This window comes from Peromyscus maniculatus, chromosome 5 (assembly GCF_049852395.1).
Source record: "Peromyscus maniculatus bairdii isolate BWxNUB_F1_BW_parent chromosome 5, HU_Pman_BW_mat_3.1, whole genome shotgun sequence".
Taxonomy (NCBI): Eukaryota; Metazoa; Chordata; class Mammalia; order Rodentia; family Cricetidae; genus Peromyscus; species Peromyscus maniculatus.
In genome coordinates, this window is record NC_134856.1 from 126,502,844 (window position 1) to 126,574,932 (window position 72,089).

Consider the following 72,089-nt stretch of genomic DNA (forward strand, 5'->3'; position numbering starts at 1 on the left):
CAGGGGAATATGAAGGGGAGAGAGACAAGTGGAAACGATTCAAATATATTATACATGTAGGAAATTACTTCCTCACACAAAATTTTTTTAATTGAAATTTTAAAAAACATGGATGGATGAGGAGGAAATGCTTTTCACTAAAGTAGAACTCCAGTAAATAAGTGGAGAAGGCATGGTGGAGTTAAGAAGTCAGCACTTGACAAACAGCACATTGTGACTCACCTGAGCAAGAATTAGCAACAGATACTAAAACTAATAGATGTGATTTTGGTGAGGAATAGTGTTTCTATGTGATCTCAAAGCCCTCTCACGCCCCCAACCCCCCCAACCCCCGCACCAACTCCAAAAGTACTTAGTAATTACAAGGAGGTGATAACAGATTTGCAGTGGAAAAAACAGTTAGATACCACCAATTAATGCAAGTTAGCATCTCCTACAGTGGTATAAATTAACATTCTCTCCTCTGATTCAGTACATTGAGAGTACATTGTATTCCTGCCAAACATGTAGGATATGCAGGACTGTGCACGTGAGTATGAATACATATTAACCTTTAATTAAAAGACATTCTATAAAATAAATCACCTATACTTGTCAAAACCATCAAGGGTGTGTGTGTGTGTGTGTGTGTGTGTGTGTGTGTGTGTGTGTGTGTGTTCCAGATTATATAGGAGCTAAAGAGATTTGGCAATGTGTGATCCTGGAATGAGCCCTAGACCAAATTGATTTCTTCCTCTATTTTATCTTATTTTTGTCATAAAGGACATTATTGAGAAAATTGGCCAAATTTGATAATAGTATTTTATCAGCACTCATTTTATGTTTTAATAGATTATAGTGTAGCTATTTTAAAACAATAACCTTGTTGCAGAAAATACACCCTGAAGTATTTATGGATGAGACAAATAATCTTCAATGTACTCCCAAGTGGTATAGAAAACTATCACATGGGAGAGCATAATTGTGATAAAATGTTAACCATTGAAGCATCTGAATGCAAGGCACAGAGAACAACTTCTGTGCAAGCGTTTTTGATTTTTTTTTTGTATTATTCTTAAAACTTGCTGCATGTCTGAATTTTTTTCAAAGTAAGTTTTTAACCTACAGAAGCAACTTGTGTTTATTGAAAAAAAAAACCATAAATTTCACCATGGAGAAAAACAACACATAAAATTAACCATGTTAATTATCTTTCAGAGTGCAGCCAAGCAGTGGCAAATGCATTCCACATTGTCATATAACTGATCTCCTGGATATTTTCATCTTTCAAGACTGAAACTCTATACACACTAAATGAGAACCCTGCCTAATCAGAGCCCAGCTCCTGGCAACAGTCCTCATTCTATGTCTGTAAGTTTGATTTATTTAGAGACCTGATGGAGGTGAATCCTATAGTGTTTCTTTTTTGGTGTGTGTGTGTGTGTGTGTGTGTGTGTGTGTGTGTGTGTGTGTGTATACAGGTAGACCAAACAATTGGGAATCTTCTCCATCACTCTCCACCCCATTCCCTAGAGTCTCAATTAAGACTCTCATTAAACCTCAAGCTTGGGAATCTTGCTGATTGAGCTGGCCTGGCTGCCAGTGATCTCTCAGGATCCACCTGTCTCCACCCCCAAGGCTATCTCTATGCATGTCATGACTTTATTTTTCTTTATGGCTGAATAAAACTCAGTTGTGTCTGTGTTTACTGGGCTTGCTTCATCCCATCATACATTGATGGACATCTAAGTTAGTTCCACTTACTAGTCACTGTGACGCCTGCAGCAATAAACATGGCTGTGCATGTGTCTTTGTGGCAGGACTGGGAGTCCTTTGGCCATGTATCTGGAAACAGTCAAGCTGGGTCACATGCAGCTCTATTCTTAGTTCTTAAGGAAACTCCATGCAGATTTCCATCTTGCCTGTGCCAGCTGATAATCTCCCCAGTAGTGGATACAAGTTCTTCTTCGCCCACATCCTCACCAGCATGTGTTGACATTCGTTTTCTTATTAAGAGCTGTTCTGACTGGAGTGAGAAGGAATCATCAAGTCATTTTTCATTTGTGTTTTCCTGATAACTGAGGACACTGATCACTTTTTCCAACAATTACCTCCCATTTGTGTTTCTTCTTTTGAGGACCATCCATTAATTTCTATAGTCCATCTATTAACTGGAGAGTTATATTTTTGGCGTTTGATTTTCAGCTTGTATATGTTCTATATATTAACTGTATGTCTGATTGCTTTGCCCACCCATTCTGTTGGCTCTTTCCTCACTCTGGTGTTCCTAATCTCAGGGAATCCTGTTTGTCAATTCTTGGGGTTGTTTCCTGTGGTACTGGAGTCTTTTCCAGAAAGTTCTTACCCATGTCTATATTTTGAAGTGTTTCCCCCTACCATTTCCAATATTTCAAGTCTTACATTAAGGTCTGAAATATTTTGAATCGATTTTTGTGCAGAATAAGAGGTATGTGGATCTAATTTCATTTTCTGTATGGGTACCCAGTTTTCCTAACATGATTTGTTGAATAGACTGTCTTTTTTCCAATGTGTGTTTTAGACACTTTGTTAAAAATTAGGTGGCTGTAGTTATATGAGTTTATTTCTGGGTTCTCTATTCTGCTCCACTGGCCAATAGATCTGTTCTTGTGGCAATAACATGTCACCATGGTTCTGTAGTCTAACTTGAGGTCATATATGGTTTCTCCAACATGGTCCTTTCTGCATATAACTATTTTCATCATTTGGATTTTTGTGTTTCAATACAGATTTAAGGACTGTTTTCCCCCTAGTTCTGTAAAAAATGTCATTAGAATTCAATGGGGGATTGCATTGAATCTGCAGGTGATTTTTGGTAATATAGTCATTTTCATGATACTAATTCTGCCAATCAATAAGTGTGGGAGGTTTTTCCATCTTATAGTGTCATCTTCAAGGATTGCAAACTCAAGGCCTGTCTGAGCTAGGGAATAAGTACAGCTCAGTGATGGTGTTTGTCTAGGTGTGGTGGATCTAATTTCAATCCCCGGTACTACAAATACACACACACACACACACACACACACACACACACACACACACACACACACACATACACACACACACACACACACACACACACACACATGCACACACACACACACACACAAAATGGAGGAAACTTTTTTAAAACCATGTCTGGAAGTGGAAGGAACTAGATAATGAAATTATAGATGCAAAATAACAGTCATTGATTGTTCCATTCCAGCCTGAAGTTCTGAAGAATATTGACTATCACGATATCGGATTGATGACCTGTAAAAAACCAAGCTGTGGTTGAGAAGGCAAAGCCCTGTTATTCACTCTTAACTTCTTTTTACAACATTGGAGAAAGCAAGGTGGTTCTTTTAACCCCACATAACGATCACAACGATCAAATGCTGTGTTTCCTCTGGTGACATTAGATCGAATGTCAGTGTGTCCTTTAGAAAGCATATAAAGATGAACTACGAGAAGAACTTTCCAGGGCTGGTATAATTTTCAGAGTATATGATAAAAACTGCATTTTACCTTAAAATCAGTACTGTGCATTTGAGGGATTCATTTGGCACTGTTTGCTAAAGTATTTGTGGGGGTATATCTATATCTATATTTATATCTACATCTTGTTTGTTTTTAAGGTAGAAGGCTACCTAAATCCAACAGTCTGAAATGGCTAACACGACAGCACAGTGGTGTTTTAATATTTAGATAGTAAAGCCGATGCCATTAGAAAGACCCTCCACTAGGGCTATCATCTATGCTACTCCTCTCCAGGTCCCTCCCTTGAGTCACGCTTTCTGTTTGTATCTACACGTCTTCTGCTGGCTTCTACTGCTTCTGGCTTCTACTGCATTTTGAATAAGAACTATCCCAGACACTCATGTGTCGGACTGGCCATTGGCACAGTTTTTAGAGGTGAACTCTAAACTTTAGGAGGTGCAGTCTAGTTAGAGCAAGCAGAGAACTGGGCACATGCCTTTGAAGTTTTAACTGGTCTCCAGTCCTTCTTCATCCTGCATCCTGACTTACATGAAGTGAACCATGGTGTTCTGCATAAGGAGTTTAATAACAGCCGACATTTATTGTAGGCTTTGAAGGTGCCAAGCACTCTCTGTGACTTTACTTCATTCCCACCAACATCAAGCCAGCAAGCAAACACCACACAGATCAGGAAGTCAAAGCTGAGCCAGGGGAATAATACACAATCATGGAATTGGTACCTAGTTGAGACTCAAGTCCTTTCATTACAGGAACAAGGAGCATGACTAATTTTTTACAATACTGTACATTTGGCCTAATTTTATTTTTAAAAAATCTTATTTTAGTCAATGTAACTGATACAAACTTATAATCCCAAATCCTATGAACTCAAAATTTAGTTTTTTCCAACTTGGAGTTAAAAGGAGGGGGTGAGGCATGAGGCAGAAAGGCTGTGGTTTACCAGCTCGGTATAGGAAGAGGTGTGTCTGGGGAGTAATTGCTCCCCAATAGGCAACCCTGTTCTGAAGCAGAAGTGAGGATGTGCGCCCGTCTCTGTGAGCAGCAGCACCTGCTGTTGTGGTTACAGGCAGAATGATGGCATAAAGGTAAGAAGCTGGCAGCTGAGCCTTGGTAGAAAAGGATTAGGGTTTCACCAGGAGAAAGAATCCACAGCAGTTGTACACAAGCTCTTCTAGAAAATACCAAAATGGAAACCTCTTCCTGGCTCTTCCTCGGAGGCCGCTATTACCCAAACCAGCAAGAGTATCAGAAAAGCCAATCCAATCACCACTTGGCTTCACCTGTGAGTATAGTTACAAGCGTCTTTTATACAATATTAGAAGATGATTGCAGAAATGTAGAGAAGTCTGTTTGTGTTTGCTTTCAATTTTCTTTTTTGTTGTTTTTGATGGCCTTTTCAAGCATCAGAACAATTTTGTTCCAGTCACAGTGATACATGGCTGCAGTTCCAGCTGAGTCAGGGAGGAACTTCAAGGTAGAAGCTACATTGAACTACACGATCCTGTCTGGAAAAAAAAAATTCACAAGCAAACTAAAGCCAACTGCCATGAAGCTCTGTATTCGTGTCCTCTATGATGTCATCCTCTCCATGACGTCATTCTCTTCCCCTTTGCTTCACGCAAGAGACAAAAGAGAGGCAGTCAGTTCCTGTCACGGCCTTCGATGTTTCTGCAGCCATTTGGAGCTGGCAGAAAGGCCCTTACATTCTCTATGCAACTCTTGGTTTGCAATTGTAAAAGATTTATTTTGAGAATCCAGGATAGACTTCGCATCATAGACACTGCAACATACATAGTCATAGACTAAAGGTTTGGAAAATCATAAGATGTATACTTTAAGGCTTGTCCAGTTATAATTTTCCCTTTACAAACTATTCCTTCCAGCTGGGCACGAATCTTAAAAGTTCTTATTAATAAAATCAAACCTGAAGCCAGGTATTGATGTGAATGCTGGAAGATCAGAAAACCAGAACAAGCCACAGCTACCTCACCTTGCCAATTCCTCAGCTGGTCCTGTTTCCTCAGACTGGAAGCCTCTGAGTCCTTATCCAGAATGAATCTCAGCTGAACTGCTGCTAAAAGCCTAAAAGCTTAACCAGCTCTAGTTCCTGGTTTTCATGCCTTATATACCTTTCTGCTTTCTGCCATCATTTCCTGGGATTAAAGGTGTGAGTCATCATGCCTGGCTGTTTCCAGTGTGGCTTTGAACTCACAGAGATCCAGATGGATCTTTGCCTCCCAAGTGATAGGATTAAAGGTGTGTATGCCACCATATTCTGGCCTCTATGTCTATCTAGTGGCTGTTCTGTCCTCTGACCCCAGATAAGTTTATTAGGATGCACAATATATTGGGGGACACAATATATCACCACAGTGCATGGCAGCATATGCCTATAATCCCAGCACTAAAGAGGAATATATGTGGAGACCAACCTGAGCTACATAGTTAGACCCTACCTTAAAATACACACATACACACACACACACACTTATGTGTGTGTGTATATATATATTTAAACATATACACACATACACAAATACATATAGATACACATACATGCATATACATACATGAATATACATACACATACACATGCATATGTATACATACAGACACATATACTTATTCACTATAGTAATAACTGAATGAATATTAATTATTGTTTATGATATTTATAAAAACATGAAATATAATAACAAGCACTTGTATTATCATGTCAAAAGAATAACCCCCAAGTCCTATTCCATATACATATCACATAAACAAGTTTAATTATTAGAGACTCTGACTAACCACCAAGACATGGAACATTCTGAAGTTAATTGGCCCAGGTTCATTTAAAGAGAAAATTGCACTAAAAAATACTTAATATTACCCACAGGATAATTTCAAATAGAAATCCATGCAAAATTAACAAGACATATGGAAATCAGATAATATAAATACTGAATCCAGCCCCACACTGGTCATTAAATCTGTACCCATGTTCAAAATGCATGGGACAAAACCTGCTAAAAACAGTATCATCTTTGGAGGTAGGACACTATAGATAAGAAATTTTATGACTTTTAATAGAACGTCCCATGGCTTTTGATGCTGTTGCGTGGTGAGTGATTTTAAAAGTCATATTCTTTTCCTTCTTCTATATTACACACTTTAATCCTCTAAACTTTAATAGAAAATTATTTCCTCTATTGCACACTAAGCAAAATATTTCATATGCTAATGACAGTGTCCCTTAACCCATGTTAGTTTTGTCTTTTCACAATTCAGTGTACAGAAGACGGACAGTTTGCCATGTGACAGGTGATAAAACCGAACTTCTAGATGGTATTTGTCTCTGACGACCTGCAAGGCCAGCACTGGTGGTTCCTGCTCAGTCTTGTGTTCTGTGGCTATGCTGGGGACTAGACCCACAACTGGGTGCATGCTAGGCAAGTGCTCTACCACTGAGCCACAACGCCCAGCCCTCAGAAGACCAGCTTCAGATCCATAACTGTACTTCTCTGACCTTTTGAGTTTAAGGTTGGAAATCCCTCCTCCCCCCTCCCCTGCCCATCAAATTTCCATTGGCCTTGGGACACAGAGTGGGAACTCCTCAGGCTGTAAACAAATGACCAACAGTTTAATTTCAATCCTAAACTTATAAAGCATTGTTCCAATTCTCTCTTGAAACATCTCAAACATTGTGGTGGATTTGCATATGTAAAAAGATACATCCTTCTGGTTAAAGAAGAAGTCTTCGGCACGACAGAGCTTGTCTGATTAAATTTGTTCCTGTCTGCCCACCTGAAAGTGCACACTGGCATGATGGGAAAAACCTTAAGGGAAGTTTCACTTTATTGTTTGCCTGGGGTGGTGAGATGACATTATTCTAATTAGCCACGTTCAAAAGATTTTCAGTTAATTAGAACATACAGTGCTTGGAAAAACAAGAAACAGACATTTAGTGAAATTTAAAGCCAACTAGAGTTCCTTAGTCTGTTTCCAGTAACCTGCTTGTCCAACTAAAACTCCCTGCTCTACATGATTTAGGGAAACCACCTGAATAGTTAATTAGTACCTTACCTTCACAGAGTGGGTAGAATCATGTTAATATGCATCCTTTGAAGTGTAGCTGATGGAGCTGCTGTCTATTTACACTGGAGTTCCATATCGAAGTTTAATTTTGTTGGTTAGTTTAAAATATCTCATTAGTATTTCAAATAACACTCAAGGAATCACAGCACTTGTTTCTTTTTCTTTTTTTGTCCTTCAGACTTATTTTTAGGCAACAAGAGCAATGCCCATTCATTAAAATAAATTTGTGAGATTTGAAAAGCAAATCAAGTGGTTCTCCCCTGCCCCCACCTCTCAGGGAGGCTAAGCAAACTACACGCCTCCAGTGTCTCCATTTTTTTTTTTTCAAATTGCTTTTATAAATGTTTATGACCCAAAACAATCTTAGCCAACATTTTGGACCATTCCCACCAGGGTTATTCTCATGTGTAAATCTGGTGTGTGTTTTGCATTTTCTTAATAATATTGTGGTGGCTCTTAAATTTGAATCAGAGGGTAAAAGGAGATAAATTGCAATTCGGCTCTTAGGGCACCTCGAAGATTCTCTCATTCCTCTGTTCTCTTTCTGTGTGATTTTGGGTAAGCCTGGGGGATGTGGAGCCCCTGCTGATGCTCACCCCAGAGGTCTGTGGGAGAATCTGGCCCTTGACCTATGGGGACAAAGGCTGTGTACCATGTAGTAAGCACCTGAGAGAGTGACTGGGGATCTTAGTTAGGGTTGTTATTGCTGTGATGAAGCACCATGACCAAAAGCAACTTAGGGAGGAAAGGGTTTTTTCCTCACAGTTCCATATAACAGTTCATCATCAAAAGCAGTGAGGGCGGGAACTCATGCAGGGCTATGGTGGTATTTTATTTGTACTGAAATGTGATTTTAATTGTATGTTAATGCAGTGACTAGGCAGTCATGTGTTTGGGTTTACAACCAATGAGAAGGCAGAACAGAAAGACTATATTAAAGTCAAACACACAGGAAGTAGGTCTCTTTCGGGGAGGTAGGACCACCGCAGGAGGAAGGGTAAGGTTTTAGCTCTGAGCTCTGACCTCTTGGCTTTCTCTTTTACATTGGTTCTGTGTTACTTATTTAATAAGATGGTCGGCTACATCTACACAGGGCAGTAAGCTGGAGGCAGAAGCGGATGCAGAGGCCACGGAGGGGTATCGCTTCTTGGCTTGCTCAGCCTGCTTTCTTAGAGCACCCAGAACCACCAGCCCAGGGCTAGCACCGCCCACCATGGACTGGGCCCACCCCCACTGATGACTAATTAAGAAAATGCCTTACAGCTGGGTCTCATGGAGGCATTTCCTCAACTGAAGCTCCCTCCTCTCTGATGACTCTGGCTTGTGTCAAGTTGACATCAAACTGTCAGTACAGTAAGTGAAAAAGTTGGAAAGCATCTGCACAGGCCTTGTCTCCTTAGTGAACACGTTTTCCCTGCCAATTAGTCAAAGCAACACTTCATTTTACACTGCCACAAAGGGCAATGGACTGAAAGTCGAGTACACACAGGGAAGGTGAAAAGCAGCCAAGCAGGTGTCTGGTGATCTGTTGATCAGCCAGGACTGCTAGGGAGGGCAGGAAGATTGTTGAACAGGGATCTCTTAAGCTCTTAAGCTCCTTCCACTCATTGCTCCTTTTTCCAGGTGACTGGGGGTGTGTATGTGTGTGTGTGTGTGTGGGGGTGTTGGACACACATAAACGTGCAGGTGCACCTGTCAGTTTGTGCACATGCAGCAGCCAGAGCAGGATGTCATATGCTCCCTTCTCATTCTCCACTTTGTCACCTTGAGACACCCTCTCACTGAGCTGGAAGTGCAGATTATGGCTCGGGCGGTTGGCCCGGCTCACCTCTCTCTGCCTCCCAGTGCTGGGGTTAGAAGCATGCATGGCTGTGCATGGCCTTTTACGTGGGTCTTGGGGAATTCGAACTCAGGTCTTTATGCTTGCAGAGCAAGTGCTCTTAGCCACCAAGCCACCTCCCCAGCTCCTCCCTTTTTATTATTATTTTTTAACATTAATTTATTCGACAGAGTGGGGGAGGGAGGGGGAGAGAGAGAGCATGTACACCGGTCACATGGTACAAGTGGAGGTGTCAACTCTCCCCACCACAATGTGGGTTCAGACATCAAACTCAGACTGTCAAGTTTGACTTATCGCAAGCTCCCTTAGTGCCCACGAAAATTTTACATGACTTGTGTATAGCTATACAAACAAAGCATTTACTGATAATAAATTGTAAATAAATCTTTAAAAATAATTCCTTGGTATACATGTAATTTTATCATTTATTTACAATGAATAAAAATCTGCATGCTAATGAGTGGTTATGCCTATTTATTTGAAATAAAGAACTAAATCTTGGCTGGATGTTTGATACCACAAGACACAAAGCATATTCAACGCTGCAGAGTTGGTGGATATTTTGGTTTTATAATCATCAATGCTGAGAATACCACTTCACATAAATACATAGTACAAAAGGCAGAAGTACAGAGAAGGCAGTCTCAGAATTTGTTGGAAGTCTGTCCTAATCCCAAACCAAAATTCATTTAATCATTTCTTTTTTAGGAGAGTCAAGTCATCCACTCAAACAGCATTTGAAACTCAAACATTTTAACACAACACAATCCAAAAGGTACTAATTTGATATTTACATGACAGAGAGAAAATATTAAAACTCTTGCTTTCCTTAATGAAGCCATTATGTTTTTATAGAAGCAGAAAAATGTCCATGGACATAATAAATATTGCATTTGATAACAAATAACAGTCTGGATCAGAGTCTAGACGTCCAGGCACACTGACACTGTGTGGTGTGTCGCCATGAGGAATGTGAAGAGTATCTGTTGTGTGTTCAGAACCAGCTGCAGTGAAGCCTTGTGAGGCAACAGTGGTTGTTTCAGTGAAAAATGTCCCACATTGGTGGTGCTGTCACGAGGGACAACTTTGAGGGCTGTCGACCTACTTCCTTGTTCTCTCTGCTTCAAGCTTACATTTGAAGATGGGAGCTCTCAGCTTCCTGTTCTAGCCACTGATCCCTGCCACACCTCCCTGGTCAAGAGAGACTCATCCGTCTGGAGCTGAAAGCCCAGGTAAACTCTTTCTTCCATAAGTTGCCTTGGTCATGGTTTATCACAGCAGTATCATAGTAACTAACCCAGGAACCCAGGAACACACTTCCAGAAATACCTTGGATTCACTGTGCATGTGAGTTTGAATTAACTTTTGGTTGCTGTGCGTTTGGAAATTATTGCTCCTGCCAAGTATTTTCACAGCTCCCATATTCAGTTATGAGACCCTCTGTGGCGTTGCAGCCCATAGTTTAAAAAGCTGTGACTGAAATAAAGAAGCAGGTTAGAGGCATGGAAGGGTTCTAGTGCAGGAAGCCGAGAATGGCAAAGAGGGGACTCTCTCTGCCCAGCTTGATTCATCATCCACCGAGGCCTTGTGCAGCTTTGAAAAGCTGGCAGCATGAAGGAAAGCTCACCCAGAGAGGAATGACCAGCCCCCAGAAAACTGACTTTCTGTCCATATCATTGGGAATGGGAAGGGAAAGGAGGTACAGCAATTAAAGGCACCAATGCTCTTCTCTTCGTGACCTCAAAATCCAATTACGGGTATGCAAGTCGAATATATGACCACTGATTTGCTTTGCCATAAAAAGAAAGGAAAAAAAAAAACAGCAAAAGAGTTAGGAGGAACCTCAAAAATATAAGCATCTGTGTGTTTATTTTATAAGTGGGCTGTTGGACTGCCGGGGATTGGCGGGACCCAAAGAGAAAACTCCAGTTATACAAGGCAGCTTAGAGGCAGGCAGGAAATCCAACGAGAGACACAGGAAAGAAAAAGGCAGGGTCTAGGGAGATGCCACCTACCACCCAAGGAACAACAAGATGCCAGCAGACTGGCAACACCATGGCCATGTGGCAACATATAGATGAATAGAAATGGTTTAAGATGAAAGAGCTAGCTAGCAGAAGCCTTCCACAGGCCATACAGTTTGTAAATAAGATTAAGCCTCTGAATGATTATTTTATAAGCAGCTGAGGGAATACAGGGGCCAGACAGGACCCAAGCAATGCAGGGCTGGGCAGGACGTGAGAAACTTCCAGTTACATTTGGCACCCAACATAAGGCACAAACTCATGACCCTAGGATAAGAGTCTTACGCTCTACCAATTGAGCTAGCCAGGCATGAGACTCTTAATCTCAGGGTCCTGGGCTTGTGCCCCACGTTGGGTGTCACGTGTTACAATCAATCCACATGAGTCTATTAAATGGGTAACAGAATTTACTAATATATAAATTGAGGAAATACACTCACAAATAACAGAGTAGACAGCAGAAGTCAACCCCTGATCTGACCAGGAGCGAATCCACCTCACAGGCAGGAACAGGGAGCAGGGGCATGTGACACTTCTTCAACTCCTTATAAGAGGTCATATTCTACAGCAAGAAGCACTGCCTCCTTTGGGCTGTATAGCCCAAGGTCATTGGTGGAGTAAATACCACTACTACAAAGTTTAAAATAAAATAATAAAAATAAACATTAAAAGATAGCTTTTAATATTATTTGTGGTTATTTTTTAATATCACATAGAGATATAAGCAAATATTTAGCACCCCTGAAGTATTGATACTATATGTTTTAATCTTAATGACATATACAAAAATTATAATGGGAAAATATAATTTTTTATTTTTATGGGGTGATCTAATTGATCTCATAATATGTCACTTGGAATGGCAAATCCTGTCAGTCATCCTCCAGCAAGACTTGTCCCTGAAGAGAACTGAATGTCACTTAAGAGAGCTGACAAGCAAGGCCCATAACACATGTGAACAATTTAAAGTGAAACTATCACCTTACCATAGTCCATTTTCTCTGTTATCTTGCCTGAGTTTTCTTTCCATATTTTGCCTGTATGCACCATTTTAGACTTGCAGTTTTTCAAAGAAACATTCACAGCTTGATGAGATCTTAAAAAAAATACATTTGAAGCTGGTTAAAAACAACTACAATCTGAAAAAAACCTCTTGTTGTCTAAAGTGGGACTGAAAACTGGGAGAAGAATTTTATTATTCTCAAAGTACCCAGAAATGTTAAGACTTGTTTATTTTATATAGACCATGATCCTAAAATCTAAAAACTGCCCTGAGCAATCTGTCAGTGACAAATTAAAGTATCTCTTCCTGATGACAAGAAGACTGAAGCGATCCAACCGACATCTTGTTTCCCTGAGTAGGTATTTGTCCTAATCTGTTATAGTCTAGCTAATTATAGCTTTGTATTACAAGACCTTCCATCTAAATCAGGCCCCAAGATAAACAGATTTGCTATTTGTCTTCCTGTATATATCTAACTCAACTGATGAGTTATTAATAGTTTTTTTCCCAAAGTCAATAATACGTATTTGAGAAATGCAGTTAAGTTAAAAACTGTGTATTGGTGTGTACAAAGTCTCAACCTTCCTGAATAAAATTAAAAACCTGATCATTCCAAGATGGAAAATAAAAGGTAAACACTCCTGAGTTTGAGTAGTTGGGTTTCTCACCTCACTCTGGAATGATACTCTAGATTTCAGGGCATGGCTCCCCACACTTGAAATTCCAGCACTTGAGAGGTGGAGGCAGGAAGATTAGGAGTTGGAGTCACATTCAGCTACATAGCAAGTTCAAGACAGCCTGGGCTACAGGAGACTGGGTCAGAAACAGAAACAGAAAGGGAAGAGTGTGGAAGGGAAGGGGGAGGGGAGGGGAGAGGAGCAAAGGGAAGGGATTGAAGGGAGGGAAAGACAGACTCTTTTGGGGTTACTTTTACTGCCCCACACAAGCCTTCACAGATTTCTACTTACTTTAAAACTCATCAGTACCCTAAAGTCAACACAATGATATAAAATCAATTAGCTATTGGCCTAAGTTTTTTACCAAAGTCAAAGGAATAACCAAATGTAACCCAGTGGGTCAGTCAGTGTAAGATTTGATTTCCTCTTTGAGCACCAAGGAGCCTATCTGGCCTGACTTTTGATGGGCAGCAGCTTCATGCCAACAACCAAGGGACTGTGCTTAGACTCCTGTCCCTCTAGAAGGCGGGAGCCATGGAAGAGCAGGATTTCCGGTTGCGGCCAATCTGGAAAACATCCCTAACCCACAGTGGATCACCACTGTGTCCTTGGGCTCTGAAGCTATGACATCTGTCATGGAGGAAAACATAGATGACGGCTCCAGATCCATCAGTGAAAGTAGGAAGGGACCAGGCCACCTCTCCTTAGCAGAGATGCTGAGGAACTCCTCCCTAAGCCTGTCCTGAACGAAGTGAGAAAAGAGAGAAGGAGCAGAGAGAGAAGAATGGGAAATTGCCAGGGAGAGAGGAGACCGTTGATTACAAATCAATTTCAAATAGTTACAATTCCATACAACGCAGCAAGGACACAATGTTGAACAACAGCAGTGGGTAAAGTTCTCAACCACGTGGTACACACTTTGACAATGTCAGCAGCAAGGAGTAAGCTGGGCAGAGATGGTGTAATTGAAATTTAATAAGAAGTTGCCTCTGTTATGATTTATTATTACGCAGGGGGCACCAAGGGTATCCCACACATGCAGAGAAACATGCTGGCATGCTGGGCAGATGCAGCCACAGGCTGGCAGACAACCCACACCATGAGGGCATGGCGACAAGTCGGTGGGTGGACATACACAACCCAGACGCTACATCCGAGTGGAGAGTTTATTCTGATAGAGAGATGAAGAGGTAGAAAGACATAAAGAGGAAGACAGAGAGAGAGAGAAAGGGAGAAGGGGGTGTTGATGGGTGCATACCTCGTGGGAGTGGAGGGAGAGAAGAGAGAAAAAAAATGGAGTTTTTCCTTAAGAAGAGGCTTCAATGTCAGGCCACAGGGTGGTGCCAAGGGATGGGATCAGAATATTAACAGTTAGTATTTGATTTAAAAAAAAAGTGGGGAGGGGGGCTAGAGGGATGGTTTAGCCACTAAGAGCATGTATTACTTTAGCAGAGGACCCCAATTCAGTTCCCAACACCTATATTAGGCTGCAGCTCCAGAGCATTTGGTGACCTTCTGGTCTCTGAGAACACACACACACACACACACTTAAAAAAATAATTAAATAATTTTAAAAATTGAGAAAACATAATAGCTTGGATTTGTGTGTTTATATGCGTGTGGTTATTCTTTGTGGTTATAATTTTTCTAATATTCATAAAATTACATTTGGATTTGGAACTCAACACCTCAAGTTCATTTTGATGTGTTTCCACAAATTATCATATATCACTTACTTATGTCACAATCAATATTTATTTTTTATTCTCTCTCTCTCTCTCTGGGGGAGGGGGGCAAGGAGGCAGTATACATGTTCCACAACATGCATGTAGAGGTCTGAGAACAACTTGCAGAAGTCAGTTCTCTCCTTCCACCATGGAGATCCTGGGGATTGAACTCACATCATCAAGCCTAGCAGCAAGCACTTTATCTACACTGAACCCTCTCACTGACCCCACAGTGAATATTTAGAGCACAGTATATGCAGACTGCAACATCAAAGCATCAAGTTTAAACAGAAAAGTCCTAATCAAATGACAGCTACTTTATTTTTCTCTGTGTACTGTTCTTTTTCAAGTAATCCATCACGAAAAGTAACTATCTTAGTAACTAGAAAGAAGAAAAAAATAATTTAAACAGCTATCCAATTAGGACAATGCCACTTCAGATCTCCCAGTTTTTAATACAGGGATTCTCCCTCTGCCCCTTTCTGCTTTAAGTCAGTTCAGGAAATGAGATGCTGTGCTTTGATAGTAGGCATGGATCAAATTAAACTACTGGATTTCATGAGGCTAATATTTCAAATTAGAGATTTCAGCTCACTCAACTTGTTCTAACACACTTATGCCTGATGAAGCGTTACTTATGTGAATAATTAGCCTGAATAATGTGTGAAAGCCAGGGACAGCTTTCAAGGCAGTAGCTGACTCTTCTTCCTCTGATGATCTTACACATAAATGTGGAGAGCGTGAGGAGGGTGTGGCAGGTGATGGAGCCACATCTCCTCCCCAGGACCTCTCCTGCGACCCAGTACAGAACTACTGCAGCCTGGCATGCTGTCATGAGAGTATAATGAGCAAAAACAGATGCCCAGCCATGTTGAGCAGGCCACATGCTCAGCTACGAGAGTTCGTGTGGCGATAACCATTGCACTACCATTGCGATCTAGCCTATGGGACACAGAAAAAACCTATGCCTGGGTCTATTGGAGCAGCCAGGACTGTAGTGAGTTAAGCAGTTCTGTCACTTTGATAGAGTTTTTGTTTTTAATAATCTACATTCATACAGGCAACCTTTTTACTGTGCTAAGTATAATGCTTTATTCTTTTGGTTTGGGGGGGGGCCGGCAGGGTCTCACTCTGTAGCCCAGGCTGGACAGAATTTGGAGTCCAGATTGGCCTCAAATTGATGGCAGCCTCCCTGCCTCAGGCCCCTGGGTACTAGGAATTACTGGCAGGAGCCTTTGTGCCCTACTTGAGAGCAAAGAAAAGCAGACAAGAGCATGGAGTGTCTCCCTGGCTCCAACCACGGCTCAATCTGACTTACTTCCCACCTCCAGCCCTGGATATTCAGAGTCTCTTATTTTGGAGCTAGACTCAGCTGGGGCTTGAAACTGGCTCCAGACGCTCCGTAGCATTAGCAGATGGTGGAATCTTCCAGGAAGCAGTTCTACTCTGGGTTTGCTATTCCCTAACTGAGTCTTTTAAACATAATGTGCTTTCTCACTCGGCTTCCCCATTTCTTAACCAGTCTCTGTCTTATCACGAGGAAGAAATGGCAGGAGGGAAGAGGGAGGGCACAGCCTTCCAGTGCGTGCACACCAGAAGCCTGGATTCTTTTCTTCCCATTAGGATTGTTTCCCTTTACCATGCCACCTGCTTTTACCTTTTTTTTTTTGGGGGGGGGGGGGCGGGGGGACTTGTTTGCTTGTTTGGTTGGGCAGTTTTCTGTGTGTGTTTTCCGCATGTCTGCTCACATGCAGAGACCAGGAGTTGACAGTAGGTATCTATATCACTCGTCACCATTTTAAACATTTTATTTTTATTTTCTGATTAGCAGAGTCTCTTACTGAACCTGGAGTTTACTGATTGGCTAAACTTTCAGGGTGGCCAGTGAGCCCCTGGGATCCTCCCCTCTTCTCCTCCCAACACTGGGTTTACAAACACGTACTACCATGCCCTGCTTTTTAGGTGGTGCTAGGATTCTGAACTTAGGTCCTCATGCTTCCTCAGCAAGCACTTTATACATTTGTTTTCGTTTTCTAGATAGAGTCTGACTATGTAGCCCAGGCTGGCCTCAAACTCATGATCTACTTACCTTAGCCTCCTAAGTGCTGGGATTCCTGTCCTGTGTGTATGTGTGCCACCACACCCAGCTCATAGTTTTCTATTTATTTATTTACTTACTTACTTATTTGGTACAGTCTTTAATCAAGGCTGTCCTCAAACTCCCTCCTTAACCTACAATAACCTTGAGCTTCTGATTCTTCTGTATCTACCTCTCCCCTACACCCGCGTGCTGCTGGGACTGCTAGCCTGGTGGCACACTGTTGCCCTCACGCAGTCTGTGGTGTTAGCGGTTAAAGCCAAGAAGGCTTTGTATATATTAGGCAAGTACTGGATCAACTGAGCTACGATCACAGTCTTTTACCTTTGTGCTGTTAAAACCACTTCTTTTCTTTAGTCTTATCTGGTGATTCTTTAAAAAAAAAAAAACACTTGTTATATCTTAGCGTTCATATGTGTAACATGCAGAGGTCAGAGGACAACCTGTGGGAGTTGTATGGGTCATGGGATCAAATTCAGGTCATCAGATTTGGTGGCAAGTGCCTTTACCTACAGAGCCATTTCACCTGCCCTTATCAGGTGCTACTTGGTTTTAAAATGATAAGATCTTTACTGCGGATCCCAGAAAAGGAACTCAATGGATATGGATTAGATAGATACCCCCTGTCGATCTTAACCAGCTGTTTCGTAAGTAAATGATGGTTGTTAAATTTTTCTTAATTAAAAAAATTTAAACCTGACAGACATTTCCTGTGCTTCTACAAATTATTTAGCTGCTCATATTAAAAATATAAGTATAGAATCATTTCTCTGAAAAAAAAATTTAAAAAAATCCCTGCCCAAACCCAAAGGAAGACAGTTTCAAAGACAGCTGCTCCACAAAAATAGCAATGCTTTTGTTTTATTTTCTTGTCTTGTTTTTATTTATTTTGTTTGGGTTTTTGTTTTGTTTTTGTTCTTCCTCAGCTCTTTTCTACTCATTTCCACTTCTGGTCCATCCTTTCAGTTTCTAGGGGTTCCCCAAATCTGTCCCCTAAATTCCCCTTTTCTTAAGCTAGCTAGCTTTGGTTTTGGCCTTTCAAAAATATTAACCAATATAACCAGTTTCCATATGACCTCCTCTCCTTGTGCTGAACATTCACGTGATGGAGCAGAGATTAGATAATGATAATCTAAATGTTATCTCCCGGGTACATTTCCCAAATCTGCCACCTGGAATGCAGGGAGCAAGCAGCAGAATGAAGCCACGGATGCAAGCGTCCGACTTTGCTGGAATACGTTTGCCCCAAATTGGCTTAAACCAAGGGCTATGTTAAGATTCATCCCTTCTTCTTTGATGCTCTCCACATCTCAGAAATAAGTATAATTGAGCCCAAGTATGAGGTGCGCTGCCAGCTTGAGCTATATAGCAAGACGTTGTCTTAAATACACAGCAAGCAAACGGCCCCTGGGACAGAGATACAGTCATTGGCAGGCAGGGATGGCGAGATTGCTTCACAGGGATGCTGAAGAAAGTCTAGTTCCTATTAGCATCTAGTCTCTATTCTACTGTGAGGACACCGGGCTTCAGAGAGACGAAGTTTTCCAAGGATTCAAGGCTGAAACCCACATCTGGCTTATCTTATGAACTAGTGGTTCTCAGCCTTCCTAATGCTGCAACCCTTTAATACAGTTCCTCATGATGTGGTGACCCCCAACCATAAAATTAAGTTCATTGCTACTTCATAACTGTAATTTTGCTACTATTATGAATCATAATGTAAATACCTGTGTTTTCTGATGGTCTTAGGTGACACCCCTGTGAAAGGGTCCTTTGACTCTCAACTGGTTGCGACCCACAAGTTGAGAAGCACTGTTACAAACCAAAAAGGCAGACACAGTGATTGTATAGACCAAGAGAAACAGGTAGTGAAGACATGTAAGACCAGTGATCTCTTCTATTGAGACTAACTCCCCACCCCCGCCACGCTAGGTCCTCAGGTGAGGCCCTTACCTTTAAGATGGAGTAACATCTGGCTGTCCCAGAGAAAAGACAGAGAAAGTATCAGGTGTATAGTGAGCGAATTCGATGATAGGATGGGTAACACAATGGAGGCCCCAGCACTCGGTTAGGTGTTTCGGTTTCGCAGAACCCACGCATTAAAAACCCTTGGCACGCGTTAATGTAAGAATGGTGCTATCGGATCAAGCTACCCAGCTTATTACTGGTCAACTGCAAAAACTTTTCTGCTCAAATTGTGCGTGTTACAAACCTCAGTGGCAAATCCCGGGCGGAAAGCCTTAACTTTAGGCTCCCGCTTGCCGGCTTCCCTCTTGGCTCTCACAAACCACCTGGTTACTGGAGTGGGAGTCGTGAGAACAGTGGCATCGCGGGAGCGTTTGCTCATGGACCTCTAAAGCCGGGACAGAAAGGCGTCCCTTGGAGCTGCAGGCGACAGCGGGCTAGGAGGAGCGTCGCCCAGCGGCAGAGGCCGTGACGGTACAGGGGTGGGGGTAGGGGCTCCCACCTCCCGCAGCTCTACAGGCGGTGCCGGGAGGCGGGGCTGCGGACTACCGGAGCTACGTATTGGCTGGCGGGGCTGGGGAGGAGGGGCAACTCCGCCGTGATTGGCGGAGGCCGGCGCCGGAGGGGGCGGGGCCGCTATAAAATGCGCGTGCCTGTCGCGGCGCAAGCAGTCGGGCTGTCCGAGCGGCGCGGCCGTGGAGCACCCGGGAGCCGGCTGTCGCGGGGGTGGCGGGGACGCGAGCGGCGGGCTGCGTGGGGTGCAGGGCAGGCGGCCGCACCGCTTCACCTTCCCCACGGAGCCCGGAGCCGACTTAGAGCGATTACAGTGGGGCGACAGCCCCGGCGTACACCCGAGAAGAAGCGGCCGTGGCGGCGGTGGCGGCGGCCCCAGCCATGCTGTGCTATGTGACGAGGCCGGACGCAGTGCTGATGGAGGTGGAGGTGGAGGCAAAAGCCAACGGCGAGGACTGTCTCAACCAGGTGAGGGCGACGATCGGAAAGGGGATCCCCGCTTGTCCCCGGGAAGCCTGGGGTTTTGGTCCTCAGGAGCCGGGCGACGTTGCAGCAGCGGCCCGCGGAGCGCGCCCCGGACGCCAGGCTCCAGCCTCCTCCTCCTCCCCGCGGGCGGCGGGGGTGGGGTGGGGGAGTAGAGAACGCGTATGGTGGGGGGATCCCGGGCCTGGGAACCAGGACACTGCCGGGAGCTGCAACCCTGTCCCTTACCCCGGCACTTTTCTCTAAAGAAGGTGGCCCGGCACACCTGCCGCAGGTGTGTGCGTGATGCCGTCGGTGGGGTCCTCGCAAAGCCCGGCAGCGCCACCCACGTCCCGAGATGAGGTGGCTGCAGGCAGTCGGGGGCTCCGGGGTTCCCTAGCTGACCAGGTGGGCCCAGGTCTCAACCCGCTTCTCAGAAGGAGAGTTCACCTGACACTCCGGGCTTGCTGGAGCTCCTGAGTATCCTGGCTAATTTGCGGGGAACGGTTCTGGTCGTCTCCTGCTTGGGGTCTTTACACGTGTGTTTTCTTTAGTGTGACTAAGGCTCTGAGCGTATTTGCATGGTGGATATGGCAGACACATTTGATCCCCTTGAAACACTGTGCCTTCGGGACCTGTAGACCTGAGCTGACTGGAAAGCCACTTGTAAGGCTTAGCTGACACTTGTGGCATGCTTCCCCAATGTGTTTGTGTTTTTGGAATCCAGATGGTTAAAACTGTCCAGATAATAAGCTGCCAAATCAGCTGTGCAGATGGTGCTGGTGGAGGGGATTCCAGCGATTGGAGTAAGAAAGAAAATACCCTTGGAGTCTTCCTTCTCAGGCTTTTGGGAAGTCTGTTTTGGGGGCCTCCTTTCCCTGTGCAATTGGCCAGACCCTAGAAATATCCAAGCAAGGCTGAGCGCTCCTCCTGTGAGCGCTGGTTTTGGGCGTTGCTAGTACCTTAAAACCTTGTTTTCCCATTCTACCACTGGAGTTATTACAAGGTAGAACCGGAGTTATAACAAGGTCCAAGTAGGTGGCTGTCCTTCTCTCAGATGGGGCCCTTGAGTGTGCATTGCTTACACTGGCTACCTTTGCTTTTAGGTGTGTCGGCGATTGGGGATCATAGAAGTTGATTATTTTGGACTGCAGTTCACCGGCAGCAAAGGTGAAAGCTTATGGCTGAATCTGAGAAACCGGATCTCCCAGCAGATGGACGGGCTGGCACCTTACCGGCTCAAACTGAGAGTCAAGTTCTTTGTGGAGCCCCATCTCATCCTACAGGAGCAGACAAGGTAAAGTGAGGCAGAAATAAACCAATGCCAAGTATACCTCTGGTTCCACTTAGAAGGGACTGTCATGCCTTCCAGAGATGTTCCCGGGCATCGTGCAGAGGAAGTTCGGGAAAAACTTAAATTTGTTTTGCAAAGCACAGATGGCCTGGGTGGGTTTTCCATCCCTTGTTTTGGTTTTTCTGGGCTCCATACTATTAATGGGAGAGCGGGGTTGACTTCTTACAAAAGAAAAAGAAAACCCCAGACACCAACTTCCTGACAGCAACATCTACTGCCCGCTAGTAACCCCGCCTCAGCAGTGTTACTACAGGTCATTGTCGGCTGTTCTAACCGAAAGCAGGAAACAGTTCCTCTTGGGTTACTTAAACTTGGTCAGTCTTCAGCCTAGTGTCAGATTACAGTGTGTAGCGCGAGTGCTCTGTCTGGCCTCCTGCAGATTTTAAAACTTTTTTAAGTTTCGCGAAAACTTAATAAAAGGACTCTTTGAAGGCCACTGTAACTGAATTCCAGCCTGCAGATATATTAAACATGACCGTTGGGCATTAGATTTTTTTTCCCTCCTTGTTAGAATAAGGGCCACCAGCCATGGTAGACATCTGAAGCGTGTAGTCTCCTTCTTCAAATGACAAAAAAAAAAAAACCAAAAAAAAACATAGTGTTTCCCTCTGGTCTGACTAATGCTTTTCTCAAAGATGAACCAAAATAGCAAAGTGATGTTTAATATTTATTACTGAAGTGCAAGAGACCTACAGTGGCATCTTGAAAAAAGGAAAATGATTGCTTTTGAAAGCACAGCAAACTTTGGATCCCAGCACTGATGTTTTCCATACTCCTGTGGCTTGGAAAAGTGCCATGCATGTGAAAAATGCGATTCTGTAGATTACTCAGAACCAGGGAACAGGATCCTCAGGGAGATTTTAACATGCCCTGTTTTTTTTATTTACCAAACAAATGGTGGAAACATTTTAAAATACCATCGTTTCGATTTGAAATAGCTCCTTTGCCTTGCCGTGGCTCGTTAAAGGTTGAGAGAGATTTTGTTTATGAAGGACACTGGCATAGTGAATTTTTAGTGTTTCTGAAAATACCTTACCACTATTCATGTAAAGGCATGCTTATAGATGCTGAGCTGTCTCTGTTAGTCACAAGAGGCTCTGTCTTTTTTTAACTTTTACTCTGTATCTGTATGTATGTGCGCTGGAGCACACGCCTGTGCATGCACACACACCTGTACGCCTGTGGAGGTGACAGCGTCTCTTTCAGGAATTGGTTCTCTCCTCCACTCTGTGGGTACCAGAGATCACACTCTGGCTGGGAGGCTCAGCAGCAGACGTCTTACCCTCGAGCCAGCTCCCTGGCCCACATCTTTTTTTTAAAAAATCTGATTTGCAAAAGCTTCCTAAATTCAGGAAAAGAAAAAAAAATATATGACCCAGCATTGGCCTTTATTTTTATTTATTTATTTTATTTTTTGGCAACAGTGGTATTGTGGTACTGCAGTGATTTCAGGGCTTCCAGGTGCAACCCAATTCTAGTGAAACAAATTTAGTTTTGAAATCAGCCAAAACTTGGAACAGCAAATACTTTGTTTAAATCGTGGAAGGATAATAGCATGATAAATGTGTACTGAGAATGTGTTCCTGCTTTATGATGGACTATGAGATGGTCTCTACCTACGCACACGCTCCTGTAATTGGGTCAATACCTATTATCAAATCTACTTTATTCATGTAAGAAAGAGACGTTTATGAATTAGTACTTGAATCAAATTGCCTACATTGGTTTTTTATTTTTTTTCCATTATTGACTCAGTTGTCTTTGACTCTTGGGATTTATAGCTAATGGCGCTCAAAGTATGTACCTTCCTAGTTCAACTAGATATTTCAATTGATTTTCATTCTTTTTAGAAATCCCATAGAAGGGTGAGTGTAAGCTGGTCCCGGCAGCAGGCCTATAATCCCAGATGCCTGGGAGGGAGACAGAAGCAAAGATTACAAGTTCTGTTGTGCCTGGGCTACAGCAAGGGTTCGAGTCTAGTCTGGGGAACTTAGTGAAACCCTGTGTCAACATAAAAGGTAAAATGACAGTTGAGAACACAGCTTAGTGGTTGAGTGCTTGCCTAACCAACCCAAAGCCCCAGTTAGGATAAGGAAGTGGGGACAGGGAGGGTAATGTTGTATAAACCTTTGATTACTTTTATTACGTTGGTGAATTTTGCATAGCTTTGTAGAGTTATCTGAAATAGAAAACTTTTAAGAAAATGCCCAAGGCTGATGACCAGTCAGTTTTAATATCTTCATAAAGTAATATCTAATTGGCATTTGTACCCTTTAATTAGGATGTCAAAAGTTGTGCTAGGTCCAATCTAATATTTTTTAAATTATTTAAGTGTATGGGTTTTGCTTGCATGTGTACCTGTGCACCATTTGGTGCTTGAGGAGGTAGAAGAGGGCATTGGATTCCCTGAGACTGGAATTACACAAGGCTGTGATCCACCATGTAAGTGTTGGGACTCAAACTTGGGTCCTCTGAAAGAGCAGCAAGTCCTCTTAACTGCTGAGATGTCTCTCCAGCTGCCTACCATTAGTTGTTTTTTTATCATAGTACTAAAGAACAAAACTATTTTTTTTTTTACTTTTATGTGGTACTAGCAAAAAAAAAAAAAAAAGCCTGTTGACAAACTTTTTGATGTCCTGTGGTTTGTTATAAAATATTATGTTAAAGGCTATGATTCTACTGTAGATCTTTTCTGTATAGTGAGTGAATACAGCTTTGACAATTCAGTTTTAAGAGATGGCTTTACTGAGGTAAGCCATGAGGGTGCATTTAGTGTACTGAGGGGGCCTGGACACTTCATTAATAGGAAATAACTGGGCAGAGTTGCCCTCTGTAGACCACTAAGCAGTGTGTCGTAGTAGAGCAAGTTCAATGTACACAGGCTATTAATATACCACTTAGCACCAGACCAGGATGACTGCTAAGGGGTGCAGGCAGGGAGGTCTTGGTTCCATTGGGGGACCCTGGGGTCCAGGAAGAAGCCATTTCTCTGAGGCAGGCTTGCTTCAAATGCTATCTTAGTTAGGTAGATCGGGCTAATCTGGTTTTAGGCTTAATTTTAGATTTGGTGATCCTACCGAGATTATTCCGTTTGCTCTTGAATGGGGGCCTGACTATAAGGACAGTTTTGTTCAGCTGGCTGGCATGGTTTACAGATGGAGACAACAGGTATTTTCAGCAGATGTTTGCCATGCTGTGGATCGAAATGAACGGGGAAACAAATTAATGTGCTCTGGAAATAAATCTGAAATAATAATCATCTTAGTAGAAACTCCTGCCTTTCAGGGGCTCTCAGTTCTTCACAGTGAATTTTGCCAACATTTTCCAAACTGGAGATGAGGGAAGCTCACGTTTCGTTTCCACAGTGGTGATTATACCATCCCCTGCTGGCAGGGTCTTTATGTTTCTCCTGGCTTGGCCACATTTTCAGAGCTCTGTGGTTTCCATTCAGAACAGTCCAGTTTAGTTAAGGTTAACCAACTCCAGTTTAGTTAAGGTTAACCAACTCTGGATTTTTTTTTCCTCCTAGAAAATAGCCCCAGTTCAACACTCCATGAGTGTTGAACCGAACGTTCAGAGAAATGCTGTAGTCTTGGACATGACATTTCCTCAAGATTTCTGAGTTAGGGCAGCAAGGATTAAATCTCTCCCTGATTCCTAACCCCAACATGTCACATCTTTCTAGAATGCCTTCCCTAGCACTGCCTGGGAGACTGAATTCTCCCAGGATATCGCCAGTCTTTCTTTTAGAGCATTAATGTACTTGTAACATTACAGCAACTTCTGTTCATTGTCAGTTACTCCAATAATGCAAATTCCATCAAAATTGATCAGTAATGGATTCTCAGACTCTTATCAAGTGTACACTGTGTAACTATCTTGTTAAGCAATAAATACGAATTTACAAATGTGGAACTGGAGATGGCTCAGTGGTTTGAACACTGGTTGCTTTTGCAAAGGATCCAGTTTGACTCCCAGCATCCACATGGTGGCTCACAACCACCTATAGCTCAATTTCCAGGAATCCAACTCCCTCTTCTGTCTCTGAGGGCACCAGATATGCATGTGGTGCACATACATACATAAATGAAGACAAAACACTCATGCACATAAAATAAAAAATAATAATAAATGAAATCTCAAAACAAAACCAAAAAAAGCTCACAGAGCCAAAGTCACAGATAAACTCAAAGCAAACAAGATGTGGTGTTTTCAAACCAATTCAGGACCAGTCAGACTGGCCCTAGCCAGGGTCTGTAAGTCATGTTCCAAGTCCTTCTTAAGGTTGTCTGTGATGGTAAAGGCTGATTACATAATTTACCTCTGCATGATTAAGAGTGAGTACATTCTACACGATGTCACAACTGCAGGCACTGTGTGTCAATTGTGAAGACTCATGTATCTATTAAAAAAGGTTTATTTATGTTCTTTATACTGTATATGGGATGGCAGAATCAGCCTCCCTCTCCCATCCCTACCTTTCCCTGTCTCCTTTCTTTCTTTTCTCTACTCTCTTATCTGTTTTCACTTTACAAGAAAGTTAAACAAACAAAAAGTAAAAGCATACATATACATTATTTCCAAAGAAATTATAAATTGAATTTCTGAATCCTAAAGTTTTTCTTTTTGCCAAAACTAAGGGGTATTTGCATTGCTGTGGGGTGTTTAATTTTAGCCAAGGAACTCTCATTTGGGCGCCTTCAGCCTGTACATCTATTTGAAGTATTCAAAAAGCACTTTTAAAAAGTGGTATTTCATGTATTCATTTTGTGAGTGGGAGTATGTTTTATGCATGTGATGTATGTATGTGAGTGTGCAGGTGCACATGTCCATACATGTGCATGCAGAGACCAGAGACTGACAGCTTGCCCACACAGGCACCTATTGCCATGGGTGAGGACATTCTTTAGAAGCACAGACTCTGTGCTTTTAAGTTCCAGTATTCTCCCGGCACAGGCTGTGAGCCCTCCAGGCTGGAAGCCTCTCTACGACAGTCCTCATGTCTGAACTGCTTTAGGGTTCAAGGAAGAACATCTTCCAGAGTGGTTCCCTTTGGGGCTTGAAAAAGATCCCCTTGAGCCCAGGGAGGGACCTGACTTAATAGCTCTCTGATAGTTATCTGCCCCTGACAGGTTGCTCAACTGTAAGCCCTCCGTGAGGGAGGCCTGGTGGTCTGATAGAGCTGGAGCTTTTAGTACACTGCCATTCTGAACCTCCTAGAACTCTCAAACACGGAGGAAAGGTGAGGGTTTCTACCATGAACACCCATATAGGCTCCCTAGATCCTACTATTAAGTTTAATGTGCCTACTTTATTATATAGTTAATCATTTATCAGCCCCTCCAACTATCCATCAACTGTTTTTTTCATACACTTTTCAACAGGTCATGTGTAAGTACCCTTCCTTATAAATACTATAGTGTGCTTATCATTAGTAGAACTTACTGCTTGCATTTGGTTCTTTTTTTTCTAAAGTTAAAATTTACATAGGGTAAAACATAAAGCCTAATTATCTCTCTTACTGAGACTCAATGGGTACATGTTTAAACAACCCCTCAGCCGAGATGAAGAACAGTGCATCATCCATCATCTTAGAAGTCCTCATGTTTCTGCGCTCAGCCCACACTGCCCACCTCTGCCTCCTGACGGCCCTGTCAGCCCTGTGCTTTTCCATGCTAGATTTGTTGTACCCGTTCAGCTGTCTGCACGGGAACCATCCAGTGGGTCCTGCTTCATGTCTGCCGCCTTTTATCCATCATAGATTTTGTTGGGGTCCTTTCACACTGCTGCGTGTATCTGTGGCGTTTTCTCTAGTTCTTCGTTCTGTTTTCTTTCTTTCTTTGCTTTGTTATATGCTGGGGTTGAACAGAGCCTTGAACATTCTAGGCCAGTACTCTGAGTTAAATACCAGCCTGCTCTGTTTCTTTCGACTCCTGGATAGTATTCCGTACTGTTGTTGATCCAGTCCTAATGATGAGCGCCTGTTTCTATGAATAAAGCTGCTATGAACATTCTAATACAAGCTTTTGTTTCTTTCTTTCTTGTAGACACATGTGTTTTCATTTTCCCTGAGTAAATACCCGAGACTACAATAGCCGGGTCGTGGTATGACTGTTTAGTTGTGGAAGTCACTGCCAGACCTTTCCCCACAGCATATGTACTGTTCCAAACTCCTACTCTCCCAAAGAATGTAAGAAAACCGAGTGTCTCCACATCCCTGCCAGCCTTCTGGTGGATACATGGTGGTGGAGTGTTGTGGTTTTAATTTGCATTTCTCCGATGATTAATGATGTCTGTCAGATTTACATGTGCTTATTGGCCTTTCCTGCATCTCCTTTGGTGAAATGTCCAAGTCACCCATTTTGATCGTTCGCCTTTACTCCTGAGCTGTCCACATTCTTTATGTATCCTAGATACCAGTTCATTGTGAAATCTGAGTTTTATAAATATATGTTCCCCCTGTGGCTTGCCTGTTTTCCTCATGCCTTTTGGTGAGTAGGAGTTTTTAATTTTGGTGAGGTCTAATTTATTCTTTTTTTCTTTCTGGAATCTATTCACTATGTTCTGAAAAGCCTTGTCTACTCCCTAGTCATAAAGATACTCTTTGGTTTGGTTCTCAAGCCAGTATGGTGTTAACGTTTACATATAGACCTATATTCCATCCTGAACTGATTTTATGAGAATGTTATAAGATTTGAAACAAAAAACTCTCATAGCAATTTCTGTTTTTGGTCATTTTTAAATAGAACTTGGCAGTCAGGGTTTGGTTTAAAATAAACCTATGCAGTTAAGTGACTCATTGGACGGAGATGGGATGTGTGATCGTAATGGGGTCTGCCTGAGGTGAATGGCAGTCCAGACAATACTTCACATGCATGCACTTCAGGGGAAATTATGGTTCAGTTGTTGGCAACTGGGGTTTTGAAAATAACTAGTTAGCCATCCTAAAGATGTGTTGGGTTCATTACTTGCATTTGGAATATGAGGCTGAATCTAGTTATCTTACATTTGTTGTCAAAAACTCTTCAAAGTGGTACAACTGGCAAGATTACTAGGGGGTTGTGCCCAACAGTGACTGTCCTAGTTGCCTTCTGTTGTCGTGACAAAACACCATGACCAAGGCAACTTATTAAAGACAGTTTGAGATCTCCACAATTCCATGTCCATCGTAGCAGTGGGCAGGCGGGCATGGTGTTGGAGCAGTTGCTAAGAACTTACATCCTGATCTGCAAGTAGCAGGCAAAGAGAGAGACAGAGACAGAGAGACACAAAGAGAGATAGAGAGATACAGAGAGAGAGAGAGAGAGACAGACAGACAGATAGACAGAGATACAGAGAGAGAGAGAGACAGAGAGAACACACTAACTGGGTGATGCCATAGGCTTTTGAAACCTCAAAGTCCAAGCCCTCAGTGACACACCTCCTCCAACAAGGCAAACAGTTCTTCAACTGGGGAACAAGCATTCGAACATCACCCATACAATGAGCTTTCAATGAGCTTCTGGAAAGTTCTGTTATGAGTACTAGAGGGTATTTCTGTGAAATGGTTAGTGTTCAGACAAGAGAGTCCTCTGATCACAAGCCTCAAGATAAATGGTTCCTGTTATTAACACTATGAAAAGGCATGGATTTTATTTTTTTAATTAAAAAATTTTTAATGTTTAATTTTATGTGTATGAGTGTTTGCCTACATGTATGTATATATGTATGTATGTGCACCACAAGCATGCTTGGTGCCCAGAGAACCAAATCCTTGTCTTCTGTAAGAACAACAAGAACTCTTAACTGCTGAGCCATCTCTCTGGCCCCTGAAAAGGCATGGATTTTAAAAGAGAAATTATTGAGGAATTTTGAAGCAAAAATATATTAAGAGTAAGTGCTTCATGACCATATGATGGCACAGTGGATAAAGATGCCTGCCACCAACCTGGTATGAGTTTAGGATAAAGATGCCTGCCACCAACCTGGTCTGAGTTCAGTCCCTGAGACCCACATGGTGGAAGGAAAGAATTGACTCCCACAATTTGCCCTTTGAGTTCCAAAAATAAACTGTGGCGCTCACCCAAACATATACAATAAAGTGAATAAGTAAATGCAATTTTTTAAAGATTTTGCTTCCTTTTCAAAATTAAAATTTGACATCTCAAATTTTGCCCAATTTAAAAAATTTTATTTTTACTTTGTATATGGGTGTTTTGCCTACATGTTTTGCCTACATGTCTGTATCTGTGCACCACATGAGTGCCACTGCCCACAGGCTATAAGATGGCTTCAGATCCACCAGAACTGGAGTTATAGATGGTTGTGAGCCACCATGTAGATGCTGAGAATTGAACCCTGGTCCTCTGAAAGAGCTGCTGGTGCTCTTAACCACTGAGGCATTCCTCCAGCCCCTCACCCTATTTTTATAGCATGTGTGACTTCATTTGTATCTATGAAACAAATATCGGACTTGGCTAGAATAATGCACCCTGGGCCCCACAGTGTGGCCATATTGGAAATAACCATGTTCTTTGTAACTGGTTAAAACTTGAAAAATTAATTTCCAAGTATAACCATAGGAATACATAGAAAATGTAGTATGAGCTTATGTCCATAGAATGTATTCATAGGCATTTGCCAAAACAAAGTAGGTATTTTTCAAAGCCTTTTGTGTGTGATTCCATGCTGTAATATATATGGAACTAGATAGATTATCCACTTGTGAGATATACTTTTAAAAATTATTCTCTACAGGCTTGACTTTTTTGACTCTATCTATTTGTTTCATATTATTTGTAACCTTTTACCCCTTTCATTAAAAAAAAATAGTTATATGGCAGATAGTTAAGGTGAGAAACTATTAATAATTCATCCTACATCAAAGCCACCCAAATCCTGAGCCCTTACTGAATTCCCTTTTGGAAACATGGTTTTGAGCACTGCCACCCTCCCTCTTGGAAAGAGCACACTGATGAGTCTTGTGATAGCTCAGCAGGCTTGGTGACATTGGCCACCCCTGCTCCTTGACACTGGTGCCTGGACCCTTGTCACCCAGAAGCCAATCTGTGACTGGGGTTGTTTTGATGAGATACATTCCGTTCCTTTCCTCCAAAGACTGTGTGTTCCATCTAAAAAAAAAAAAAAAACAACTATCAGACAGATGTGTCCATCCCATAACCCCAATGTGGGGCGGGGCACAGAGGCAGTGTGTGACAAATCTTTATTGACTTGGAATGAAAGGCGGCCGTAAAGCCATGAAAACTGCGGCCTACAGGAAGAGGTCTGCGTGGACTGTGAGCAGGAGTGCTTGTGCCTGCTGGGCTCTGAGCACAGTTCAGCCTCCCTGCTGGAGCACCCCAGTGTGCCCCGCCCCCAGGCCATTGTTCCAGTTCTCACCCACTCCTGGGGAAGGATGGCATTGCTCTAGGCTCCTGGCCACCTGTTTACGTTGGGTTGCTGTTCCGTTCCATTCCGTTCCTTTGCTCTGCTCTTGGCGGCTGTCCCTCCAGAAGTAGGCGTAGAGAATTTGGAAAAAGAAATTGAATAAATTTGAAAAGTCGTCTTTGGCAGCTCTCCGTACTGTTTAATAAAGCAGGAAGCAGTTTCAAACTTCATGCTAGGAAAATAAGTCAAAAGAGACCTTTACATTCACAGTAATTAAATTGCGAAGGCTCAGTTTGCGGTGCTAATCTTAAAATCTTTTGGCACATGGTTTCTTCTTGAGTGTAAGCATAGATTCGGACTGCAGGCTCCTGAAAATATATCCTGTGCTTGAACGGGCAGAGGTACATCAAGAGTCCATTTTCCCTGTGAGCAACAGCAGGGTTTTGTGAGAATATGGACTTGCACCCTCTGATAGCGTCTTATTCATTTTTTTTTTTCCTTTTGAGAAGGGGGTCTCACTATGTAGACCAGGCTGGCCTAACCTCACAGAAATCTGCCTGCTTCTGCTTCCGGAGTGCTGGGATTAAAGGTGTGTGCCACCACACCAGCTAGCTGTGTAGCTATTTTAAAAGCAGTTTTTTTCCTGTGATAATTCCCTGGCCCCAGCAGGGCCTCTTTCTCAGCTTAGCAGTATGGAAGAAATACTTTAAAGACTACCAGATGTCTGGGTTAATAAAAGCGGTGTCTGTTCTCTTTGAATGCTACTACGAATCTTAGGAAGAAACTGAACCGTTTAAGGCTGTCTCATCATTTTAAACATTTATCATTACTGAATGTGCAAAAGACTAAATGACTAGTCCTCAGTTAAGGAAGAGAAATGGACCTTGTCGGCCTGATGATGTGAGGTCCTTAACACAGTCCCTTGGGGTTGTCACCGCTATTGCCCTAATTCCTTTCTTACCTTTCTCATGCTCATCTATTGGTGGAATTATTAAGGCCACTCCACGTAGTTAAAAGGCAGGTTTATTTTGTGGGGTAACTCACAAGTGAAGGACTAGTTTACAGGGTCTGGGTAAGGCGCAGTCCGGCAGTGTTCTCTGGAGAACTCTGCTCGGTCTACCTCCAGCATCCAGGGCCCAGGAACCAAGAGAGCCGGCCCATCCGGGTCTCAGGTCTTCAGGGTTCTCTCTTGGCCCCGCCTTGTAGGCGTAACAGTTACCGAAGCCTCAATGGGGGTTGGACTTCCAGGTCAAAGCTGGAATGGCTACCCACTACACTCATCCCTTGAAAGGCAAGGTGTGGTACAAAAGTGAAGGCCCTGTGGAGGGCTGGGAGAGTGAGAAGCTGGCCTTACACAGGGTCTGGGACCTCACCAATGGCTAGAATTCATGATTGTGTTTTTCTAGCACCTGCGAGAGGCTGCCACAAGTCATCAAAGAAAGTTAAAACTTCACATATGCCAGAGATAAGTTGTATCGCCTAACCTCTGTGGTGACTCAGATAACAACTTCAGGATTTTGGACAATAAAAAACAATATCTGGATTTTCCCAGGAATTTCTGTGGCATGCATACCTTGTAGTAAATGTAGAATTTAATGTTGCATGTACTTAGTGTAGGCTCAGAGCAAAACTGCAATATAAAATAACACAGATGCATGGTGTTTTACATGCATTTATGGAGCTCTCTGATGTTAGAGGCAATTAAGCCAGCCCAGGTGCAGCTAGCTAAAGAAGCTCGAAGTTGTAACTTGTTACATAACACAGTCCAGAAGTAGATGGTCCGTATGCAAGGTAGATCAAAAAGTGACCAAGTTAGAGGACAGGCGAGGGGCCATCGGGACAGGTTGCTGCAAGGCTGGGTGGTCCCTATGCGTAGCACAGAGACAGGAGTGGTGGCTGGAGGCCACCAGTGGGGAAGCCTGGGTTTCAGGCACCCTGGGGCATCCCTGTGAAGGACTTTGAGCAGAAAGATAGAGTGTTTTTACTGGGAGCCATGATAGCCAGCAGCTTGGATGGTGGGATGCAGAATCTGGAGGGAAGCGGGGTCCCCAGGTCACAGAAACTCTGGTCACTCTTAGGCTGTGAGTAGGACCAAGGAGGCCCAGATGGTAAGAACAGACCTTGGTCTGAAGAGCTCTGAGACAGGGGCTGGAGGAAGGCTCAGCGAGAACTGCTTGTCTGGCAAGCATGAGGATCTGAATTCAATCCCTGCAACCCATTAAAAAAATGCCAAGCATACACTTGCCAACCAGGCTAGCCCAATAGTTCTGTCTAGGCCAGTGAGACACTCTGCCAGAGGTGGATGGTATTTCCAAGGATGACACCTGAGGTTGTCCTCTGTCCATAGTCTTTGACATGCTGAAGGTCATCTGGCTGGTGAAGTCTCTGGTAGGTGGGCATTGAAGTAGGATTCTGAGAATTTGGGGGACATTCTTTTTTGCTGTCCCTAAAGTCAAAGTTTACAAGATAGGTTTTCCAGCGGAGTGGAGGAGTTGTGTATGTGTATAATGTGCAGAGGCAAGAGGACCCTCAGCCACATAGCAAGTTTGAGGCCAGCCTGAACTATGTGATTCCCTGTCTCAAAAAACCAAACCAAACAGACAAAACAAAATTGACTCCTAAATTGCCTTTAACACATTCTAATGCTAACTTGGTCTGTTTCTGTTATTTACATCTTTTGACGTTTTATTTACTGATTTGAAGAGGGAGCTTGCCATGCTACACACATAGACGTCAGAAGACAATTCGTGGGGAGTCTCCTCCCGTTGTATGGGCCGAGGACTAGAACCCAGGTCCTTAGCCCTGGCTGCAAGCTCCCTCATCTGCTGAGCGCCCCCTCTATACTTGCTCTCTTTGCTTAAAAAAGAAAGTACTTGAGTGTGAAATTGCAAAGGTGGTGGAACTTGGTTGTTTTGTTGGTTTTTTTTGTTTTTTTTTTGTTTTGTTTTTTTTTTTAACAGTGCTGGGCATTCTTTCCCTTAGCCACACTTAGCCACACCCCCGCCCAGAAGGCTGGCTCAGATACTGTTATCCCAAGCAAGCCTCAGTCATTCTCTCCTTCTTTTGCAGGCATATCTTTTTCTTGCACATTAAAGAATCCCTCTTAGCAGGCCACCTCCAGTGCTCCCCAGAGCAGGCAGTGGAGCTTAGCGCCCTCCTGGCCCAGACCAAATTCGGAGACTACAACCAGAACACAGCCAAGTACAACTATGAGGACCTGTGTGAGAAGGAACTCTCCAGCGCGACCCTGAACAGGTGAGGCCGCTGCCGGAGGCTAGCCGTGCACTCTGGCTAGCATGCGTGTTCACAGCCATCGACTCGATAAGAATCAGGAAACTTACGGTGTTGTCTTGGAATTTGTGAGGCAGAGTGCAGGCCACTGCCAGGTTTAGCCAGTCATTTTCAGAAGATTCATGTGCCTTTTATTTGAGAAGCTTACCAATACATAACAGTCCATGCAGATAAATGCCCTTATATGAAATTCCATAAATAACAAGGATCTCCAAAGTGCCTGACCTTTTAAATCTGTAAATCTCCTACAATAAAAATCCAGCATGTTTATTGGTGTTTGCTTCATCCCAGGAAGAATTACAGCCTGAGGCCTAACTTAGGCGGCTCAGTTACCTCTTCCTGTGTAACAAGCTAACCCCCAACTCAGCTTAAACCAACAGACGTTATCTGAGAATGCATGGGCAGGGACACAGCTGTGGCTTGAGGGCAGAGCAAGCCCCAGAGGTCAGTCTCATCTAAAAGCCCAGCTGAGGGAGGCCTCTGGCTCCAGGTGACTCCTGAGCTTCTTGGCCAGCCTCTTTCTCTTGCCGTCTGACGTCGGGGCCTTTTCATGGTGTGGTAGCTGGATCACCCAATGTGAGTGATCCAAGAGCAAGAGAGAAGAGCCAGGAAAGAAATCAGACCTTCATGACTCCATCTCAGAAGACAGCTTCATGCCAGGCAATGGTCTTCCACCATTTTCTGTTCATTAGAAGCCGGTCATTAGCCCAGACCAGACTCAAGGGAAGGCTACATTGGGAGACCAGATCACCAAGGACCACAGTTCAGACTGCCTTGCCACAACAGAGAACATAGATCTATGTTTTCTTCAGCTGCAAATAATCTAATCAGTCCCCTGTGCTGCTAGCCTATCAGGAAACTTGTAAAGTCTATGTAGATAAATATATGAGGGGATCTAGCCTACACATTTGTCTAGTGTGTATGTTCAGTGATTTTTCCATAATCCTTTCAGTTTACCAGTATTCCCAAATGATGGGTTCTCAATATTTGTTGAGATCTTTTTTAAAGAATACATTTGTGTGTGGGGTGTGTGTGTGTGTGTGTGTGTGTGTGTGTGTGTGTGTGTGTGTGTAAGAAAGCTGGTGAGAGTGAGTTCTTTCCTTCCATCTTGTGTGTCCCAGAGTTCAAACTCAAGCTTTGAGCAAGCACCTTTACCCAATGAGCCATCTCACTGGCCCCGTAGTTGTGATTCCAACAGTGTCTTAGAAGTATTTCACAGTAAATGCTTTCGTGATCCATAAATGACCGCATCCCTATAATTCACTAGTGAGATATAAGCTTTAAGGAACGCATGAACTGACCTGTCTAACTTGGCACCTTTGGATACTCCACAGCATTGTTGCGAAGCATAAGGAGCTGGAGGGCATCAGCCAGGCTTCTGCAGAGTACCAGGTTCTGCAGGTCGTGTCAGCCATGGAGAATTACGGCGTCGAGTGGCATGCTGTGAGGGACAGTGAAGGACAGAAACTCCTCATTGGGGTTGGACCGGAAGGCATCTCAATTTGTAAAGATGACTTTAGTCCGATGAACAGGTAACCTGAGTCTTCAACATACACATACACACACACACACACACACACACACACACACACACACACACACACACATGCACGCATGCATGCGCACAATCATAAGCATGTTTATCACCTGTTGCTTTTTTCTGAAAATACAAAATGGACAGAAAATCACTAGACACCTCTATCAATGAAGTGATTCATTTTTAATTTATTTATTAATTGCATTCAAGACTTAACTATTTAATTATTTCTTAAATGCTAACTTAAAGTACATTAGTGTGGCAGAATTATTATTTTTCATCATGGCTCAGGCCATAAATACCTGTATCTGGTTCTGCACACACACACACACACACACACCCCGAGGGCACTCCAACACTTGTTTCCATGCCCCAACTGCTGGTCCTGCATCAGTATAACTAGTTAGAATCATCACAGAACACCCCAGGCTGAGTGTCTGGTGCACGGCCAGGTCACGGGCAGCCTACAAGGGCACGTCAACGCCATGCTGAGCTGTCCCTTCTGTGTTTGCTCACTTTTCTCCTCCTGCCTTTCAGGATAGCTTATCCTGTGGTACAAATGGCCACCCAGTCAGGAAAGAACGTCTACTTGACCGTCACCAAGGAGTCTGGGAACAGCATCGTGCTCCTGTTTAAAATGATCAGCACCCGGGCAGCCAGTGGGCTCTACCGCGCCATCACGGAAACGCACGCGTTCTACAGGCACGTACCGCCATGCGTCTCCTGAGCTTAGGTCGCCCCTTAGTGTATTTAGGTGGCTGGCAGGTGGCTGTGACTTCTCCTCGCCCTGAGTCCGAGAGTCTTGTACGGAAGGAATAAGAGAGAATAGCCACTCTGAGCCTTCCTTTCGCGGTGCTGGTGGAGCCCTCATCGGCATGGAATGGCGTGTACCTGTGCTTCACTTCCAGTCTCCTGCTCTGCTCTCACTTTATTTCCTTCCACAACCGCCTCCCAGCCTAACCCCTGTCCTTGGGCCTGTTCTGCCGTGGCTGTGTCCTTTCCCAGAACAGCGGCACAGGTCTTTCCCTGTCCTAAGCCCTCACCCCTTACACACTCGGATACTTTTTTTTAAGTTGAATTTCATTTTACTTGGTGTTTTTGAAGACAAAATCTCACTGCGTGTCCAAAGCCAGCCTGAAATTCACTACATACCTCAGGCTGGCCTCAAACTCATCTGCGGTCCTCCAGGCTTGGCTTCCTGACTTCTAGGATCACTGGCATGCACCACTACACCCGGCCACAGCGAGGATTTTTAAACTACCTTCTAGAGGGTACTTTCAAGCTGAGTTGTGATTAGGCTCATACTTAGAAAAAATTAAAGAGAAAAATGTAGTTCAGAGGAAGCCTTCAAATTTTGTTATGTTAAAATAGACTATGGAGCAGAACAGAAAATTTGTAGACATGTTTAATGTAAAAGCCAAAACTTCAAAGAGACATGTCCTTTTGCCTCCACAAACTGCTAGATGGCAGCTCACAGCCCGGAGGAGCTGTGGAAACCCATCTCCATATTTACAGCTGCTTCCTTGGAGGTACTTGGAGACCCCTGAGAAGCACAGAGGTAGAGTCATCGAGCTACTAAGCATATAAAATGGAAAGAGCTTAGACATGCACACAAGAATATTAACTGTCTTGGTAAGGCATGTATCTCAGTCCATAGAGTGCTAACCTAACATGCATGAAGCTCCACATGCACTGGACACGGTGTACATGTCTGTAATCCCAGCAGCACTCAGAAGGTGGAGGCAGGAGGATCATGAAGCTCCAGGTCATCCTTGGCAACATAGTTCAAGACCAGCCTGGGTCACATGATACCTTGTCTCAAGGGAGAAAAAACAAAGCTGGATGTGGTGGCACATGCCTTTAGTTGCAGCACTCAGAGACAGAGGAAGGTGGATCTTTATGAGTTAAAGGTCATCCTGGTCTACGTGGAGAGTTCTAGGACCTACAAAATCTCTAAAAGCAAATAAATAAGTAGGCAGATAGATGGATGCTGGATAGATAGATGATGGATGGATTATAGTAGATAATTAATAAATAGATAAATAGAAGATAGATTGATAGATGAATGATAATGACAAGATAGAAGACCGAGCACTGAATGTCTGTTGATACACTGTTTTTATTGATAACAGCATCTGATAGTCTGAGTTATGAAGCTTCCTAGGCTTCTCAATATTCAATCAGATGTCCACGCTTACCTTCAGGTGTGACACCGTCACCAGCGCCGTCATGATGCAGTACAGTCGTGACTTGAAGGGCCACTTGGCATCTCTCTTTCTCAATGAGAACATTAACCTTGGCAAGAAGTATGTCTTTGACATCAAAAGAACATCCAAGGAGGTATACGACCACGCCAGGCGGGCTCTGTACAACGCCGGTGTTGTGGACCTTGTCTCCCGAAGCGACCAGAGCCCCCCCAGCTCGCCTCTGAAGTCCTCCAACAGCAGCATGAGCTGCAGCAGCTGTGAGGGCCTCAGCTGCCAGCAGACCAGAGTGCTGCAGGAGAAGCTGCGCAAGCTGAAGGAGGCCATGCTGTGCATGGTGTGCTGCGAGGAGGAGATCAACTCCACCTTCTGCCCCTGTGGCCACACTGTGTGCTGCGAGAGCTGTGCAGCCCAGCTGCAGGTAAGCCTCACCTGGCCCCCCGTCCACTAAGAGGGGTCTAATAGGTGCACACACGATACAGAGTGGGAAGCGGCCATCTCCACCTGGGAAGGTCTTTGTGTTCGGTGACTGAGTCATTGTGCCCCTTATAAACACGGGGATCAGCACACTCCTGTCACCATGTGGTTTCGAAAATGAGGTCCAGACTGACGAAATTAATGCATCCTGGAGCTAAAGCAAGAACTAGAATCGAGGCCTGCCTCTTCCACTTTCCATGGCCTCTTGCATTCTGACACCACACAGTAGGAATGTCTGAATTAGTGCCTAAAATTCTAGTTAAAGAATACATACATTATTGTTACCAGTGACCTATTTACTCTATTTGTGATTAATTTATCTTTTTTCTATACTTCATTTGTGTGTGTGTGTGTGTGTGTGTGTGTGTGTGTGTGTGTGTGTGTGTGTGTCAGTGCACATGTGGAGGTCAGAGGACAGTGTGCAGGAGTCAATTCTTTCCTTCTACCATGTGGTACCAGAAGTCAAACTGAGTTTGCCAGACTTGGTTGCGAGCATCCTTACCCACCGAGTCATCTCACCAGCCCATTCATTTCCTTTTATCACCGTTCATACTTTTAGAAATCTCTTCTATTGGCTGTTATCTGCTAGCAAGTCAAACTAACTTTTCTACAAAAAAATAAAAGCAACTCATATATAGCAGGTCTTCTTTCTTGCACCTTTACATTTCTTCTTACCATAAATTTTATACTTGGTTTCACTTCTCAGAAGTTTCTGCTAAACGTCACTGTGTGCATACATAAACCTAGCCCTGCATGTCACCTAGTCCTTACACGCTACGGTTACAGAGCCGCTGACGACTGGACAGTGAGCTCAGGAGCCTGTCCTGCTGCAGGGAGGGGTTTCTCCTCCAAGTCCTGGGCTTATCTGTTCCTGCCCATGTATTCTGACCATGTGCCTATCTTCCCTCATGGCCAATGAAGGGTGTATGCTGGCCAAGAAGCCACCAGAGGAGACCTGTTACCGACCATAGGGCATCTGCCCACTGATGTTGGCCCCAAAATAGCTGAGCTAAGGCCTATCTCAGACATATCTCTAGCATGGTGGTCAGAAGAGCAGTGACCTCTCCTGTATATATGGCTCCAGCATGCGGGAAGGAAAGCTGAAATTAGCCGAAGGGTTGGGGAGCCGGCTAACCCAATAAAGTCTCTGCACTGCCAGGCACTGGGACCTGACTTCTTAATCCCAGTGCTGGGGAGGTGGAGACAGGAAGGACCCTTGGGGGTCATCTGCCAGCCAGCCTAGCTTAATCAGTGTTCTCCATGCCAGTGAGAGACCCTGTCTCCAAAAAGAGGCAGAAAGCATCTGAGAAATAATGCATGAGGCTGACCACTGGTCTCTGAGCAACACACACACACACACACACACACACACACAGTTGGCCAGAAAATGTAATTTTCTTCAGTGAGTGTCTTTTCATAACACTCATTTTTAATCCTTATAAAGTGTAAACATTCAAGCCTGTTACAGAGCAATTGATAGCTTAGAAATCGCAACGGCAGCTTATCTAGAAAGCTAAGTGTGGTGGGTACCAAGGCTGAGCTCCAGACCCAGGTCCAGCAAACATTCTAACCAATGTTGGCTTCTTTTCCAGTCATGTCCAGTCTGCAGATCACGTGTGGAGCATGTCCAACATGTCTACCTGCCAACCCATACCAGTCTCCTCAATCTAACGGTCATCTAATGAGTCCTGCGCCTACTGGACAGGCCATGTCCCCACAACTCAATCTGCCATCTAATGAGTCCTGCGCTTACTGGACAGGCCATGTCCCCACAACTCAATCTGCCATCTAATGAGTCCTGCGCCTACTGGACAGGCCATGTCCCCACAACTCAATCTGCCATCTAATGAGTCCTGCGCTTACTGGACAGGCCATGTCCCCACGAGTCAATCTGCCATGTAATGAGTCCTGCGCCTACTGGAGAGGCCAGGTCCCCATGAGCTGCAGTATTGTAAACTATAAGAATAAGAACCTTGTGAGGAACTATCTCACTCTCGACGCCCATCTGCCATGAGACATTTTCAGACACAAAGAAGAAAAGAGAAGCAAGAATGCAGCCATATTCCTCTTCCGTGAGTAGAAGCAACAGCCCCAGTGGTGACCAGGAAGAGCTCTGGGGCAGACACATTCCTTCTTGGACTTTGGGTTTTTTTAATGATCAAGTAAAGGAGTAGATAAAATAGTCTTTGTCGGTTAAGTGGTACCATAGCCCAGCAGTGGGTACCTTTTAGGAAATGATGTCATACGTCTCCTTAACTTCTCCCAAGGCAGCAGATTTTATAAGAGTTTTAAAATTTCCTTGGTTCTTTTTCTATGGTCATGGAGCGCTGAACATTTTTAATAGGAATTGTTTCCTTAAAGAAATAGTCCTTGTTATAATGTCATTTCTGTCTTTATAACTCATTCAAGAATGACTGGAAAGCTAGCAGATTGAAAAGCAATCCTGTGACTTCTCAAGGGTTAACATGTTGTCAGATTGAAACCAGTGTGTATGAGAGGAAACAGGAAACTCAACGTGGGTGACTTCTTAACCCTTCTTTTCCCACACCCCGCACCCCATGCCTTTCGGTGATAAAATGTTACAAGTTTGGTTAAACGACTTCCATGGCCTAGTCAAGCACTCCCTGGGCTTTTGAGCTGTTGGAATATTTGGAGATTGGAAAGGAAAGTTCACAGACAGACAGACAGACAGGGCAAGAGTGCCAGAGAGGCTCCTGGTGTGCTCAGGCGGTTCTTCACGTCCCCTAAGCACTCACTCCAGCTGCACCCATGGGTGTCGCCTTGCCTGAAGATCAAACCTTCTACAGCCTTATCATAGGTCTCTAGATAGTGTCTCCTTTGTGTGTGCGTTTGATTTCGCTTTGTTCGTGTTTTCTTGTCAATACTTCCATAGTCATTGCGTTGCCCCTGCCCTGCATCTTTCAGAGGTGGGGTTAGTTTATTCCCTTCCCATAGTCTTAATCATATTTCCACCCCCACTTGGGCATTTTGGAAGCTAGTGAGCTAGGGGGGTTTCTAGGGTGTCAGGAAACCTCGCTGACCTCATCGGGTGCAATACTAGCTAAGTGAAAGCTAGAAACCTACCTACACTGTCACTTTACTGAGATTTCTGAGTCTACGTTTCATATTGCCTTAATGTAGCAGTAATGTGTTTATGCATTTGTTTCTTTGCACAGACATTTTGTCAGATATTAAAACTCTACTTTTTTATGGCACATATTAGCATATAAGCCTTTATTCCAAGAGGTATTTATTTTTTCACTTGTAAAAAAAATAATGTTTCCACATTAAAAAAAAAAAACTCTGTTATATCCTAGAGGACTTCTGTCTTTTATATTCAGGATAATAAAGACTTTAAAGTGAACTGGGCATTTGTGTTCTCATGGTCATTGTCATTTAAAGCATTTTCCTGTTGAGTGAGCGCTCACGTCAAGGTCTGAAAATGTGAAAATGTGTAAGGAGTTTGTCTTTGTTGAGAGGATTTGCCCAGCTCTCCTCTCATCTGTGCTTTTGGACCTACAGGATTAGAAGGCAGGTGAACATGATGCTGTGACATACAAAGCAGATGAAAAGGAAAATTGGAGAAGAGGGTAGCAAGACGGACGGCCCACCAAGCAAAAGTGGTGAGCAGCCTGATGACCTGAGTCAGATCCCTGGAATCCACATCACTGGAAGGAAAGAGCAACTTGGCCAAGTTGTCCTATGATGGCCACACACGTGGCTCACAGGGCTCAGTAACAGCAGAAACAGTATTCTGTGGTATCCAGGCTATCTTCCCACAGTACCACTGCAGGCTACTTCTGGGCCTCAGCTATAAGGTATCTGTAACTGATCCCTTTAAAACTGGGAGACAGACCCAGCGTGCCTCCCATTGACTTCTAGGAATCAGTTCACTTATTCAGCATATTTATTAGACACCAACTAAGTTGTTATTGGGCCCTGCAACTTTAAAAGAAGAAAATAGTCAAAGACACAGTTTATCACATACCTAAAGCACCAGAGTATCAGACTCAGTGATTCACAATGTCTCTATTGCCTGCAACATGCATGGGTGCTTCTGTATGGGTTACATACTGTTCAGGTTTATAAGCATGGTAGTCTCAGAATGACAGCCAGGATGGATGAGTGGGTGAGGGACAGGTCAACAAATGAGAAACACTGTACTCCATGAGCCAGGGGTTTCTTCAGCTCAGCAACTAGCATGAAAATTCATGTATTACGTTCTCAAAGCAAAGAGGGTGAAGAAGCACTGTTGAGCGTAGGAGACACTGATCCGCCTTTGCTTAGGACCCAGGGCAAACGTGCTTCAGAAGGACCTTTGAGTAAGACCTTCACTCTGTAGTTGGGGAAAGACTACAGGCCCCCTGTCCAGGCTACGGGACAGCCAGTGGGTCTGGCTCATGCTCACATGTCAGGGCAGTGGTGAGAACTTAGGCTCTGAAGGAAAGTGTGGCATGGAGAAGCAGGGAAAGGAACCTGGAATTCCAGATTGGACTATTGACTCTTCTACCGCCTTCAGAACTAGGAACTGGTAACTCAGGAAAGCTTGTACCACAGCTAATGCACGAGACAGAGCCAGAGGAGATCAGAGAGAACTCGATTTTGATTATCTATTGACGTGAAAACAAGGAAAGTGGGCTGGGGAGATGGCTCAGTGGGCAAAGACTGAGAGAGAGGAAGAAGGCTGGAGAGATGGCGATGTTAGAGATGGAGAGTTAAGAAGACTGGCTGCTCTGGAAGAGGACCTTGCTTGGATTCCCTGCCCACATGGTGGCTCACAGCCATTGGGAACTCCAGTTACAGGAGTCCTGATGCCCTCTTCTGGCTTCTGCAAGCACCAGACATGAATATGAGGCACCAACAGACATTCAGGCAAAACCCCCATACACACACATTTATTTTTGTAAAGAGGTGGATGGAGAGAACCAACTCTATGTAGTTGTCCTCTGCCCTTCACATGCTCACCGTGACATGCACATACACAAACACACACCACGTATGCACATAATAACAAGTCTTCACTCACATGTGAGCATGCCATCAAGATTGAGCCTCCAGCTTGAGAACACCTGAAAGGGATCAACAGGAGGAAGGGGTTGGTGGCTTGTTGCTGTGACCAAATGCCTGACAAGAAGCACCTTGAGGAAGGAAGGGTTCCTCTGACTCACACTTTAGAAGGAGACGCATATACTCCATCAAGGAGGGAAGGCGTGGCTGCAGGTTCCTGAGGTCGCTGGTCACCTTGCGCCTGCCACCATTGGGCAGGAAGTAGGGTTAGGCTATGAAACCCCAAAGCCTGTCCCCAGAGACTCACTCTTATCAGCAGAACTTCTTCTCCTCCTTAGGATCTCACAGTCTCCAAGCCAGCACCACCAGCTGAGGACCAAGTGTTCAGACACAGGAGCCTTTCACACCACAGTAGGAGCAACCCATGGGAACAGAGAGGAACTTGCTTCTGGTCCTGGAAACTTACAGTTGCGGTACTTGGAAACCCACAGACCTGGAGCCAGTTGGAAGCCTGGGTGGGGCTGAGAAAGAAACCAGGAAGGCTGGCAGTATTTGTTTCCAAGACATTGCATTAGCATATATTAACTGCTAATTAATAACGAGTCTCACTATGACATTTTTCATACACTTGTGGAATGTAATTTGATCCCATTCACTCCCTAGTGTCCTCCTCCCCACCCCCATGCTCTTCCTCCTCTTCAGACAGTCCCCTCCACCTTCAGATTTTTATTTCAACCCGGATTCCACATGTGATGTTTTTGTTTAACCTGATAACATCACAGTTTGTTGTGGTGGTGGCTATTTAGTTTGGTTTATTTTCTTTTCTTTTTTTTTTTTTTTAATAGGGTTTCATATAACCCAGGCTGGCCTTAAACTCCTGATCCTCCCACCTCTACTTTCCAAGTACTGGTATTACAGGCATGCACTATCACACCCAGTTTCTAATACTGTTTTGCCACTGCAGAAAAGATCCTGAGTGGAGTTTAAGTACAAACAGAATTGAAAAAACAAAGGAAAAGAAAATGCATGCATTTCCGTATTTCTTATTGGGAGTGTATTCCATGCTTTCTCACAGAAATCCTAAAACATTTGCAAACTCCTTCTATTCATATCTGTTTGACTGAACTTATTCTAAAAACTGCAGGTTATCAAGGAGTTATCCCTTTGCCTCTTCAACACAGATCACAGATTGAACACATCTGCTAGTTCCTTAAAGCAGTGTGTGCTTCAAGCAAAGCCAAACATCTGTTCTTCCAGCTCCCAGCAGTGGTAAGGGGAAGAAAAGCTTGGAAGGAGCGAACCCTCCTGCCGAGGAGCTATTTTTCAGTTAAGAAGAAAGTCTGTATGTGTGTTTACGAAACAAAACACTAATCAATAATCCTAAGACCCAAAGCAGTATACATGCACATGTGTTCATTCCCAGATGAATGTGAGCAAGTGGCAGAAGGCGTTTGCAAGAAGTTAGTCCTTTGTCCTGAAGGAAGCATGGAATTTGAGTGACAGGAAAGGCAGACAAAGCAAGAGAACAGGAAAGAGCCCAGAGGTCAAGAGCAAGAGCAAAACCCTGACAAAGGCAGAAGGAAGGCTGAGTCCGCCCTTGAAGAGCCTCCGTGGCTACAATAGAGACTTCAAGTTTGATTTGATGGATGCAGAGAGGCTAAAACAAGATGTTGGGTTTGTTTATTTACCATTGTGCACTTGATTCACTTAGATTTGTATTCATTAATTCGAGTATTGCTTTGTTAGCTCAGCAAATATTCATTAAATACCTAGGATCAGGCTGTCTATTAGAGCTGGGGTAGTGGTTCCAACCAGGAACCTCTCCCTCTCTATCTGTGTCTCTCTCTGTCTCTGTGTCTCTCTGTGTTTCTCTCTCTCTCTCTCTCTCTCTCTCTCTCTCTCTCTCTCTCTCTCTCTCTCTTTCTTTTGCTTGTGTGTGTGTGTGTGTGTGTGTGTGTGTGTGTGTGTGTGTGTGAAGTATGCCACATCCCCAAGACATTAGCCATGTCTGAGGACATTTTTCTAAATCTTCACACTAGAGATCTGTACTGCTTTTCTGTGGACCAGCAAATTGGCCTAGCTAGTAAAAGTTCTTGCCATCAAGCCTGATAACCTGTTCGATCTCTGGGACTCACACATCGTAGCAGGGGAGAACTGATTCCTGCACACTTTGTCCCACACACAGAATAAAGAAAATGTAACAATATTTTTAAAAAGAATTTTCTGGCCTAAAAAGTCAATATTCCTACTGTTGTAAAGCCTTGGGATGGAGAGTAGGAATGTCTAAAATGAAGTCCTTGTCCTCTGTGGGACACCATGTGGAGCTGAAATTACAAATCAATCCTGCCAGCCTACTTAGTTCCACAACTGAAGCAGGCTGTGGATGCTATACAGGAAAGAACGGCTTTGTTTAGGGTAAGATAATTTTCTAGAGGTCACATTAGAAGAAGTTCTTAAAAGATGAATGAACTTCCCTGGTTGGAAAGGTGGGTGGAAGGATCATGTTCAAAACCATGGCAGATGTGGGCGGCAGCTTTGACATAACTGGAATGGAATATGGGATACATGACTGGACGCGCAGATGTAAACGGTAAGAGAAGGGACGGACGAGTTACATTGGGACTTCACCCAGGAAGGTGACACAGGCCCTGGTGACCCCTGCTCCCAGCCTCACTCATGAGAAAGTTGGTGTCTGGGGCTGGGGATGTAACTCCATGGGCAGAGTACTTGCCTACAGAGTACAAAGTCCAGAGTTCGATTGCCAGCGCTGTATCAACTGGCCATGGTGGCCTGTGATCGTCAACATTCAGGAAGTGAAGGCAGAAGGATCAGAAGGTCAAGGTTAGCCACATAGGGGCCAGGCTGGGCCGTGTGAAACCCTGTCTTTTTTTTTTTTTTTTTTTTTTTTTTTTTTTTTTTTTTTTTTTTGGTTTTTCGAGACAGGGTTTCTCTGTGTAGCTTTGCGCCTTTCCTGGAACTCACTTGGTAGCCCAGGCTGGCCTCGAACTCACAGAGATCCACCTGGCTCTGCCTCCCGAGTGCTGGGATTAAAGGCGTGCGCCACCACCGCCCGGCCCGAAACCCTGTCTTTAAAAAGATAGGAGGGCTTGAGTAAGTGTCTTGAAAGGCCCATGTGTTGCTGATTCAATCTCCTGCAGTCAGAAGGGCCAGAACCTCTTAAAGGTTGAAAAAAAAAGAAACCCAGTTGGAAGATGCTAGGTCCCTGGGACACGCCCAACACTTCTCTCCTTCCTGACCCCTGTGACAGCAGTTTGCTCTTCCACTCACTTCCACCATGACGTGCTGCTGAACCCAAGACTCAGAGCAACAGGCCAGCAAACAGGGCTGAAAACTGCTTTTCTCTTTTCAAGCTGATTCACCTCTGGCATTCATTAGAGCAATGGAAAGCTGACCAGTGGAGTCCAAAATAGTTGTGAAATGGGACCAAGAAGTATCTGGGTCCCACATGACTCTATCCACTGCACTCTTGCGCAGAGATCTGACTTTTTATGTAAGTGTGAGCCCTCCGAGGCTTTAGTAAAGGCAATAGCAAAATGATCCCTAACTAAACGTTTGCCCTAGAGATGGAAGCCGTCAGGCAATCATCTGGCATTTAAAAGTTCATCTCCATATTCCTTCATATGAAGAAAACGGCAAGGAAAAAAATGCTGCACGGCTTATTAGTAACAACTTACCCATCTTTTCCCTAAATGGTGAGAACACACTGCCTTACCCTGCTCTTTACATCAGCATTCCGTTATTAAAGCTGTCTATTTTTCAGTGCTAAATCCTCAGGGGATTCTCCCCATGAATTTAACACGACCGAAGAAACTTGCTTGGGGGTAGAACCTGGCTGCAAATGATCTGAGATAGGATTCTTAATAAAGAGACCAAAATGAATCATAGCATTCTAGTGGTTTCCAGTGTGGTGTCTCAGTCCCCCTTCACCCCCGGTGTCGTGATTATTCATAATGGAAATGGGACAGCTTTAGAACACAATTACATGCAACAAATGTCCTTTGTGTTCAGCACTGGAAAGGGCTGCTGCTGCAGGCCAGAAGAATGCGCCTGTGAGAGTGTTGAGGGGAGAGCAAGCTTCTAAAAAGGCCATTGTAGGCACTGGAGGAAAGACCCAGCCCCTATCAGCACTGGAGCTTGGATCCGAGCACTCATGTAACAAGCCAGGCAGCCCTGAAAATGTCTGTAACCCCAACTCCCAGAGTGGGGGTGGGGAAAGGGGAGTTGCTGGGACTTGCCAGCTTCCAGCCTAGCGGAGACAAAAGTCTCATGTTCAGGAAGGGACTCAAAGGAATGGACAGGCAATGATGGGAGAGGATACCAGATGGCCTCTCTGGCCTCTGCTTTTGTACAGGCATGCACACCTTCACATACATGCATACTTGCATGCAGACATGTACACACATAAGAAATAAATATTTTTTAAAGGATGGTGGACGTAGAGAAGTAGCTCAGCGGTTAAGAGTGTGTATTGCTTTCGCAGAGAACCGCCCATGACTCCAGCGCCAAGCAAATCCGGCACCCCCTTGGTCTCCCCTGGAGCCCGCACTCAGCATACACAAACGGGAGTGTGTATACACTCACACACACATACACACACACTTCAAAATAAAATAAAACAGTAAAAAAGGTCATTCCCAACTGGAGGTGGTAGTACATGCCTATAATCCCAGCACTCCAGGAAAGAGTGGGAAGTTATCGTCAAGTTCAATGGCAGCTTGGATTACTTAGTGCATACCAAGCCAACCAGGAACACATAGTAAGACCCTGTCTCTCGAAACCAAACTAAACAGAATAACTCACAGACAATGCTCAGAGGAGGAGAGCAGCAGAGAGGGCACCCTTAGAGTTAAGAAGTGGTGTGTGTGTGTGTGTGTGTGTGTGTGTGTGTGTGTGTGTGTGTCTGTATGTGTGTGTCTCTCTGTGTGTACATGAATGTTTTCTGATGCCTTAGCACAGGAGACCTCTACTTAGTGCAGTAGAGGTCAGAGGTCAACTTCAACTGCTCTCTACTTTATTCTTTGGGGTAGAATAGATTACTGAACCTGAAGCTTGCCAACTTGGCTACACTGGGTAGACATCAAAGGCCAGTGATGCTCCTGTCTCTGCCTCCCTAGCGCTGAAATTACAGATGTGCACCACTACATCTGACATTTCTGTGGGATTGAATTAAAGACCTCATGCTTGATTGAAGGCACTTTACCAAGTGCCTCCAAACCCTCAAGCAATGCTTCAGAAACAGCACATCAGGGCACCCATTCAACCTATAATGTACAACCGATCTCCCTCGGTCTTTAAGTTCTGGCCGAACAAACATAGCTTAAACAAATGATCTGATTATCCCAGGAAATGGAGGGGGGGGGCATTAAAGCAGCATGACAGATCTTTCTAGCCATCCTCTCTCTGCAAGGGAAAGGGGAGGCATACACCTATACTGCTGGCCTATACCGCTGCCCATGGGGATTATGAATGAGCCTTACCTTCATTACTGCCCACCAGACCTTTGGCTTCCGGTGTATTAGTTCCATGACTGGAAATGCTCAGGGACTGGAGAGATGACTCCATGGATAAATGCTTATTGCTTTTGCAGAGGACTAGGATTTGGTTGACTCCATGGATAAATGCTTATTGCTTTTGCAGAGGACCGGGATTTGTTTCCCAGACCCACACGGGACAGTTTACAACTGCCTATAACTCCAGCTCCAAGGGATCCAACATGCTCTTCTGAACTCTATGAGCGTGCGCACCCACACCCACACCCACACACCCACAAAATAAATAAATACAATTAAACAATTAAAAGAAACAAATTTCTTCCTGTGACTCATCGAATCCATGCATAGGGAACCCTAACTACTGCACTGAACTCTAAAACAATTTTCTCTCTTTATATCACTTTAATGTTTGAAAGTTCATTTTCCTTCTGAGAAGTAGCCATGCTACCCTACCCCTGCTCCTTCTGGTATTTAATTTTTGGTTCTGTAAGAAAACATCTGAGACCAGGAAATTTATAAAGAACTGAAGTTTATCTGGTTCCAACTTTTGGAGCCCAAAGTGCCAGCCCGCAGAACCAGCCTCAGCTCAATCTCAACTCAACTGTAGCGAGGGCATCTCACTGAAAGCCAGAGCTACCCCTAGCTCAGCGTTCTCCTCTTACAATGTCCCTTTGGGCATCATGGGGGGACACACCCTTATAACCTCATCTGATCCCAGTGAACTTCCAAAGTCTGAATCTCAAAACACCACTCCCAGATGAATCCAGACAGCAAATTCTCAACACAGGAAGTTCTCAGAGACACATCCAACCCATAATAGTTATCCACAGAGGTCAAGTCTGTGGGCTCTTCTGTCACTCAGTTGAAGTAATAAAAGGGAGGAGCTTGACTCTATCAGTCTCATTTACTGCCCTTAAGCTTGACCCTCAAAGGGAAGGAAAGAAATCCCTGCTGGAACGCAAACCTCCAGGGCGTCAGAAGCAGCTCGTTACCTTGAGTAATTTGAGCAGGAAGACAAAGCCACCTGTTTCCTAACAAAAACCAAAGACTCTTCCTGCCTTGGGGCCATGAGGTGTCAGCCCCAGGACCAGCCCATGCTGCAGGTGTCTCTCCACACCTGGGGAAGGCATCCCACTGCCGGCTCTGTCATCTGTACAAACATCTGTTCTGCTTCGGGCCTGATAAGCATTCTTGCCTTCTTGTTGGATTCTTACAAGGAGTCTGAATTGTACCTATTTCCTTCCTGATCAGATTTAGCAATTAGGTTGCTCGTTAACCAGGAGTTCTGTTAGAGTCCCCAGGAGAGCAGAAGCAGGGACTATTGGGGAGAGGGAGAGGGGACAAGCTGGGGAAGACAGGGACACGGAGAAAGGAGGAGGGGGTATAATGGCATATACGTATGACAAAGCCGTAATGAAACCCATGGCTTAACATGCTAACTTTAAATCGAGAGAAGACCAACATACCATATGCAATGAGCGCTTACATATTTAAGGAACTGTGAGGGTAAGCTGCGGCTCTGTTTATTCCATTAGCATGCGTGCACCCTTAGCATACCCGCAGCCCCAGCACTCAGGAGACTGGAGGATGAGAAGTTCAAGGGAGTCCTCAGCTACACCTCAGCGAGACAGTGAATTTGAAACCACCCTGGACTATGCGATACCCTTTCACAAACAAACAAACAGAAAACAGAAGCAAGGAAGTGCTTGTTAATTACATTTGCAGCCTGGGAGGATAATCCAAATTTCTCTATAAAGAAAACTCTGAAACTAAAAAGATTAAGTATGCACATCAGAGAGACCTACTCTTTTTTCCCCCCTAAAATATAAAGGCAAAGTAACATGGAATAGAAATTACTCTTTGACAGGGCATGGGGTACACACCTGTCATCCCAGTACTCGGCAGGAAGAGTTCAAGACTATCCTCAGCTATATAGTGAGTTGAAGATCAGCCTGGGCTATATAGGAGACCCAGTCTCAAAAAACTAACAACAACAGCAATAATTACTCTCTGAAGAAAAAACAATAGTTCATCTTTAATCCCCATCAATCTGTAACAGCACGGGGGGGGGGGGGGTAACTGCCACTCACCTGCTGCATAAAACCACAACTTCCCCTACATGCAGAGCTCCCCCCTGCAGCCTGGCAGACAATACCCCCCCCCCAACAGGACCGTGTTTAGAGATCACAAGTGTCCAATAAGCTTTGGTTGGAGGACTAGATGAGAGACGTGTGGAGATCTAAATGTCCCAGACTGTCTTGCTCTGTGGCCCCTTTCGCCCTAGAGTAGCTGGCAAGGAGGTGCTTGGCATTGGCTTCCATCACTGGAGCAGACTGGTGCCAGCCACCTGGGTAGGGCTGTGCGGATCTAGTGTGCTTTGAATGGATGGGAATTTAACTGCCAATTACGCAGCTGTGGGGCTGTAAAGCAGGCAGGCTCGGTGGAAGATGAGTCTCTTACAGGAAAACTTTAGGTTAATGGGCAACCCTAATTGCTAAATCTAATTAAGAAGGAAATCGGTTAAATTAAGAACTGTTCATGGAAGAGAAGCAAACAAGGAGTTGATGGGCAAAAAACGTTTCATTCCTCGTTTGTTTTAATCAGCTTCCCCTGACAAGGGAGGCGAGCAAGCAAGACTTCCAGGAGAATGTTTCACTGGACCCAAAGCTCTGGTCCCAAGATGTCAAAGGCCCAGAGGAAAGAAAACTGGTCTGGCCAGCCGGCCCCTCTTTGGCTTGTACTCAGAGGAAGCAGACATGTCGATTCACCAAAGATCTTAAGGATGGTTTGAAAGCTCAGGCTTTTAGACTTGAATCTCTGCCAACCAGCTTCCAATTTGGAGGGCTGGTCCTCCTAATTGAGCCAAGGCCGGCTCGGCCCACTGAGACGCAGATGACTCAGTGGCACCACGGACATCACTTCTACAGCCAAACCCGTCATCTGCGTGGTTTTCTGTCGCTAGGTCTGAAAAGATGGGTTTCTCGTTTACATCTGCAGTTCCCAATATGTTCACATCATCTTCTGTGTCCCCTAGAGCTTCCCCCTTTTCCTTGAGAAGCCCAACAATATGAATCAATCTAGAGAAACTTACACAAATCAGTCACATTCCAACAGAATGTGGAATGCAGTCTGTCAAGAAAATACATATATTTAGGAGCACCTGCTGAGAAGGAAGAGTGTAACCTTAGCATTGGTTCTCAGGATTCCGGGTGGGCATCGGACTACCTGATGTGTGAGTTAGAGCATCACATACACTATCTCATCTTGGGCTTCTTTGCTTCCAAAAGACTGGGGGCCAATGAGACGGCTCAGTGGGTAAAAAAAAACCGCTTGCAGCCCATGTTAGTATCTGAGTTTGAGCTCCAGAAACTATACTGGAATATGGAAGATGTTTTCTGACCTCCACACAAGCACAATCACACACACACACACACACACACACACACACACACACACACACACAATCACACAATCACACATACACACATACTTAACTAATAATAATAGTAATAAAATAAGCATAAAGATAATATTTATTCACAATTCTTTGGTGATGATTAAAGAAGACAGTGGCCATCAAGCATGCAGCACTGAGCCTCTGATTTAATAACCACTCTGTAAGTGCTGCATTAATTTATTAATAAACTGGCAGGCGCCCTCCAGACCTCTGGCCCAGACCTTCAGAAACAATGGGAGTTTTTCTTAGTCCCTGAACAACTGGGTCTTGAGACCGCTGTAACAGCTGTGTTGGCTACACACTGTACACTGTAAGGGGCACCAGTCAGAGTTCATGCCTCAAGGATTTGCAGTCGATTGCCTATCACAGGTTTGTAGCACATGACAACAGTATCCTAACAGATAGAAATAGAGCATTGCCATGCAGGGATGGCTTTCCCTGGTTTGCACAAAGGCACATGCTGGCCCCGGGCACTCGAGACAAGCCTTGGCGCCAGCTCCCTGAAAGAAAGCAGCATGGCTTGGATACTGCTGTTCAGCCACAGGCAGCCTCATTCATGGAACTGGAGACACTGTGATATTGTGGAACAGGCTGAAATGCAACTCTTTCTGGACTGTCCTTTGGTTTGTTAGTTGCTGTGCTGGCTGTCCTAATAATCGATAATTTTTTTTGAGGCAGGGTCTCTCTCCTGTACCCCCAAATAGCCTCAAACTTGCTATGTGGCAGAGGATGACCTCAAAGTTCTGAACCTTCTGACTCTATCTCCTGAATGACAGCATTACAGGCATGCACTATCACATCCTGTTTGTGCAGTGCTGAGGAATCAATCCAGAAGCTTTGTGCATCCTAAGCAAGTACTCCACCTACTGAGGTACATGGCCAGGCCTAATAATCAAGCTTTTACTTTTTTTTATATCCCTTATTGTGTTCAAAGCGTCTGTCAAGTTCACAGAAGTCATGCTTGCATGTCTTCTAAATAGCTTGTCAGCAATATCTACCTGCTAAAGGCAAGTCCTGAAGGCTAACCTGTATTAACTGGTCCTGGCTGGAATGAATTGCAGATCCTGTCTCCCTTTCTGCAATGCAGGCACACCCTGAACCCAGACAGAGGACAAGAACACCCAGCCTTGTGAGCTGAAGGACTAGAAAGGTGGAAAGAAGTAACAGTTTGAGTCCTTTGGAAATCAAAGCAATCCATGAAGTCAGCTACAGGGCAATGACCAAATACAGAGCATTCAGCTGGCCTTTTGACTAAGGTGTCCTGGAAGCCGTGTGTTTCTCTCTTCTTCAAAGCCCTAGAGTATGTTGTCTGTGCTTCCCTATATGAAATTTTAAATTGTTAGGTCACCATCCTTTGTGAACTCATAAAGAAGAAAGGGCACAAGAAGATCCACATACACATCTGCCATTTGGACCACACAGCATTCAATCCATGCTGGCTGATCATAGACGTGGTCATTGGGTCCTCCCTATGTAGCCCAGGCTGGCCGCAGACTAGTGATGATCTCCACATATCGCTCCCAATGTCCTTCCACTTTCCTGGTACATTTTTCTCCATTGTGATTGTCATGGCAGTGATGACACAATTCTATGCATTTGACAAAGTTCACAGAACTGGACACCACAAAGAGTTAATGCCACTGTATATAAAGTAAGAGAGAGGTGATAGCAGGCCTGAAGTGGGGCTTGGTGGCAGAGCAGTGGACTAGCAAATAGAAGACCCTAGGCCTATCTTCTGAATCACAAACAAAAGAGAGAGAGAAACAGATAGACGGACAGAACTGCTGTTGTCCCTCTCCATCTCTATCTTTCTAACAAAACCACAATCTTACTAGCTTTTTTTTTTTCCAACTTAGGAAAGCATGGTTCCTCCCAGGTTCATTCCTTAAGAAGCATCTTTTGTGGTGCTGGGAATCGAACTGTGGGCCCTGTACATGACAGGCAAGCACAGCTCTCTACACTGAGCTGCACCCCTAGATGAGATGGATCCTGGCTTATGTAAACCAATGGTCGTGTGATTATTCGTATCTCTCACCGGTTTTAAAATGGCGCCTGGGAGCCTTTTTGTACAGTCTGAAGTGTAAGGGGCTGTACACTGCTGCTGAGGCTCAGGCTTCTCTTTCAGAGGTGGCTTCAGGAAGGCCAGATTCAGTGTTCCTGGCTTTGGGTGTATCGTGAGACGATGGTATCGGGAACCATTGTGAAGAGGAGCCATCTTGTGAAGAGGAGCCATCTTGTGAAGAGGAGCCATCTTGTGAAGAGGAGCCATCTTGTGAAGAGGAGCCATCCTGTGAAAAGGAGCCATCCTGTGAAGAGGAGGGGAGTTAGTGTGCATGAGAAGACAACAAATGAGGTGGATAGAAAGATCTAGGTCATCCCGAGTAGAAACCCACTGATCACACCTCCCCTACCCTCACCCCTATTTTTTTACTGAGATGAGCAGCATTCATTTCTTGACATTGACACGGCTTCATTTGATTTTCCTCTTACCTTCAGCCCATAAATGCCAGGCCTCCTGCAGGGATACATCTGTCCAACAGCAAACACAGGGGAGGGCCTGTTATACTCTGAGCATTTGTTTGGTTTTAAAAATTGTCTCATTACCAGGGGCTCTTGCTGCCTATGGAGTTACTTCTACTTAATTCAACCAATGGGGGAAATGCTAGGAATATTAGCCAATAATGCTTGTAACAGTATCAGGCCTAGGATTTGTTTCCACTTAGGCAATGGGGTGAGATGCTGTGATGAACTTCCTACCTCTACTTGGCTTCCTTCCTGCTGGATGTTGAGCATCAATTTTCAGCTTTTCCTTTGATAACTTCCTCCTGAATCTGGTCCCCATAGAACTCTGACATGTTTGCATTGTCTTTGTCGAGCTCAGTGGTTCTCAACCTTCCTAATGCTGCGATCCTTCAATACAGACCCTCACATTGCAGTGACCCCCAGCCATAAAGTTATCCCATTGCTACTTCATAACTGTAATTTTGCTACTGTTATGAATCATAATGTAAATATCTGATATGCAGGATATCTGATATGTGACCCCCCCAAAAAAAAGGTCTCAACCAACAGGTTGAGAACCACTGGTCTAAAGGCTCATCTTTCTTTGGTATTTATCTCCATGGGGAACAGTTTCTCATCTTCTTTTTCCTCGTTCCTGGATCTTATAATAACCGAGGCTGTCCACAGGAATTTAGAATCATAGATAATAGAACAGTCTTTAGACTCTTTATGGCTTTTAATAAATCACTTTGAGGGCAGGTGAGATGGCTCAGCAGGTAAGGCACAAGCCTGAGGAGGTGAGTTTGACCCCTGAAACCCATGGAAAGACGGAACCAATACCAAGCCATCCTCTGACCTGCACAAACATACTGTGGCATATGCACACACATGAATAACGACAACAATAGTTTAAAGAGTGCAGGGCTGCATGGATGCCCGAGGGCTGCAAGCACAAGGGTTGTGCCTGGGCTTCTGGCAGGGTGACAGGCACTAAGGGTAGGGTGGTGTTCAGTAGCCTTGAGCTTGAGCAGGTCCTGCCCCTGAACATGCTGCTCAGCTGCACAATCACCCTGACTCTGAGTAACAAGCTATCAGAGATGCAGAATGGCTCATTTTCTGCATGGAGTCTCCTTGAGAGACTTCTGTGGTCCTTGCAGCAGCCAGAGGCTGTGTTGACGTCTGTGATCTGTGCTGCTACCAACCGCTATGGGCAGGGAAGCTCTGTTTGCAGTGGTGTCGATGACTGCAGACCGGGAACTGAGAATGAGAGACATTGAAGGCTTCTGTGGCAACCTCTCCCTCATCAGAGACATACACAGAGACAGGCAGATGGTCTAGACAGGAAGCTATTGAAGAGAGTCCTTAAAACCTGTGATAAAGATGCTGAAATGTAGCTCTTCACAGTTGATGGCTTCTGGCGTGTTTTCTTTAAGAGGCTGGCCACTGGGAGTTTGACCAGGCTCCAATGAGTGTATGGGCAACACAAAGTGGAGTTGATGGGTTCTTTAGGGGGTGGAGGGTTACAGGGGTGAGAAGGTAAACCAGGGAGGAATGGGAAGCAAATGATTGGGGTGCATTGTAGAAAATTCCCAAATAATTCATAAAAATATGTCAAATAGTTTAAATGACTTTGTTCAGTGCTTTGTTGTGTTTTAATGCTCTCATCCTTCTCTTTTTCTTCTTTTGAGATAGGATCTGGTAGCGCATGCTGGCCTCAAACTTGTGATCCTCCTGTTCTAGCCTCCCCATAGCTAGGGGTCCTGTGTCTTCACACTGGGCTTTTTCTTTCCTCCATGTTGGACTTGGCAATCTGAATGTCTCTGTCCCTGGAGTCCTTCATTCCTTCTGAACTCTTAGATTTGACTGCTCTGCAGACTCAGATGCGTACCTCCTTATAATCCTCCCCCTCCATTCTACAGCCTGCAAGCTTAAGACATTCTCGGCCCTTGGCGCCTTGTAGGCAGCATGCCACAAAGCTCACACACACACCAAGTGGCCAGGGCTGGTCGGAGCTTAGCCATCATTCATGTCTCTCTTGAAATGGACCGCAGAATAATTTGTTGAGTTACTCAGTTACTTAAATTGTTTTGAATTCAATCAAAATGAGCTTTCATAGTCCCTGTCAGAAGGAATACAGGAGACATTCATAGGTGTGAGCTGTTTTAGACCACATGGGAAAGGACATACAATCTGTTGGTGTCTTGAGATGCCTTTGGTACCAGTTGAATATTGATAATTAGTTCTAGTCCATTGCTTTGTCTTCTGATCACTCATACCTCCTGCACATTTCATTTTAATATGGAAAATATTATAAACAGGGTATGGTGGTGATACATGCCTGTAGCCCCAGTACTTGGAAGGTGGAGGCCAGAGGCTGACAAGTTTGAGACCAGCCTGGTCTATAGAATAACTTCCAGGCCAGACTGGACTTCAGATGAGAATGTCTCAAATAACAAAACCAGGGGACAGGATATAACTTAGCTGGTAGAGTGCTTGCTTTACATGCATAAAGACGTGGGCTCTATCCTCAGCGTTGTACAAACTGGAATGGTGTGACACGGGGGGGGGGGATCTGGGGGGGCAAGCACTGGTCGGGAACCTCAGGATAAATCAGTGAACAAAACATTCAAGATCCCTTTCTTCCTGTAACTCACACTCTGACATAGAAGATGCTAGAATGTCATAATTCGGTAAGCTTGAAGACATATTTCTTTTCAGATGGATGAGGATGGGTTGGATGTTGTGGTGCCATTTGAGCCAAGTCCTTATTTTACTGTTGTTGTTGTTTTGTTTTGTTTTGTTTTTGTGAGGCAGGGACTCATGTAGCCCAGGCTGGCCTCAAAAAAAAAAAAAAAAGGTATTATGTAGTCAAGGGTGACCTTGAATATCCAATTCTCCTGATTCTACTTCCCAAGTTCTGGGATTATGTGTGTATACCCCTGAACCCAGCTGCTCATTTTAAAAGACACCTTGAGCTGGATGTAGTGGTACATGACTGTAATCCTAGCATTATGAAGTTCAAAGTCAGACCACATTAGATAGGAAGACTCAGTCTGAAAAATTATTAAAGTCTTTTTACTTTTATATATTTTTCAGCTATTTGCTTCCTTTGTGCTATAGTAAAGGGCTTCTTAAACATTTTCCGCTAGGGGCCCCTTTTCACACATGACAATTTTATGTGACCACAGGTACATTGGTATATAACATAGGCATAGAGATCAGTTATTGATAATAAAGACATTTATTTTAGGACAATTTTTTGTATATGTTTATAATTTCACCATTTGTTAAAGATGAAAGCAAGTCAGCATACTGACATGCATGTGTTTGTTTGTTTTTATATAAAGAATTAAATCTTGGCTGAATATTTGATTCTGTGGGGAGTCAGGTTATCTTCACTATTTCCAAGTTGATAAATATTTTGATTTTATAATCATCAGTCCTGGGAATACTGCTCTACATGAATACACACATAAGTAAATTCAAAATGGCAGAAGCATGTTCAGAGTCATTCCAGAATTTGTTGGAAATTCTCTCCTAATCCAAGCCAAAATTCATGGGATGATCTTTTTTTAACGAAATTCAAGTCAGCAACTCAAACAGTAATTCTGAAAATCAAACATTCTGGGCTGCCAAGGTGGCTCAGTGGTGAAGGCACCTGCCAACAAGGGTAATGACCTGGGTTCGATCCCCGGGACCCACAGGATAGAAAGTAAGAATGGGCTTCCCTTTGTTGTCCTCTTGCCACAGCAAGGACCCTCTACCTCCACACAAAATAAACACTAAATGCTTTGCCAAAATTAGGCATTCTAGCACAATACAATTCCAAGACCATTAGGCACTTGCAAGCTGAGGGATGATGGTGAGAAATTAGTAAGTCTGCATTTCACAATCAAAGCATCAGGTTTCTTTCTGGGAGAGTGGAAAACTGCATGTGTGCATTCAAAACACAGCAACTCATACCACACCATAGCCTCAAATGTGAGTCGGGGGTGCCAGGCTGTGCTCAATGGCATTGATGCTGTTGAGACAGTATGTGGAAGAAGGCAAAGTATGCATGCTGTGCATGTTCGGAATCAAGGCTGCAGTGATGATGTGCAATGCATTGAACATGGGCTCCAACAGCCACAAGCACCCCCAGATGCCATACATACTTGTTTCCAATTTATTTTTGGTTGTTGCACATATGGAGACCTTTCACTGTTACCATTTTTGCCCTTCCCCGCCCCACCACGTACAGTTATGTAACCCCATGTGGGGTCATGACCCACAGTTTAAGAAAGCAGACTCTGCAGAACAGAGTAAGAAGTTCCTCTTGCTGCAATTCGACTCCTCAACAACTGCCTTCTTTCTTTTAACATCAGAAACCTAGCAGGTCAGTCCTGCTTTAGCGAGTGTATCTCTTGGATTACTTTGCTATGTAAATGCCTGAAAGGGACATGGCTAGAATTCTGTTATGCCCATAAATTATGGAACGGGACTTGGACTTCTTAAGAAAGTGCAGAATAGCTGGAGATGTATTTCCTAGTTGTTCTTGATAGTTAACAAACAGAACCAAGAAGAGGAGCTAGGAAAGGCTGTTGTGACATGCCCTCTTCGGAAAGGTTCAGAAACCCCAAAGAGACAGAACTACAGAGACATGTACTGAACCCACTGGGGCAGCTGGATCTGATCAGGAGAAATAGCCACAAAAATGTTCGTCTACGCAGGGGAAATGGAGGACGCTAGTCAAAGACCATGGGGGCTCATTTTAACTTGGGCATGAAGATGTTGACCTTCACAACACCACTGGCTGGCTCTTCAGAGTCTCACTATGTTATCTCCTGGTTAACATTCACAATCTAATTTAATCCTGTCTGTAGACCTGCAAAGAAGTAAAATGCCATTTTTAATCTAATTCCTAAGTAAAGGGAGAAAATTCCTCTCCAGAGAATGGGAAGCATCCAGGCCTCTTTCATATTTCCTGTCTGGAGAGGTGTAGAAGCAGCTTCAGGGAAGGCACTCTTCAGAGCTGCCTTTTAAACGCTAACCATGCACTTCGGAAACTTCGACAAAAGGCTTTGCACTCCAGCTCTTTGCTTGAGCTAACCTCGTGTGTAATAATTGTTTTGTTCTGTAGAAGGGTTTTCAAAGGCGCTCTGAGTCAAAGTTGGCCTTTGCAAAACAGTCTAGATAATAACTGCCTGTAATTATATAAATGCTTAGATTACCACTGGATTCTAATTGAATTGAACAAGAGCAAAACTTCGCACAGCCTTACCTAAGGCCTCTTTGCCTAAGTGACCTTGGAACCTGGCATCCATGCAGGAAGCATAGTGGGGACTAAAAACTTTGTGAATGAGTAAGTAAGGGATGCCTAAAAACTCTGTTTTGTTTGACCCTGATATAACCTTTTCCCTATTTAAGTTCGTCCATCATTATTTTTGAAGTGTATTTCAAAAGTGTATTAATACAGAGGAGTAATTAACACTGACAGTGATCAGCATGGTCCCTCCTCTCCCATTCTGTCACCCTCCCAAATAAATTCATGGCCTGAGGCTCTCCAAAGTGCAGAGAACAAAGCTGGCTGGGATAAAAGTTAGGGTTTCCTAAACTGAGTTAATTCAGAGTAAGGCAGAAGTTTAACGGCCGTGGGGCCCAACCTGCACCCTATCATGCAGGCTCTTTCCCTGGTGACTGTAGGTTTGTGTTGGCAAAGCCTGGAGCCACAGCTCACCCGCTGGTTGTCAGGGTCAACTACCCTCATCTCCACCCACTGAACCCTCCCAAAGGCTTGTCTCAAAGTCAAAAACGTCTCAAGTGGATTGGATGCAACTGGAGACAACCATATTAGGTGAATTAAGCCAGGATCAGAAAGACAAATGCGTCCTTCCTCCCATTCACCGTTTCTAGATTTCATAGTCACATAAAACCATGTGTCTGTATCCGAATACAAGCAGAAATGAAATTGTCCAGGGAACCAAAGAGGTTAACTAGAAGGGGGTGGGTATGAGAGGGTGGGAGGGGGGGCATGCTCAACATATAATATACTCCCATAAAGAAAATCTTTAAAAATTAAAGAACTTTAAAAAACGTTTAAACTCACAAGATGGTAACGTACACCTCTAACCCCAGCACCCAGGAGGCGAGCACCTTTACCCACTGAGCTGTCTTGCTGACCTCTGTTCACTTTCCATTGTCTAATTGTGTTACTTCCAGTCCAGTGTTAAACAGTAGGCAGTCTTGTATTGTTCTCTGTTTTTAAAACAAAGCCTCTACTGTTATCACATTAACCGAGAAGCTAAGTTTTGAGCTTCAGTGTATAAACACACACACACACACACACACACACACACACACACACACACACACACACGTTGTGTAACAGCCTTTCGGTCAATAATGGACCATATAAAAGATGATGGCAGTGCCATCAGGTGTACGACATGCTACACCATCATATAAGCAGGCTCTCTGATGTTCATGCAGTGGTAAAAATCATCTAACTCATTTCTCAGAACACATTTCTTGTCATGAAGTGATGCATAGCTGTCTACATAATCACACACATATGATTATATATATCACATATGTGTGAGTATAATAAAAGTCATGTGTTGTGATCAATAGTTCTCTATCTATGAGCTGAATGGACTACAGACAAAAAATACTCAGAGGCCCAAGTCAGCCATCAATGCTTACACACCAGCTCAGTTCATCTGCTTCATTAGGAGGCTAGAAAAGGTTTATTTTTTCAGCTGGCGGTGGAAAATGGAACCACATTGTTGATAGACTCTCTTGGTGAAGAAACCTCTGGAATCATAGAAACGGTTGGAAGAGGAACAGCCAAGACAGCCATAATATATGCATATTATATCCAGGTTAGACAATATTACAGTCCTTTTGATCTTGAACTTGACAATAGAGCTGTGAATATTATCAATTAGGTCATCAGTCTTTTCCCTTTAGGGGTTACTTAACATAATTGATCTTCTTGAATTTTTTATGATTATAAATGAGCTACATTGAATACTGTTAGAGGAAACTCTTCATGTTTGAGGGGCTCCATAATCTCTAGTATCTAATTTTCTTGACATCTCTTTCCCTGACTTTAGGCATTCTAACCTGTAATTTTTGGTGGAATTAGTACACTGACAATTCTCACACAAGTTCTTTTATTAAGAGAGAGAGAGGGAAAGAGGGAGAGAGGGAGAGAGGGAGAGAGGGAGAGAGGGAGAGAGGGAGAGAGGGAGAGAGGGAGGGAGGGAGGGAGGGAGGGAGGGAGGCAGGGAGGGAGGGAGGGAGAGAGAGAGAGGGAGAGAGAGAGAGGGAGAGAGAGAGAGAGAGAGAGACCCATTACTATAGTATACAGTCTGAATGCAAGAGCAAGGCACTTGTCTGGAATTTAGGTGTTTCTGTTTCATTAAAAAATTAAAATAAAAAAGATTTCATAAAACTATGCCTGTACTGAAGATCTACAGGCTTCTGACTATTCCCTAAATAATACAACAGAACAGCAGTTTATGGAGCATCTACAATATATTGGGAACTATGAGTAAGGTATCTTAATGTATTCAGGAGGGTGTACACAATTGATATACCAATACTGTGCCATGTATTATATGAGGGATTTTAGGGTACATAAGGATCCTAAAATCAATTCCCCATAAGTCCCAAGAACTGACAATACAAATATAGATCATTTACATATTGTTATAGTTTGAGCCTTTTCCCAAAAGACTTGTGAGTTGAAGGCTTGGTCCTCAGATGGTAGAGTGATCATTGAGAGGTGATCAGATAGTAAGTAATCAATGACTTCATCAACAGATACATTTGTTGGGGGATGATGAACTTCTATGACTGCAGCCTACTTGGAAACTGTGGGTCACTCAGGCTCGTCCCTGGGGGATGTGCTTTGCTCTGGGTCTGTCCTTTCTAGCTACCATAAGGGACGCAGCCTTGTTCCTCCCTATAATTCTACCCTGATAATCTCAGCTCTGCTACCCTCAGAAGCAATGGAGTCGAATGACAGAGGATTGAAAACCCCGACAGCAGGAGCCGAGTACACCCTTATTCCTTGACGTTTTTCTCTCTGGTATTCACCACATTAATGAAAAAGTTTAATACATTTGCATGGTAATAAATGAAATGTAAAAAATCACATGTCAATGAAAAGGAGTGGTCATCAATTGACATTTTATTGAATGTTTTCAACATGAGCGTATGTGGTGATGTCTACATGGGCTCTTTCTTTGGCCCTCAATAATATGAAGGATGATATCAATTTTTTAAAATAACAAATGCCTCTCGCTTTCTTAAAATAAATTCCAGTTGAGACATATTATTCCTGAGTTGGAGGGGTTATATGTGCATATATGTGGAGTATATGTACATGCATGTGGGGGCCAGAAGTTGATATCAGATATCTTTCTCAATCACTCTCCACCTTATTGTTTGATCCAGGGTTCTTGGCTCAACCTAGAATTTGATAATTCAGCTGGACTGGCTGGCCAGAGGACCCCAGGGATCCTCTTGTCTCTGCCTCTTCGATGCTGGGATTACAATGCATGCTGCTATTCAGGCGTCTTCTACAGATTCTGGGGACCTCGTGTTCTCGTGGCAAGCATTGTAGCAACTGAACAGTACCCTTTTCAGTATGGTCCCAACCTCACTTCTGCTGTAGGATCCAAAGCAGTTCTGGGGAACCATATTAAAGGTGAACCCAAACTAACTAACTAAACAATCAAACAAACAAATCAATATGAACCTGACTCCTTTAGCAACCGAAAGTAAAAAATGGAAGAGGACACAATTATGCCAGTAAAAAGCAAAGCAAGATTCTCCTCCTTGACAATAAGGAAGGAGAATTTATCTACTGTCGACTAAAATAAGCCATTGCTGATGAGGAACGTCCTATATCTCCCTGGATAGCAGCTATAATTGGAAATGAGTCATGCACACACACCTTTCCTTTCATCAACTATTGCCAAGCACACCCTCAACTTCTAAAACTGTGTCTGTTCTTAGCGAAATAAATAAGGAAAGGTGCTTACCTGGAGCGGTAACGGAGCACTGGGGAGGGGCTGTGCCTGCGCAGTGTGATTCTTGCTGTCTGAAGCTGGGGAACTTCGAAGGAGGCAGAGACACAAGCACCAGAGGCTTGAATGAAAGAGTGTTTCCTTCTCAGGACCCCTAAGCCCCTGCAACCACGAGACAAACAGCCCCTGAGGCCTCCCTGAAGACCAGTCTACCAAGCTCCTGGCTATGATGCCTCAAAACTCCCAAGGCTCACAGAAGCAAAGTCAGTCTGAGGAATGGTCACAGCCAAGAGAAGATGGGAGAGATGCCAGGTAATGCAGTGTGGGTGGGATCCAAGACTGGTAGGTTACTGCAGCCAGGCAAAGACTGGGTCAAAATGAAGACAGGATGAATGCATCTGTTATGGGCTGATTCAACAATGTTAATATGGCAAGTAGGCCACACAAGCCATGATGGATGGAGTGTGGGTGTGCAGGAGGCAGGGATTCTGAATGGGTTTGTTTTGTTTTCTGTTTTGTTTATAAACACAAAACTATTGGAAAACTTGGATATTATCATTATCATTATTATTGTAGCTGGACTGGAACTCACTACGTAGCCTCAAGTTTGAGGCTGGCCTCAAACTCATAATGAATCTTCCTGCCTCGGATCCCAAATGCTAGAATTACAGAGGCCTCAAACTCATAACGAATCTTCCTGCCTCGGATCCCAAATGCTAGAATTACAGAGGCACAATGCCTAGCAAAAGTTGATTTTTGTGTGACTTTATATTGTATTGATGGATTGTGTGTGTGTGTGTGTGTGTGCGCGCGCGCCTGTTAGTTTTATGGTAGTGGGGTGGAACCCAGGGCCTCACACGTGACAGACAAAAATTCTACCACTCCACTAACAAAAAGTTCATCTGTGAAAATCCTAAAACCTTAAAAGACCAGGGTCACTTTCTCCTCAGGCAGGCACCAAGACAGGTAGAATGATATTGCCGGATTCCCGATCTGTGTTTTCCTACCTCCCCTTTAACGGCAGCTGGAGCACAGCCTGCCTTTTTCCTTGGGAGTGCATTTAGGCCGGTTTGGTGAGGGAGAGAATGGGGCAAAACCAAGCTGGAGAACGAGTTCCAGGTGGTTGGTAACCAGGTGGTTGGTAACCAGGTGGCTGGTAACCAGGTGGTTGGTAACCAGGTGGCTGGTAACCAGCACATTCCTCCTGAAGCCTTAGTAGACAGTTATTCTTTCTTTTCTTTTCTTTTAAATTTTTCTGTTTTTCATTTTTATTTTAAGGAGGTGCTGGGTCAGGTCAGGCCTGTGAACTAAGACAGATACAAGCCAGATGTGGCAGTGCACACCTGGAGTACCTGGAACCCAGCAATCAGGAGGATGAGGCAGGAGGGGCAGTCTGGGATATATAAGATCCTGACTGAAAGAAAAAGAGGGAGAAGGAGAGAGGGAAAGCGGGGGAGAAAGGAGGGAGAGAGGGAGGGAAGGAGTGAGGGAGGGAGGGAGAGGGAGAATGGAAGGAAGGAAGGAAGGAAGGAAGGAAGGAAGGAAGGAAGGAAGGAAGGAAGGAAGGAAGGAAGGAAGGAAGGAAGGAAGGAAGGCCCACCATCAGTCTAAACTGACACCCAGGCAGGTGTGGTTGCTACAGTTTGTGACCTCTCATCCTCTGTGTTTATCAGTTTACCGGTTTTCCAGTCTGTGTGGGAAACAAGCCAGTGAACTCTCCACTCTGGTCACTGAGTCCAACATTTCCCAAGACCTGGGCTTTGCTCTGCTTTTACTGCCTCGTGAGTCTGCTTGCCTAGCCTGGAGATAAATCTCCGCTGCTCGTGTGTAAGCAGCCTGGAATCCTCACCCCGAAGGTCACTCAATCTCCTGCAGTATGTCAACTAGAAAGGAGGAGAAGGCGCAGCTGCTCAGACGGGGTTCAAAGGCCTGAAGGACACCTCTGCTCTTCACTGCCCCCAGGAGTGGCTCGTGCTCAGAAAACCCGAGGCGTTTCACCTACAGAGGAACATGAGTTGCAAGACACCAGCCTCCTGGAACTGACCTAGATGTGGTGAACAGTGGCCATTGTGGAGACAGACAGCTGCCGGGGCCTGGCTGTGGCAGGTTGCCCACTGGCTGGGCAGTGCAGCCCACTTGGCGTCTTCACCTTGGCTGCAGAGCAGCCTTTTCATGCTTTAGTTCCTCACCATTTGTGTTTAGATCGCCTTCCGTTACCTCTGACCACATTTTCTCTGTGTTGTTTGAAAACAAGACCATTGGTGGTTGTGGTTTAAGTCTGTGACCCGACGTAGTAAGTCTGTGGGAGAAACAAAAATTATTTCCAAAAGGGACGCTCTTTCCCGTATGGGGGATTGTCATCCAGTGCTGGCTGGCTGCTAGACGGGGCAGACCACAGCGTGGATTAGCAGTCTCTTCTTTCCTTGTTGTGCGGTGGCTGATTGGTCCGCAAATATCCCCATATGGTCAATCTCTTTGGACAGGGACATCCACCCACTCCCTGATCATCTTCTCCCTGAGTTACTGAGAACCATTACAAGATGTTGTATACTTTCGGGAAGAACTGCTGTGTAGGCAGCTCTGAAAGACAGACTCCTTAAAAATATTCTGTGACTGCATCCAGCAGTCAACAGTAAGTCTTCAGTGTGGTCATGTTATACTGAATGCTCCATTTCATGTGTTGCTTCAAAAGCACTTTTTTCCTATAGCTCAGACTTACCTTGAACTTACAGTTCTCCTGCCTCAATCACCCCAGTAACCAGGATTACAAGACTATAATGCCAGGCCCTCCTAAAAAATACTTTTTCTTTGTGCTATGTATTTTTGTCATTTTAATGTGGGTCAAGATAAGATCCATATAGGGAAGTTGGTTAGATCTCTATAAAGTTGCACTTTCTCCCTCCCTTCCTTCCCCCACCCCTTCCTCACTCTCTCTTCCTCCCTCCACCCTTCCCACTTCCACTTTTTGGGGGAATTATTCTTTGTTTTATTTAGTCATTCATTCATTGTAGCCAAGATGATCTGGAATTCACTATATGTCCCACATTGACCTCAAAATCATAGCAATTCTTCTGCCTCGGTTCCTCAAAGTTCTGGGATAACAAGTGTAAGCCACCATACCTAGCTTCTGGGACTATTTTTTAATTTTTGTATCATTTGACAAACAATGACTGTATATGTCCACAGGGAATAATGTGGTACTTTGATGTGCGTGTGTATTGTGAGTACGTCAAGCCTACTGAAGGTTTCACCACACTCCCTTAACATTTGACACAGGTTGTTTGAGCAACTCCGAAATACACACTAACTGTCATTAGCCATGGTCACTGTGTTGTGAAACAGATCTAATCTTCCAGCTGCCAATCAACTTTCCTCCCATCGCTACCCCACACCTCACGCCAGAGGGCCATTTTCCACTTCATGCCTGCCTTTCTGAGGACCTTCAGAACTGCAAATGAGTCAAACCTTCAGACAGCAAAGTACTCCATTCAAACATTGCTGCCATTTGGAAGGCAGTTGAGACAAGAGGGTTTAAAAGTGTGTTCAGGTAATTCTCCTAGGCCAAGGAGCTGTATACAGAGGAAGCAGCGACATGCAAATCTATATTAGATCTGGCTTCTCCAGAGAGAAAGTATGCTTGTTCATCTGTTCCAAAGGCTACAGCCAACATCTTGGGAAGCAAGTCTCCTTCCTGAGGATGTGTGAAGCTGCACCCCTCGGGCAACAACAGGAAACGAGAACTTACTTTTTTCCATTTAAGTTGATGCTGGAGTCAAGCTTTACTGAAATGATTAAGATACACCACCTATATGGGTCTCATTAAAGGTATAGCTTGGCTTCCTGAAGTCCATGCCAAACCCACATCAGGGCCAGGTATGTAGCTCAGTTGTCACAGTACTTACCTAGAATGCGTAAAGCCCTGGTTTGAATCCCCGGCACTGCACAAAGTAGGTGTGTGGCACATGCCTGGCATCTCTAGGCTTACAGGTAAAGATAGGAGCATCAGAAGTTCAAAGTCATCCTCAACTATATGACCAGCCTGGGCTACATGACACTCTATCTTAAAATGTATATATACATTTATAAAACACAACATCATCTACTCCACTTTCTCTTATCAGAAAAAGAAAAAGAAAGGGAGCAAGAACAAAACTGAGTACTTAACTGAGTATGTACCCTAGTGCCTGAGTACTTAACTGTTCACTGAGTCCTTTTGTACCCAGAGTCTAACCAAGGGCATAAGTACCTAACTGAATATGTAACTAAGTGCCTGGTGGAGTCCTCTTGAGCAAAGATGATGTTGTCTTAAGGAATCGTCAAACTGAAACTGAAATTGAGTTCTCATGAGGAGCCCACTTGTCAGCCAAGGAATCTTAAGACAAGGCCTGTAAGAAACTCATCCAGAGGCACAGAGTTGCGTGCTGTGGTTTGGGTTCGGTCTTAACTGCCCACCCCGAAGGCCCATGTGTTGAAGTCTTGGCCCCAACCCAGGTCACTCAGAATCCAGCCTTCCTCCTCCAACTCTGTTTTGCTCCTGGGCCACCACAAAGTAAACAAGCCTCTGGCACACATTTCCAGGATGGCCTGTGCCCCACCAGCCTAAAGCCATGGACCAAGTGAGACCATCAGTAACTTGTGAAACTGTAAGCTGAAATAAATCTCTCCCCGTTAAAAGCTGCCTCGTCTTATTTTCAGCCATAACAGAAACTGACCAGCACAGTACTCCCATCCAGATTAGAACCCTAGCCACGGAAGTCACCTGCTTTGCTGTGATGACACATGAAGTCATGTGAAAGAAAATGAAGCTCCGGTGTGGACCTGCAAACCCAGCACCTTGGAGGATGGGGCAGGAGGATCACCAAGGTCAAGGGCAACCTGGGACTTAGGTTATGTAGTTACACATACACCACATACATATACACACCAATATACATACACTCACATATTCACACTGCATACTCACACACATATTTGAACACACAGATACATATCACACACATATACACACATGTACACCACACACACACATACATACACACCACACATACACAGACACATACATACACTTACCACATACATATGTCCCCATACACACACACCACACAGACACACATATATCACATACATACACACATATACATACACATGCACATTACATACACACATACATGCACACTACACACACACCACACACAGACACATACATACACACATATCACACACACTACACACCCACATATACACATACCACATGCACACATACACACACCACACATACATACACACACCACATATATACACACACACCCTTCTTTAGTGCTCAGTAGCTCATCATATCAGTGAGTGGCCCCTACGATAATTGGAGCATCAGCTGCTCTGACAGCTTCCTCTACAAGGTGCAGACACGGAGAAGAGCATCAGTTCCTCAGAGGAACACACCCACAAACACTAGAAAACATCAAGCCATGCCAGTAAACACAACACACACCCCGTTGGGACTGGAACAGAAATTACATTAATAGTTGTTCTCTAATAGAGGGGACAACAAATACTCCAGCCAGCCTCGGGATAGTAAATGCATGGAGAAAGCGGAATTTTGTGTGTGTGTGTGTGTGTGTGTGTGTGTGTACTTGTGGGAGCTGGTTCTCTTCTACTACACAGGCAGATAGGACCTTCACCACCTAACTATCTTGCTGGCCCTAGATAAGTTTTATGAACCCTATACACCAAGTTACACCAACTGTGAATCACATTCTCCACTTCTTTGTGGGAAAGTGGTACAATTTAGAAGAATAATTGGATCTACAGACAGAGCATCAGCCTGGTCCTTGCCTCCTGACAGAGTGCTCTGCATACAGCAGGCACCGAGTGGACAACCAGGCAATGACTTAGTCAAGCAGCCATTCCATCAGCAGCTGCTGGGGTGGGTTCTGTGCTGTTTTGTTTTTTAAATGATGTTATTTTTTTTTTAGATAATGTCTATACATTACTGTGATCTAATTGAGTGATGAACAAGAAAGGTAGGTGTGATAATCTTCTCAACTTGAATCACCATGGAAACACACTTCTGGGTGTATCTACAGAGATGTTTCCAGAAAGAAATACTCACTGAAAAAGGAAATCCCTCCTTAGATGTGGGTGGACACCATTCCACGCGCTGAGATCCCAGACTGAATCAAGGGAGAGCGCCCCGTGAGTGCCAGTGCTCACCTCTCCCCTCCCTGATGTGGGCATGTGGGTCTGACTGCCTCTCACCTCGATATGCTCTCACCACCACGATGCTGTGGATGCTCAAGCTGGGAGCCAGAGGCAAACACTTCCTTCCTGAAGTTGCTTTTGTCAAGGGTTCTGTCATGGCGGTGTGTGTGACAGGTCACCAGTGTGGCAGGCCAGGCTTGGCCGTCTGCGGTACAGAGGTCTGCAGTAGAATGCTGTCTTCTGAGCGGTAACAGTCATTCCAGAGCAGCTGGGGCTACTCACGAGTGCCCCTCCACAAGATGCAGCCATGGAAGGATGGGGTGGAGAGGGTTTCTACACCCTGCCCTCAGATTCTAGCCAATCACTTTTGTTTGCAATCGCCTCCCAGCTGGATGTAATTCCGCCTCAGCTGCACAGTGATGTTGGGAGATATTAGAATATGTAGAACATTACGGCTAACCAGAAGGTGGTACTCCATGATGCAGCTCGGTGAGCCGCCTCCCAGGACGGGGTGGTCCCTTGCGGTGATGCAGAGGTTTACAAGTCACCTACGATCCTGGAAGTAGCTCCCCACCCATGATCCTGGAAGCTCAATCCATTCATGAATCACCAAGCTGGACTTGGCTTGGACCAATTTTTACTCTGGCTTGTCAGTACAACCATTGGTTTGACCCATCCTCTGTGATCTACCTAAAATGAGAAGACATTTGTTTATATGTCCCCCCAGGGAAAACCAGTGGTGGGTGTTCTCCAGCCAGACTTACGATGGAGGGTCACAACTCACTGTCAAGTACTGTGGAGCTAAAATGAGCCTTCCCATCCTTACCTTGCCAGGGACTTGGTCCCAGCAATGGAAAAAATTACCAACACCCAGACTGTTTTTTTCTGTCTACTCCTCTGCGGATTAAAATTTAAGAATAGGAACACGCATGTTAGGAAAGTTCTCTTACCACCTGGCTTTTGGAACACTTGGCTTTGGAGAGCAAGCAGTTCTTTCCCATCATGCTTTGCCTCGACTTGTTTTGTTGCAGTTCTTAGGTGTATCGTTTAGGAAACCCAGTCTGTTGCTTCTTAACTCAGTGAAATGACACCAGGTTAAGGGAGGTTATTGACCAAATACATCCCCATTACAAACAGGAGCTTAGATATAGTTTTCAGTGTAAATAAATTAAAAGTCAAGATGCTTGGATATGACTTGAAATGCGCGGCCTGAGGGCTTTCTAAACTAGAATAACTCTGGCCTAAACCGTGCTTCCAGCCTCATGCTCGGCTCCCAGGAGCTCCTTGTTTGCACAAACCACCAGTGACTGTGAAATGGGGAGAGGGGCTAGGCTAGAAGCACAAGGAAAGAAGTCATTCTCAATAGTCCCGTCAATTAACCCTGGAAGATCCTAAGAAGCCATTCAAGGCTGGTTATTCCTGTCAAGAAAATTGGTTGGAACCTTTACTGCCACCTGGAGGTCATTGAACTGTACTGCAAAAATAAGGGGGAAAAATATGGGCAGACAGGGCCTGTAAAGTCCCAGGCATTTTATGGGTTTTCCATTACAAACCAACTAACTAGCTTACTATGAAGTCCTTGAGGGAAATGAACAGTCCTTAGAAAAGTGAGAATTTCCATCAAGGAACTGGCCAACCAGCCAGAAAAATGGATTGTTCCAAGATCATCACTCTTGAGCTAAAATGGCTATGCCTGAATCAGCAGCTACATTTAAATCTGTTTTTTTTGACAGCTGCTCCGTGGGGGAGGCTGTCGATCCCCCCATGTGGCTTCCCAGGGCGGGGGGGATGACTCACAAAACAGACAGAAAGGAGTAGGTTGGGATTTTCATGGCTGTGGAACGATGGTAATCATGTTGGTGGGCTTTCTGCTGCTGTGAGGGAGCCACTGAAGAAAGGGGGCCCCATTTGTCAAGGCTTCTGATTTCACAGGTTTTTAGAGCCAGAAGCCTTGGTCTTGGCCCTGTGGTAGGGCAGTGAGCTGTGGCGGGGTGTGCGGCAGAGAGAGGCACAGGAAACAGCTGGGGTCCTGGTTTGTCACCTCTAAGGGTGTGGCCGTCACCTAACTTCCTGCCACCAGGCACCATCTAAAGGTCCCAACACCTCTTAATGTCTCCCAAAGACATCCCATGATAACAAATCATAACAATGTTTACCATTCTTTATGTCCTAAAATCTAGACCCTTAGCCCATTCTTTGATAATCATAGGCAAGACAGATGTGAGATACAACATGGAGATTTAATGTCTCCCATGATCTTATTCCCAGGGGAGGGC

The 72,089-nt window shown here is 44.3% G+C and overlaps 1 protein-coding gene and 1 long non-coding RNA gene across 3 annotated transcripts; one reads left to right on the forward strand and one right to left on the reverse strand.

Annotated features, from left to right (window-relative positions):
* Positions 1-12,234: 12,234 nt before the first annotated feature.
* On the reverse strand, positions 12,235-19,415 carry LOC121829603 (uncharacterized). Its single transcript, XR_013051619.1, has 3 exons — positions 18,904-19,415; positions 18,678-18,762; positions 12,235-12,541 (listed from the first exon to the last, which is right to left on the reverse strand). It is a non-coding gene; the product is annotated as an uncharacterized LOC121829603 (long non-coding RNA).
* A 163-nt stretch (positions 19,416-19,578) lies between these two features.
* On the forward strand, positions 19,579-41,488 carry Mylip (myosin regulatory light chain interacting protein). 2 transcript variants are annotated; one of them, XM_076573258.1, is made up of 7 exons: positions 19,579-19,896; positions 20,997-21,187; positions 33,680-33,865; positions 35,236-35,433; positions 35,976-36,140; positions 37,643-38,063; positions 39,712-41,488. In XM_076573258.1, exons 1-7 carry the CDS (start codon positions 19,810-19,812, stop codon positions 39,799-39,801), a joined length of 1,338 nt encoding a protein of 445 aa, XP_076429373.1. In that variant the 5' UTR covers positions 19,579-19,809; the 3' UTR covers positions 39,802-41,488. The 2 variants fall into 2 exon arrangements, with proteins under 2 accessions (XP_076429373.1, XP_076429372.1); XM_076573257.1 differs by having other exon boundaries at positions 19,661-19,896; positions 35,976-36,134; positions 37,637-38,063.
* The last annotated feature ends 30,601 nt before the right edge of the window (positions 41,489-72,089 follow it).

Bases quoted from the DNA above. Each gene is read 5' to 3' on its own strand.
- Mylip (XM_076573258.1), top strand. From the start codon at position 19,810: ATGCTGTGCTATGTGACGAGGCCGGACGCAGTGCTGATGGAGGTGGAG. The intron at 21,188-33,679 runs GTAAAGTGAGGC...CTTCTTTTGCAG, and splicing joins ATCCTACAGGAGCAGACAAG to GCATATCTTTTTCTTGCACA. The intron at 35,434-35,975 runs GTAACCTGAGTC...CCTGCCTTTCAG, and splicing joins GACTTTAGTCCGATGAACAG to GATAGCTTATCCTGTGGTAC.